At 50.4% G+C, this 72,089-nt stretch overlaps 1 protein-coding gene across 2 annotated transcripts; it reads left to right on the top strand.

The window, feature by feature from the left end:
• Positions 1-29,654: 29,654 nt before the first annotated feature.
• Positions 29,655-49,006, top strand: LOC134908813 (zinc finger protein 12-like). Of its 2 annotated transcripts, XM_063914941.1 has the most exons (7): positions 29,655-29,793; positions 33,318-33,444; positions 37,075-37,176; positions 37,254-37,421; positions 37,591-37,704; positions 42,402-43,213; positions 47,143-47,228. In XM_063914941.1, exons 1-6 carry the CDS (start codon positions 29,767-29,769, stop codon positions 42,953-42,955), a joined length of 1,092 nt encoding a protein of 363 aa, XP_063771011.1. In that variant the 5' UTR covers positions 29,655-29,766; the 3' UTR covers positions 42,956-43,213; positions 47,143-47,228. The 2 variants fall into 2 exon arrangements, with proteins under 2 accessions (XP_063771011.1, XP_063771010.1); XM_063914940.1 differs by lacking the exon at positions 42,402-43,213 and having other exon boundaries at positions 29,659-29,793; positions 47,143-49,006.
• The last annotated feature ends 23,083 nt before the right edge of the window (positions 49,007-72,089 follow it).

Consider the following 72,089-nt stretch of genomic DNA (forward strand, 5'->3'; position numbering starts at 1 on the left):
AGCGATTGCACACATGCACAGCAAATATGCACCCCCCAGTGGGCGGCGACTATGCGTCCGCACGGCTGCTAAAAAGAGCTAGCGAGCAATCAACTCGGAATGACCCCCTTAGTCCCTAATCTAGGTACTTAGTCTGCGACCCGGCTAAGCTTGGCATTAGCGATAAGGGCGCCGTGTGCTGGTTCCATACTCTCTCTCTGTGTCTCCGGGAAGGGCTCTTTATGGGTTAATTGTGCTTTTAACCTTTTTTCTGTGTGTGTGCTGTCACTACTGCAATATGTCAGGCAAAGAGTGTGTTTCATGTAAGGCACAGTGTTCCTCTTCTCCAGGGGGTTTACTAGTGTGTACTCAGTGTAGTGTCCCTTCCCAGGCTAGTGGGGTAGAACCAGTATGGCTGGACTCCATTAGGGGAATAATTCCACCATTTCTACAAAATTATCTCGTAATGAGAAAGAGATGCAATACTTAAGGAAGTCTATGGATGAGTTTATGAAAAAGGACTCAGTACCCAGACCAGCGTCTCAGTCCTCTACCATTTGTTCGCAGAAACATACCTTGGCCCATATACTGCATTCTGACTCTGATGATGAAGGATCAGAAAGGGAGGAAGGTGAGGTGGACACAGAGGTAGGGGAGGGTACTCTGTCGCAGGGTGTAGAAGCTCTCATAGATGCTATCAGAGAAATTCTAAATATCCCTGAGAAGGTGACCGAGGAGAGTGAGTACTCTTACTTTAATAGTAAGAAGAAATCCTAAGCCACTTTTATTGTGTCAAAGGAACTAAATATCCTGTTTGAAGAACCGTGGGTTAATCCAGATAAGTAATTTCAAATTCCCAGGCGGCTGTTCTCATCTTTTCCTTTTCCTCCTGAGTATAGGAAAAAATGGGAAAATCCACCGATAGTGGATGCGTTAGTCTCCAGGCTCTCACGTAAAATTGTACTACCTGTCCCTGGTGCAGCCTCCCTAAAAGATGCGGCTGATCACAAGATTGAGACTACACTCAAATCTTTGTATACTGCTGCCGGGGTGGCCCAGAGACCCACTATAGCATGTGGGTGGATTACAAGAGCCATTGCTAAATGGTCAGGTAATTTAATTGAGGGGTTAGACACCTTACCTCAAGAGGAAATTATTTTGCTCTTGCAATATATACAAGACTCTACAAACTTTATGGTGGAAGCCATAAAAGAAATAGGTTTGCTTAATGCACGCACTACAGCTATGGCAGTGTCAGTATGCAGAGGATTATGGCTATGTCAGTGGACTGCTGACGCGGACTCCAGGAAAGGAGTGGAAGGCCTACCTTACACAGGAGAAGCCTTATTTGGAGATGAACTCGACAAATGGCTCTCCCGAGCTACTGTGGGTAGGTCCACATACCTACCTTCTGCAGCTCTGCCAGCAATGACGGCCTACTCAGGACCTAAACTACAGTCCTTTTGGACTGCCAAGTTTAGGGGCAAGGCCAGATAAGGGGTGGATTCTGAACCAGCCAGAATCTCACCTAGAACCAACACAGAGGCTTCAGTTCCTGGGAATGATACTGGACACAGAGTCTCAGAAAGTATTCCTTCCCTTGGAAAAAGCAATAGAAATCCGGTCAATGATTCGGGCCGTCCTGAAGCCGACTCGAATCTCAGTGCATCTCTGTATACGCCTTCTGGGGAAAATGGTGGCTTCTTACGAAGATATTCAGTACGGAAGGTTTCATGCGAGGATCTTCCAGCTGGATCTGTTGGACAAGTGGTCTGGATCGCATCTTCACATGCACCAGAGGATTCGTCTGTCACCAAAAGCCAGGATCTCCCTCCTGTGGTGGCTACAGACTTCTCACCTGGTCAAGGGTCGAAGGTTCGGGATTCAGAATTGGATTCTGCTAACCACAGACGCAAGCCTCAGAGGTTGGGGAGCAGTTACCCAGGGGGTGCAGTTTCAGGGAAGATGGTCAAGTCAGGAAGTCGTCCTTCCAATAAACATCCTGGAACTCAGGGCTATCTACAATGCCCTTCTGCAGGCCTCATCTCTTCTTCAGAATCAGGCCATTCAGGTTCAGTTGGATCATGTGACGGCGGTAATGTACATAAACCGACAGGGCGAAACGAAAAGCAGAGCCGCAATGTCAAAGGTGTCAAGAATTCTCCTCTGGACGGAAAAACATGCCGTAGCGTTGTCAGCGATCTTCATTCCGGGAGTAGACAACTGGGAAGCAGACTTCCTCAGCAGCCATGATCTGCACCCGGGGAAATGCGGCATTCACCCGGAGGTGTTCCGGTGGTTGACACGTCGGTGGGGGTATCCACAAATAGACATGATGGCCTCTCAACTGAACAAGAAGCTCAGGCGGTATTGTTCCAGGTCGAGGGACCCACAGGCAGTGACGGTAGATGCCCTGACAACTCTGTAGGTCTACCAGCTGGTGTACTTGTTTCCTCCCATTCCTCTGATCCCAACAATTCTAAAAAGAATAAAAAGGGAAAAAGTTCAAGCAATTCTCATTGCTCCGGACTGGCCACGAAGGGCCTGGTGTGCGGATCTTCTCAAGATGCTGATCGAAGATCCGTGGCCTCTGCCTCTTTGAGAGGATCTTCTACAACAGGGTCCGTTTGTCTATCAAGACTTACTATGGCTATGTTTAACAGCATGGAAGTTGAACGGCTGATTCTAGCCAGGAAACGGATTCCTGACAGGGTCATCCCGACTGTGATCCAAGCCAGAAAGGGGGTAACGTCTAACCATTACCATCGTATCTGGAAGAAATATGTCTCTTGGTGTGAGAGCAGACAATATTCTACAGTGGAATTTCATCTGGGACGTTTCCTGCTTTTTCTGCAGTCGGGAGTGGATGTGGGCCTACGCCTAGGCTCCATAAAAGTTCAGATTTCGGCCTTGTCAACAATTTTCTTTCAGAAACAATTGGCTTCTCTCCTTAAGGTGCAGATGTTTTTGAAAGGTGTTCTCCACATCCAACCTCCCTTTGTACTTCCTACGGCACCTTGGGATCTGTTTGGTGCTGCAGTTCCTCCAATCGGACTGGTTTGAACCGTTACAGGAGGTAGACGTAAAGTATCTTATGTGGAAGACCGCCACACTGTTGGCCTTGGCTTCAGCAAGACGTGTGTGTCGGAGCTGGGGGAGTTGTCTCTCAAGAGCCCCTACTTAATTTTCCATGAGGACAGAGCTGAACTCAGGACTCGTCAGCAATTTCTTCCTAAGATGGTGTCTGCGTTTCACATCAACCAACCTATTGTGGTTCTGGACGCCTCTGCTACTTCAAAGTCTTTGGATGTCATAAGCGCTTTGAAGGTCTATGTGAAGAGAACAGCTCGTCACAGAAAATTGGACTCGCTGTTCGTTCTGCATGATCCCAATAAAATTGGGTGTCCTGCTTTGAAGCAGTCCATTGAGCGCTGGTTCAGGTTAACTATCCTGCATGCTTATTCCACGGCAGGTTTGCCGATTCCAAAATCTGTTCAAGCCCACTCTACTAGGTCGGTGGGTTCCTCTTGGGCGGCTGCCCGGGGTGTCTTGGCTTTACAGCTCTGCCGAGCAGCTACTTGGTCGGGTTCAAACATGTTTGCTAAGTTTTACAAGTTCGATACTTTGGCCTCTGAGGACCTTCAGTTTGGTCATTCAATTCTGCAGGAACCTCAGCACTCTCACACCCGTTTTGGGAGCTTTGGTACTTCCCCATGGTACTAAATGGATTCCCAATATCCCCTAGGAAGTAAGAGAAAATAGGAGTCCATAGGGGATACTGGGCGCCCGCCTGGTGCTTCATTCTTCCTGCGCTGTTACTTGATTAAGTAATGTTGTTTGTTTCAGTTGTTGCTGTCCCTGTTTGCAAGTTTGGTTAGCATGGCTTTCCTCTTGTTCTGGTTGTGCTGGTTCGAATTCTCACCTCTTTCCTTTTCTATATTCTTCTCTCGAAGATGTCCGTCTCCTCGGGCACAGTTTCCCAGACTGGTAGGAGGGGCATAGAGGGAGGAGCCAGCACACACAATCAATCTTCTATAGTGCCCATGGCCCCTAGTGGACCCATCTATACCCCATGGTACTAAATGGAGTCCCAGTATCACCTACGGACTACGAGAAAAGGATTTTCCGGTAGGTAATTAAAATCGTATTTAATTTTTTTTTTTTTTTACTTTTTCATACTTTACGATCCACATGCACTATGATTGGGAATAGTAACCTAGTATGCCCGAAGCATAGCGAGTAAAGCAAGCCATGCGAGGGGACGCGGTGCACTAGGTGGGGTTCCCCGTCACTTTGCGAAGAAAACGACAAAAAAAAAAGTAAAAAAAAACACACGTTGACCTTTTTCCACGTCGACCTTGCTCATGTCGACCTAATGACTGTGTTGACCTATTTCAGGTGTCGACCTAGTCACTGTCGACCAATGGTGGTCGACCTAATGATCCATACCCTTGTCAAACATTTTCCTGTAGGACTCTCGAGAGATAAAATATTGCTGTAGGAAGGCTACAGCTCCTGGTTGGTGTCACCATGGACCAGGCACAGTAGCTGGTAGATGGTGGAACTTGGAGACAAGAAGCTCACTCCAGGACAGCTGGAAAATGGAATACCGTTTTGTGCAATTCTGCTGGTCGCAGGATATGGATGCGCATGTTGTAAAGGCAAGATGTTTATTGCTCAAGCAGTCTTAAAAAAGACCCTTCACCTTAGCAGGTATTGCTTGGGGAGCGGTGCTTGGGGATGATCATCTCCAAGCGCCGCCTCCGGCAGCGTCAGTGGTGACTTCACCAAGCCGGCAATATGCCGGGTCAGGCCGCAAGTCTGAAAGGGGTTTCAAGCCGGGTCGCACCTGAGAAGCACCTGTGTACACTTTCCCGGGTGCGACCCGGCTATTGTCAGTCTGAAAGGGGTATAAGTCTCTCAATATGTAAATATAACTTGAATTTGAATTGCAGTCCTTTCACATATCTATGACTAAAACCAATTTGGCTTAATCACGTTCTTATCACCTTCTGAGGATCAACAGGAAATTCTAAAAACAAACAAACAAACTGCTTTTTCCCGTTAGTGTCTGTAAATTTTACACAGAGACATAAGAATACCCCCTGGGGGAGGGGGGCATTGACTGTAAAGAAGGCTCAGTCATATCACACAAAGTCATATTATTTACTATGTGAGAATGTTCCCTGAACTATCTGTTTCCAAATGTCAAAGCCTTTTAAAAAAAATTCTTTCTACATTCTCTCTAAGGGGGTCATTCCGAGTTGATCGCTCGCTAGCTGTTTTTAGCAGCCGTGTGAACGCATAGTCGCCGCCCACTGGGGAGTGTATTTTAGCTTTGCAAGTGTGCCGTTTCTGAGTTGCCCAGAACTTACTCAGCCGCTGCGATCACTTCAGCCTGTCTGGGGCCGGAATTGACGTCACACACCCGCCCTGCAAACGTCTGGACACGCCTGCGATTTTCCAACCACTCCCAGAAAACGGTTAGTTGCCACCCACAAACGCCTTCTTCCTGTCAATCTCCTTGTGATCGTCTGTGCGAATGGATTCTTTGCTAAATCCATCGCCCAGCAACGATCTGCTTTGTACCTGTGCGACTCGCCTGCGCATTGTGCATATGCATGTGCAATTCTGACATGATCGCAGTGCAGCAAAAAAAAAACTAGCATGCGATCAGGTCTAAATGCCCCCCTAAGTGCGTTGTTCATGCATTTTAAATGTGCAATTCTACAACTGTGCATAGAGCACTAAATAATATATGTTAAAACACATTATCACCCATACATTTACAGTACATGGCACCCAGCACTGATTTGTCCATTTTAAAAAATTGCGAATTCGCCACAAGTTTATCATGTGTGCCGGGTATCTGGCTATAGTCAATAACGGGGGATGGGTCCTGGGGTGCACACCGGTAATGAGAGGTGCGACCCTGCGGAGACCTTTCAGTAGAACTGCATACAAAGAAAAAGGTTGCAGGTGCACAATTCAAACATTACCAATTTATTAATAATAATAATTGCAATAAAAATTTTGCATTTTAAGCGAGGTTCTTCGCATAGTTATGGCCATAAGTAACGGCTTGCCCACCGCGTCCAGGTGACCTCATTAGTCGGGCAAGTCCCTAACATTTTAGGGGGTACAAATCTAGGGTGCGGGACCCCCCAAAATGAAGCAGCCGAGTGACCCCAGGGCAACACAAAAGTGAAAAAATATATAGTGAAAAAGTAAAAATAGGTTAGTGAGAGAGGCTGCTGAAAACAGCAGGGGTAAATTAGTGAGAGGTAATGAAGGGGGAGATAAAGTAGTGAGAGGTAAAGTAGTGAAAAGTGAAGGTAGGAAATGAATTACATTGAAACAAAACACACGATAGGGATGAAAGTAAATATGAAAACAAGTGTGTTGCTCCTGAGGCAAAACAGCCACAACAGTACAGGTGGGCGTGGGTGCTCCTGCAACCTTTTTCTTTGTATGCAGTTCTACTGAAAGGTCTCCGCAGGGTCGCACCTCTCATTACCGGTGTGCACCCCAGGACCCCTCCCCTGTATACCTAATGCTGTGTATTTACATACACAATAGAAGGCCAGAGACCCCTTCTGCCTGGTGGTAGCACCCACGCCCACCTGTCCTATATATTGGTTTTAATTAGGTTCCTGACATTTCTTAGACTGCATGCAGAGCAAGGTGAGTCCTGCACAAATGTGTATTGGATTATCAGATGGGGGTGCATTTCCGGGGTGTGGGTCTGAAAGGATTCGCCCCTCTATTCTTTAACCCTCGATGTGATGGCCTCTCAGACGTCTGGGAGTGTAAACCTTCATGCTATGAGTTACATGCACAACACAAGCAGTAAAAATTCACACTGTTTATTTAATAAATTACAGCGTACTATATAGAAAAGAAACATGGGTGTATACAATATGTGCAAGCATATGATTGGATAAATAGAAGTAGCATACAACATTACATGCAGGATATTTTAGTAACACACAGAAGTAACAGTTTTGATCTGGTATGTAATTGTCCTTGAAGATAAGACACACACAAGCCTTATATTATATGAACAGACAAAGGCATCTTGTAGAGAGTGCGTACGTGTCTATTCAAACACATAACAATTCATATAGCATGTTTAACCCTTCAATCCCCTCTTAGAATCATATATTATTATATAACATGATTCTTGAGTGAGGCTCCTTTCTTGTTCCTCCAGTTCTTGAGATATTGGACATAATCGTCGGGTCCCTTACTATCAGAGGAGGTGACAGGACTGGTGGTTATATCATAGTACATCAGGGCCTTATCAATGCCTTTGGAGGTAAGTTTCTTTCCACAGGGAATTACACAATAAACTATAATGCCTACAAGAATTAAAGTTACAAGTATGAATATGCTTATTTGCACAAGAGCCTGTTTCCAATTTTCAAACCACCCAAAATATTGGCTCCATGGGTTATCAATACCTGAATTTTTCTTAAGTTCTATGGATAAGGTTTCTAACTTGTTTATGGCTAAAGTAACCTTACCATTGGGACCAGTGTTGTCAGGAATATATGTACAACAGCCTTCCACCTTACTAATGTAAACACATGTACCGCCTTTTTCTGCTAGGATTATGTCAAGGGCCATTCTATTTTGGAATGTCATTTGGGAAGTGGCTTCTAGCTGTTCAGCTATACCTTTAAGAGCATCTTTGGTATCATTAACAAATCTTTGTTGATTATAATATATATAATTAATCCAGGCTACGTTTTTATTTACAGTTACTATAGGAAACAATGACTCAAAACCCGCAGCCACCTCATCTCTAGCTTTGAACTCATTTGGAACACCTCTTGGGACCCCTATAGCATCAATGTATACGTGGGGGTCAAAGCTACCTCCTGGGAGTGCTCTTTTCTTTCGATTAGCAGGAGTATTAGAGGGAGGAGTGGGGTCATCGGTGATCATTAGGAGTGGCATTATGACTTTGGCCAGGGCACACTCACCATACCATGGTGTGTCTAATTTAATTCTAAGCTTCATATCCCCACATATGTAATAAATGTCGCCTAATGATCTAGTTTGGTTGACTAAAACAGTTGTTCTTTTATTTGCACAATACCCTGGTGGGAAGGTTTTTAAATTTCTCCCTGTGGTGGTGTTAGATGTATAACAGGTATAGTTTCCAGGATATATGGTTATGGTGCTTCCTGGGTTGGGATTTTTTTGACAATATGGGATATTCCCTTTTCCACATTTCGCACTGACTGTCATTTGTTTTGGTGTCATTAAAAAGGCTGAAAAAACAATTTTCCTGTTCTAGGGGTATATTAAGGGGCACTGTACCTAGGTGGGGCCTAGATTTGCCACAGACATAACAGTTGCTTTTATTGTGTTTGTTGTCAGCAAGTTTAGGGAACATGAAATAATCAAGGATGTATGTGGCTACGTGTGTATTGGAGGAATTGTACCACAAGGTGGGGACCCCATCTGTTTGTGTGATGTCGACTTCACATATTGTGAGGTAAATGAGGGCCAGTAGGGCTATCGAGATAGTCCCCAGGATAGAGATAGGGGGCAGGTTCTTCATCGTTTTCTGTTCTTCTGTCTTCGCTAGGTGGGAGGTCAGGGCTGTCTGCCCCGGTTCGTACCTCACTGGAATCACTTGCTTCCCTCTCTAGGTCTGGTCTAGGAACCTTTTTTACTCGGGATGCATGGATCCAGGTAGGACTTTCCTCTGTCAGGACTGCTGTTCGGGTAACTGCTACGACCTCTGTCTCTGGACCATAGGTGAAGTCTCCTGGGCTCTTGTTCCTGGGGAGCACCTTCACCACGACTCTGTCTCTGACTTTAAAGGGGTGTGTAGGTTCCTGTGGATTCAAAGGGTTTTTACAAACAACCTCATGTTCAATTTCATTCAGTTTTGTTATCAGGGACCTGACATACTCTTCTCTGATGAGTTCTAGATCTCCTTCCTGTATTACTAGTGGTTTCTTAGCCCAGGGTGTAGGAAAAGGGTCTACCCATTAGTATTTCAAAGGGTGAGTATCCTAGAGTTTTCTGTGGGGTATTCAAGATGCTGGTGTTTAGCTTTATTAGGGTTGTTCCTGAGGCAAGTGATGCATCTGCTAACATACTGGTCCACAAGTGATTTGGCATTAGTAACATAAAAATCATTGGTTAGTAGGAGGAGTGTTGTGGCTTCACCACGGTGACCAACACCACGGCACTGGGCAACGAGCAAAGGGGCACTGGACTGGGGTATACAGGGTTTCCCCTCTTTGCAGATTAATCCTGATTTAGGATTTTTTCTGCAGAATTGGGTAAGTCCAGTCGGAGAGATCAGTATTAGTCGCAGCAGCTTGAAGTTGAGTGAGCAGATGGACGTTGTCAAGGGAGGGACATGCTCTAGTGAGTGCAATGAGTTCTGCAGCTTGCGCGGACTGATAAGGTATTGGCAGGGTTTCCAACACAGTGTCAGGGAGGGTGACAATAGCATAGCCAGCCTGGTATGTATTGTCATTGGGCCTACTACAGGAGCCGTCAACAAAAACTATGTCTGCGCCTGGTATGGGAACGGGAGACATGTCAAGTCTGGGAGAAGTTTCAGCTTCAATGGAAGCAGCACAGTCATGTAGGTCGGGTGGTTCATCCTCGGGACCTTTCAAGCCTAAAAGGGCATTGAGAATGGGTGCAGGGCCAGAAGAACTAGCAGTGTACTTAATGGTAAGGGTAGGGTTACTCAAAAGGAGTACTTCATATCCACTAAGGCGTTGTGCTGACATGTGCTGTGTGTGTAAGCCTTTAAGTATTGCCAGGACATCATGTGTGGTGTGGAGTACTGTGATGTGGCCTAAAGTGAGGGTAGTGGCCATTTCTGCAACCATTGCACAGGCTGCCAAAGCCCTGAGGCAGGCAGGCATACCTTGCACAGACACTGGCATGACTTTGGGAAAAAAAATGCCACGGGGCGCAACTTCCCTCCATGAAACTGTGTGAGCACCCCCGCCATGGTTTTACAATTGTCCCTTGCATATAGATGGAAAGGTAGTACATAATTGGGGAGGCCAAGTGCCGGACTTTTTATCAACATACATTTTAAACTTTCATATGCAGTTAACATTTCTTGTGACCATTGTACAGTTTTAGGTTTGTCCTTCAGTGTGGCTTGTCTCAAAATGTTATCATAATAAGAGCAATCAGATATCCACTGTCTGCAGTAATTTACCATACCCAGGAAGGACAGTAGTTCCTTCTGGGTAGTTGGGGTGACCAGGCCCAATACAGACTGTATGCGTTGTGGACTGATTTTCCTCTCTCCCTGAGTGAGCACAAAACCCAAGTAATCAACATGCTTTTTACACCATTGCATTTTTGTTTTGGACACCTTGTGTCCACATTCACAAAGCCAGTTTAGTAATGAAACACCATCCTCTCGGCAGGCCTCCTCAGTTTTACTACAGAGCAGCAGATCATCTGCATACTGTAGCAGGACTGAACCATGGTGAGGTTGCCAAGGCCCCAATGTGGCCTGGAGACAACAGGTGCGTCAATAATCTGCACCAGGTAAGTTGTTTACCCTCAAAAGAAAAGGCAAAAAGTAATTGTGTCTGTGAATCTACAGGTATGCTGAAAAAGGCATTCTTCAAATCAAATACAGAGAAGAACGCAGCATCTGCAGGGATTGCAGAAATGAGTGAGTTTACATCTGGAACAATTGGTGCAATTGGGACAATTAGCTGATTGATCGCTCTGAGATTCTGTACAAATCTTATACTGCCATCAGCTTTGGCAACAGGGTTCACAGGAGTACAGTATGGTGATACAATATGTCTGAGAATACCCTGTTGTAAGAATTGCTGTATCATGGGGCGGAGACCTTCTATCTTTTCTGGTGAGAGGGGATACTGCTGCCAAGAGATCTGTGTCCTCAAGCGCAGGATACATTGGAATGCAAGGGGGAGGGAGAGGGTTTTCAAAGATTTACAGTTTATCACTGCTTCGCTTCTGTGCTGTTGGGAACTGACATTTTTGTAATCCTCCATATAGAAAGGGTAATTACTGCCTTCCCGTAGGAATGGGTCCTGTCCTGCTTTCTCTGTCCATCCCGCTAAATTATCCACCCATGGGTTAACTAAGTAATACTCTGAGGTAGAGTTGCGGGCGACATACATCTTGCATGTCTCACCAGGGAGGGGCGGGGGATATGTAGTTTTTTTTACTCTGACTAGAGCCCATTGTCAGACAGTAATATAAATCAACAGTACAACTTTAAAAGAAAATATCTAAAATATACAACACTCTACTTACTATACATGCATCAGCTAACCAGTTAATTAGTCATTGACAATATCACAATATTATCTGTATAGTGAGAACATGAAATCTTTTGACGTGTACGATACTTACCATTCGTACAAGATGTCAGAAAAATACAGCGTTTTAAACAGGAAGCAGGAAAAGTGTTTGAGTAAAGATATCTGGCAGACGAAAACTTACCAGCCGTCTGGACCAAATATAAGAACTTATCTCACTACAAACATACAAGAATATATAGACGATCAAATCAAGGTATTCTCTACGTTACGTATAGACCCCAGGTCTATTTTTAAGTATCCCAGATACTAACGTCACGTTATGTATAGACTCCCAGGTCTATTTTAAGTATCCCAGATACTAACGTCTTTGGAGAGTTGCGCTTGGACCCCTGGTCCCTTCTCAGACGTATCTTTAAGTCCCAGACATTAAAGATGTTTGGTCACGTGTTCCCAGAACACTGACACGGATTCAGCTTCAGTGTATGACCGCAATCCCGTATGGCAAAGACAGACAATAAATTCTCTATCCTTACCATTCGGGGACGATCACTGAATCCCGGACGAGCCCCCACTTGAAAGGATTCGCCCCTCTATTCTTTAACCCTCGATGTGATGGCCTCTCAGACGTCTGGGAGTGTAAACCTTCATGCTATGAGTTACATGCACAACACAAGCAGTAAAAATTCACACTGTTTATTTAATAAATTACAGCGTACTATATAGAAAAGAAACATGGGTGTATACAATATGTGCAAGCATATGATTGGATAAATAGAAGTAGCATACAACATTACATGCAGGATATTTTAGTAACACACAGAAGTAACAGTTTTGATCTGGTATGTAATTGTCCTTGAAGATAAGACACACACAAGCCTTATATTATATGAACAGACAAAGGCATCTTGTAGAGAGTGCGTACGTGTCTATTCAAACACATAACAATTCATATAGCATGTTTAACCCTTCAGGGTCCCCCTGGACTGTTGTGGCTGTTTTGCCTCAGGAGCAACACATATTAACACTTATTTTCATATTTACTTTCATCCCTATCGTGTGTTTTGTTTCAATGTAATTCATTTCCTACCTTCACTTTTCACTACTTTACCTCTCACTACTTTATCTCCCCCTTCATTACCTCTCACTAATTTACCCCTGCTGTTTTCAGCAGCCTCTCTCACTAACCTATTTTCACTTTTTCACTATATATTTTTTCACTTTTGTGTTGCCCTGGGGTCACTCGGCTGCTTCATTTTGGGGGGTCCCGCACCCTAGATTTGTACCCCCCAAAATGTTAGGGACTTGCCCGACTAATGAGGTCACCTGGACGCGGTGGGCAAGCCGTTACTTATGGCCATAACTATGCGAAGAACCTCGCTCAAAATGCAAAATTTTATTGCAATTATTATTATTAATAAATTGGTAATGTTTGAATTGTGCACCTGCAACCTTTTTCTTTGTATGCAGTTATAGTCAATAACGGCCTGTTACTGACTCCACCCACTGCGCAGTGGGCTGATAACTTGCTACCATCACCACCAGGCTCCTTCAAACAGCTCCTGGAACCGCTCCTGCTTGGTATGTGTAAACACGCTGCCATGCCTGATGATTGTTGTCAGCTGCTTCACACCGGTCCCTCACCATGGACCAGGCCCTGGTCAGTAGCTAGGAAAGGGTGGAGCTTGGAGACCTGCGCTCAAACTAGAACAGCCGGAGAATGGAATTGTGGTTGCTGCAATTCTGCTGGTCGCAAGATTCATTTGCAGTCATCTTAAAGGCAAGATGTTTATTGCTCAAAAAGTCTAAAGGTGTGTACACACGGTGAGATCCTTGCTATACCCGATTGTGACTATGCGATTTCCCTGGAACTCCCCCAGAGCCTAGATAACACAGATTTTGACTACCTGTACTTTCGATTTTGTCTATGTACAATTTTGACTAAGTGCCAACTTTGACTATACTTTGTACTAGATAGTACACTAGATAGTTAAGATTGACTTGCCTGCACAGTCTATCTAGTCTTGCGATACCGACTCTGCGGGAGCGTGCATTGGGATCGAATCAGTATCGCAAGCTGCCCAACACCTTGAGATATGCACTAACTTTCCTTCAGATTTTGACTATAAAATCTTACAGATTTATCTCACCATGTGTACACACCTTTAGTCCGTCACTAAAGGTGCTAAGGGCCATTTACAGCATACAGATGTTCACAGCAGTATTCTCTCAGAGTCAGAGAAGGTCTACAAATGACAAGGCACACAGGCCTCTTATACTAATCCAACACACAATACCACAATGTAGTTTTGCCCTGTGGTCTTTAACCAACTTAAGTGCATGTGCCAAGGCATGATCAACTCTAACATTGTCCCCAATGGACAGTGGGGTGTGGTGATTGACCACACCCCACTGTCCATTGGGGACAATATCCCCTAGGGTGATAGTCACTGCCCTGGTGCCTGCTTGTACCAATGGGGGAAAAGTTCCCTCCAGATATGGCTTCCCATTTCGCAATACCTAGCCTGAATCTGAGCTCCAGAGATGGGCAACCAAGGTTTCTGGACAGAGTGGCCTGGCTGTGGGAGGTGGACAGGGGGACCCAGTAGCCCACAGAGAGCTCCGGATTCCCCCTAGACCTCCAGGGAGAAGGCCAGTGTATCTTATTTCATACACATTTAAAATACAACTATTTTGTGCCTGGTGCTTGCAGCTCTGGACCTGCTTTCCTCGTTTAGTACGGCACATGCCTTTTACCCCGCATTTCTATAGTTAATTTTACACCTTTGTGGCGGGGCGTACCTAGAGTTGTTTTTCCTGGTCCCCTAGCGCTACTGGCGCCCATTACACAGCCGGAGCTCCTGGGCTGGTGGCACAACTGACCCATGGTGTACCGCACCGGGAGTTAAACTGTTAACTGGCCCCAGTCACTGTAGGGTTCCAGGCTGCAGCTCACCCATACTGCTTGGCGGCTCCTCTTCTTGCAGCCCGTGTAGTGCTGGGGCATTGGGAGCGAAGCTGCCAGGCACCAGCTGTCAGCACAGACTTTGGTCCCGGCTGCAGCAGCTCATTGCACACATTGTTGCGCCCCTGAGAGCCGATCCCCCAGCCGGCGACTCTGCTCTCACTTCTAGCCCTGCAGCCTGGGACTAAGTCCCAGCAGCGGTGGCTCTGGCACACAGTCAGCTGGACTCCGTACGACTGTGGGTGTGCAGTGTCGTCTCCTCCATGCTGCGGTGTTGGGAGCTGGCAGCCGGGGACAACTGATGAGCGGGAGCACTGCCAGAGCGGGTCTGGGCCTGCGGCACATAACAAACATTACAATGCAATTTATTAAACAGCCGGCGCCTTGCGTAGATCCTGTATTTAAAATTTCTCTTACGTCCTAGAGGATGCTGGGTACTCCGTAAGGACCATGGGGTATAGACGGGCTCCGCATGAGACATGGGCACTCTAAAGACTTTAGATGGGTGTGCACTGGCTCTCCAAAGGGCCTTATTGGGGGACTGTCTCCATATAGATATATATCCCTGTGTGTGGGGGTGTCAGTACGTGTGTGTCGGCATGTCTGAAGTGGAAGGCTCATCTAAGGAGTAGGTAGAGCAGATGATTGTGGTGTCTCCGTCGGCGACGCCGACACCTGATTGGTTGGATATGTGGAATGTTTCAAATGTTTTTTATTACATAAAATAATGGACAAAGCAGAGTCCAGGGAAAAAGCAGGGAGTCAATCCATGAGCCCTTCAGGGTCTCAAAAAACGTCCTCTATCCCAAATAGTAGACACTGATACCGACACGGATTCTGACTCCAGTGTCGACTACGATAATGCGAGGTTACACCCAAGGGTGGCCAAAAGTATATGATTATTGCAATAAAAGATGTTTTGCATATCACAGATGACCCCTCTGTCCCTTACATGAGGGTGCGCATGTTTAAGGAAAAGAAACCTGAGGTAACCTTTCCCCCATCTCATGAGTTGAACGCTTTATTTGAAAAAGCTTGGGAAACTCCAGACAAGAAACTGCAGATTCCCAAGAGAATTCTTATGGCGTACCCTTTCCCCGCGTGGGACAGGTTATGGTGGGAATCCTCGCCCAGGGTGGACAAGGCTTTGACGCGCTTGTCCAAAAAGGTGGCGCTACCATCTCCAGACACGGCAGCCCTCAAGGATCCTGCTTATCGCAGACAGGAAACTACCTTAAAATCAATTTATACACATACGGGTGCCTTGCTCAGACCGGCAGTAGCGTCGGCATGGGTATGTAGCGCAGTAGCAGCATGGGCAGATAACTTGTCATCTGACATTGACACCCTAGATAGGGATAGCATTTTATTGACCTTGGGTCACATTAAAGACGCAGCCTTATATATGAGAAACGCTGCGAGAGACGTTTGGCTGTTAGGTTCAAGAGCCAACGCCATGGCAATTTCTGCTAGGCGAGCCCTGTGGACCCGCCAATGGACGGGTGATGCCGACTCAAAGAGACATATGGAAACTTTGCCTTACAAGGGTGAGGTTTTATTTGGGGAGGGTCTCGTGGACCTGGTTTCCACAGCTACCACGGGTAAATCTTCTTTTTTGCCTTATGTTCCCTCACAGCAAAAGAAAACACCACAATATCAGATGCAGTCCTTTCGGTCGCATAAGTACAGAAGAGGTTGGGGCTCTTCCTTCCTCGCCAGAGGTAAGGGTAGAGGGAAAAGAATGCCTGCTATGGCTAGTTCCCAGGAACAGAAGTCCTCCCCGGCTTCTACTAAATCCACCGCATGACGCTGGGGCTCCACTGAGGGAGTCCGTGCCGGTGGGGGCACGTCTTCGACTCTTCAGCCAGGTCTGGGTTCTGTCAGACGTGGATCCTTGGGCGATAGAAATTGTATCCCATGGCTACAAACTGGAGTTCGAAGAGGTGCCTCCTCGACGATTTTTCAAGTCGGCTTTGCCAACTTCTCCCCCAGAGAGGGAAATAGTTTTAGCTGCAATTCAAAAGCTGTGTCAACAGCAAGTGATTATCAAGGTTCCCCTAGTCCAACAGGGGAAAGGGTACTATTCAACCCTGTTTGTGGTGCCGAAACCGGATGGCTCGGTCAGACCCATTCTGAATCTAAAATCCCTAAACCTGCACTTGAAAAAGTTCAAATTCAAGATGGAATCGCTCCGGGCAGTTATCTCCAGCCTGGAAGGGGGGGATTTTATGGTATCACTAGACATAAAGGATGCATACCTTCATGTCCCCATTTATCCCCCTCATCAGGCCTACCTGAGATACGCTGTACAGGACTGTCATTACCAGTTTCAGACGTTGCCGTTTGGGCTTTCCACGGCCCCGAGGATTTTCACCAAGGTAATGGCGGAAATGATGGTGCTCCTGCGCAGGCAAGGAGTCACAATTATCCCATACTTGGACGATCTCCTGATAAAAGCGAAATCGAGAGATCAATTGCAGAAAAGCGTGTCGCTCTCCCTGAGAGTGCTGCAGCAACACGGCTGGATTCTAAATCTACCAAAGTCACAGTTGATTCCAACAACTCGGCTATCATTTTTAGGCATGATTCTGGACATGGAACAGAAGAGGGTTTTTCTCCCAATGGAAAAAGCCCAGGAACTCCAGAACATGGTCAGAGACCTGCTAAAACCAAACAAGAGTGTCAGTTCATCAATGCCCTCGAGTACTGGGAAAAATGGTGGCGGCCTACGAGGCCATCCCCTTCGGCAGGTTCCATGCGAGGACGTTTCAGTGGGACCTTCTGGACAAGTGGTCGGGGTCCCATCTACAAATACATCAGAAAATAAGCCTGTCCCCCAGGGCCAGGGTGTCTCTCCTGTGGTGGCTGCAGAGTGCTCACCTTCTCGAGGGTCGCAGGTTCGGCATTCAGGACTGGTTTCTGGTGACCACGGACGCGAGCCTCCAAGGAAGGAGAGCAGTCACACAAGGAAGAAATTTTCAGGGACTATGGTCAAGCAAGGAGACTTGTCTACACATCAACGTACTGGAATTGAGGGCCATATACAATGGCCTACGTCAAGCGGAGAATCTTCTTCGCGACCTACCGGTTCTGATCCAATCAGACAACGTCACAGCCGTGGCTCATGTAAACCGCCAAGGCAGGACAAGGAGCAGAGTGGCAATGGCGGAAGCCACCAGGATTCTTCGCTGGGCGGAAAATCACGTAAGCGCTCTGTCAGCAGTCTTCATTCCGGGAGTGGACAACTGGGAAGCAGACTTCCTCAGCAGACACGATCTGCATCCAGGAGAGTGGGGACTTCATCAAGAAGTTTTTGCAGAGATAACAAGTCATTGGGGACTTCCTCAAATAGACATGATGGCGTCTCGCCTCAACAAGAAGCTTCGGAGGTATTGTGCCAGGTCAAGGGACCCTCAGGCAGTAGCGGTGGACGCCCTGGTGACACCATGGGTGTTTCAGTCGGTCTATGTGTTCCCCCCTCTTCCTCTCATCTCAAAAATATTGAGAATCATAAGACAAAGAAAAGTGAAAACAATCCTCATTGTTCCAGATTGGCCTCGAAGGGCCTGGTATTCAGATCTTCAGGAAATGCTCACAGAAGATCCGTGGCCTCTTCCTCTCAGGGAGGACCTGTTGCAGCAAGGGCCCTGCGTGTTCCAAGACTTAACGCGGTTACGTTTGACGGCATGGCGGTTGAACACCGAATCCTAGCTGGGAAATAAATTCCGGAGGAAGTCATCCCTACTCTAATAAAGGCTAGGAAGGAGGTGACGGCGAAACATTATCACCGTATCTGGAGGAAGTATGTATCTTGGTGTGAAGCCAAGAATGCTCCTACGGAAGATTTCCATCTGGGCCGTTTTCTCCACTTTCTACAGACAGGAGTGGTTACGGGCCTAAAGTTAGGCTCCATTAAGGTACAGATTTCGTCCCTATCAATTTTTTTCCAGAAGGAATTGGCTTCTCTCCCAGAAGTCCAGACTTTTGTAAAGGGAGTGCTGCACATCCAGCCTCCTTTTGTGCCCCCAGTGGCACCATGGGACCTTAATGTGGTGTTACAGTTCCTAAAATCTCACTGGTTTGAACCTCTTCAAACGGTTGAATTAAAATTTCTCACTTGGAAGGTGGTCATGTTGCTGGCCTTGGTATCTGCAATGCGGGTGTCCGAATTGGCGGCTTTGTCTCACAAAAGCCCCTATCTGATTTTCCATGTGGATAGAGCAGAGTTGAGGACTCGTCCTCAATTTTTGCCTAAGGTGGTTTCATCGTTTCATATGAACCAACCTATTGTGGTGCCTGTGGGTACGGGTCACTTGGAGGATTCCAAGTCTCTTGATGTAGTCAGGGCCTTAAAAAATAAGATTTTACTTACCGGTAAATCTATTTCTCGTAGTCCGTAGAGGATGCTGGGGACTCCGTAAGGACCATGGGGAATAGACGGGCTCCGCAGGAGATAGGGCACTTTTAAAAAGCTTTGGATTCTGGGTGTGCACTGGCTCCTCCCTCTATGTCCCACCTACAGACCTCAGTTAGAGAAACTGTGCCCAGAGGAGAAGAACAGTACGAGGAAAGGATTTTTGTAAATCTAAGGGCAAGATTCATACCAGCCACACCAATCACACCGTATATCTTGTGATAAACTACCCAGTTAACAGTATGAACAATAACATAGCCTCGGTTCAAACCCAATCAACTATAACATAACCCTTATGTAAGCAATAACTATATACAAGTCTTGCAGAAGAAGTCCGCACTTGGGACGGGCGCCCAGCATCCTCTACGGACTACGAGAAATAGATTTACCGGTAAGTAAAATCTTATTTTCTCTAACGTCCTAGAGGATGCTGGGGACTCCGTAAGGACCATGGGGATTATACCAAAGCTCCCAAACGGGCGGGAGAATGCGGATGACTCTGCAGCACCGATTGAGCAAACATGAGGTCCTCCTCAGCCAGGGTATCAAACTTATAGAACTTTGCAAAGGTGTTTGACCCCGACCAAGTAGCAGCTCGGCACAGTTGTAGTGCCGAGACCCCTCGGGCAGTCGCCCAAGAAGAGCCCACCTTCCTAGTGGAATGGGCCTTAACCGATTTAGGCAATGGCAAACCTGCCGAAGAATGCGCCTGCTGAATCACGTTACAAATCCAGCGAGCAATAGTCTGCTTTGAAGCAGGAGCGCCAACCTTGTTGGCCGCATACAGAACAAACAGAGCTTCGGTCTTCCTGATCCTAGCCGTTCTGGTCACATAAATCTTAAAAGCCCTGACCACATCCAGGGACTCGGAATCCTCCAAGTCTCGTGTAGCCACAGGCACGACAATAGGTTGGTTCATATGAAAAGATGAGACCACCTTGGGCAGAAATTGAGGACGAGTCCTCAACTATGCCCTATCCACGCGAAAAATCAGGTATGGGCTTTTATATGATAAAGCCGCCAATTCCGAAACCCGCCTTGCAGAAGCTAAGGCCAACAACATGACCACTTTCCAAGTGAGGTATTTCAACTCTACTGTTTTGAGTGGTTCAAACCAAGGTGACTTGAGGAAACTTAATACCACGTTAAGGTCCCATGGCGCCACCGGAGGTACAAAGGGAGGCAGAATATGCAGCACGCCCTTCACAAAAGTCTGTACTTCAGGAAGAGAAGCCAATTCTCTTTGAAAGCAAATGGATAAGGCCGAAATTTGAACCTTTATGAACCCTAATTTTAGGCCCAAATTCACTCCCGTTTGTAGGAAGTGAAGCAGACGGCCCAAATGGAACTCCTCCGTAGGAGCAGTTCTGGCCTCACACCAAGATACATATTTTCGCCATATACGGTGATAATGTTTCGATGTCACGTCCTTCCTAGCCTTGATCGGGGTAGGAATGACCTCCTCCCGAATACCTTTTTCGGCTAGGATCCGGCGTTCAACCGCCATGCAGTCAAACGCAGCCGCAGTAAGGCTTGGAACAGACAGGGCCCCTGCTGCAGCAGATCCAGCCGTAGGGGAAGAGGCCACGGATCTTCTGTGAGCAACTCTTGTAGGTCCGGATACCAATTCCTTCTTGGCCAATCTGGAACAATGAGGATCGTTCTGACTCCTCTTAGCCTTATTATTCTCAACACCTTGGGTATGAGAGGTAGAGGCGGGAACACATAGACCGATCCGAACACCCAAGGTGTCACTAGAGCATCTACCGCTACCGCCTGAGGGTCCCTGGACCTGGCGCAATATCGCTTTAGCTTTTTGTTGAGACGGGACGCCATCATGTCTATCTGAGGCAGTCCCCACCGACCCACGATCTGTGCGAAGACTTCTGGATGAAGTACCCACTCCCGGATGCAGGTCGTGTCTGCTGAGGACGTCCGCTTCCCAGTTGTCCACTCCTGGGATGAACACTGCTGATAGGGCGCTTACATGGCTTTCCGCCCAGCGAAGAATCCTGGTCGCCTCTGCCATGGCTACCCTGCTCCTTGTGCCGCCTTGGCGGTTTACATGAGCCACTGCTGTGACATTGTCTGACTGAATCAGAACCGGTTTGTCCCGAAGCAAATTCTCCGCTTGGCGCAGGGCGTTGTATATGGCCCTCAACTCCAGGACGTTGATGTGGAGACCAGTCTCTAGATTTGACCCGAGACCTTGGAAATTTCTTCCCAGAGTGACTGCTCCCCACCCTCGGAGGCTTGCGTCCGTGGTCACCAGGATCCAGTCCTGAACTCCGAACCTGCGGCCTTCTAGGAGGTGAGCACTGTGCAGCCACCACAGAAGAGATACCCTGGCTCTGGGAGACAGGGTGATCCTCTGCTGCATTTGTAAATGGGACCCGGACCATTTGTCCAGTAGATCCCATTGAAAAGTCCTTGCATGGAACCTGCCGAAGGGGATGGCCTCGTACGATGCCACCATCTTCCCTAGGACACGTGTGCAAAGATGCACTGAAACCGTTTTTAACTTCAATAGGTTCCTAACCAGGGCTATGAGCTCCTGAGCCTTTTCCATCGGAAGAAAAACCTTTTTCTGGTCTGTGTCTAGAATCAGACCCAGAAAGGTCAGACGCGTTGTAGGGACTAGCTGGGACTTCGGTAAATTGAGAATCCAGCCGTGCCCCTGCAACATCCTCACCGACAGCGACACGCTGTCCAGCAACTTCTCCCGAGATCTCGCCTTTATGAGGAGATCGTCCAAGTATGGGATAATTGTGACCCCCTGCTTGCGCAGGCGCACCATCATTTCCGCCATTACCTTGGTGAAAATTCTCGGGGCTGTGGAAAGCCCAAACGGCAACGTCTGAAATTGGTAATGACAGTCCTGTATTGCAAATCTCAGGAACGCCTGATGAGGAGGGAAGATCGGAACATGAAGGTACGCATCCATTATGTCCAGGGACACCATCCAATCCCCCCCTCCAGGCTGGCGATGATAGCTCTAAACGATTCCATCTTGAACTTGAACTTCTTCAAGTACAAGTTCAGGGATTTTAGATTCAGAATGGGCCTGACCGAACCGTCCGGTTTCGGGACCACAAACAGGGTTGAGTAATACCCCTTTCCTTGCTGGAGAAGAGGAACTTTGACAATCACCTGTTGAAGATACAATTTTTGAATTGCATTCAACACTAACTCCCTTTCTGACGGGGAAGTTGTCAGAGCCGATTTGAAAAACCGGCGAGGAGGCACGTCTTCGAATTGCAGCCTGTGTCCCTGAGAAACAATCTCTATAGCCCAGGGATCTACCTGTGAGTGAACCCAGACCTGGCTGAAAAATCGAAGACGCGCCCCCACTTGAGCTGACTCCCCCCGGGAAGCCCTAGCGTCATGCGGTGGACTTTGCAGAAGTAGGGGAGGACTTCTGCTCCTGGGAACTAGCTATATGCAGCTTTTTTCTCCTGCCTCTTCCTCTGGCAACGAAGGACGATCCCCGTACCTTCTTGTTTTTATTGGAACGAAAGGACTGCATCTGATAATGATGTGCCTTTTTTGTATGCTGCGGGGGGACATAAGGTAAGAAATTCGACTTACCGGCCGTAGCAGTAGAGACAAGGTCCGAGAGGCCATCTCCAACAACTCCTCCCCCTTGTACGGCAACGACTCCATATGCCGCTTTGAGTCGGCATCCCCCGTCCACTGTCGGGTCCACAGGAGTCGCCTAGCAGAAATGGACATAGCATTTATTCTGGAGCTTAGTAAACAAATATCTCTTTGAGCATGCCTCATATATAAAGCAGCATCTTTGATATGCTCTAGGGTCATCTGAATGGAATCCTTTTCTAGGGTTTCAAGTTCCGTAGATAAGGAATCTGTCCATGCCGCGATAGCACTACACACCCAGGCCGATGCCAAAGCCGGCCTAACGATAGTACCGGAATGTGTGTAAATGTGCTTCATGGTAACCTCCTGCTTACGATCAGCAGGATCCTTGAGGGAAGCCGTATCCTGAGAAGGCAGTGCCACCTTCTTGGATAAGCGCGTGAGCGCCTTGTCTACCTTCGGCGATGATTCCCATCGTATCCTATCCTTTTGCGGAAAGGGATACGCCACAAAAATCCTTTTGGGAACTTGTAGCCTCCTATCTGGAGTTTCCCAAGCCTTCTCGCACAAGTCGCTTAGTTCAAATGAGGACGGAAAAGTGACCTCAGGCTTTTTCCCTTTATACATGTGAACCCTCGTGTCAGGGACAGGGGGTTCTTCAGTGATATGCAAAACCTCTTTTATGGCAATAATCATGTATCGAATACCCTTTGTCACCTTCGGCTGTAATTTTGCATCCTCATAGTCGACACTAGAGTCAGTGGGGTAAATTTACTAAGATTCGTATTTTCCCGTTTGAGGTCAAAGTTCAATCACGAATGACATCGAAAGTGTAAATATGCAACTTTTTGAATTGATTACGACTAATTTATTAAGCTGCCGTATTCTGCATTTTCGGGTTTTCCGATGTCGATGTCATTCGTTTTTTTTGGCAGTGTTTTACGTGAGTGACTTGTAAAACACTGCCGACTTTAATACAATGAATCTCGGCCGGATCTGAAAGATCCGTGCTGGGCTTCATTGTGCAGCTTGTAAAAAAAAAAAAAAATGTTTAAATGTAAAAAAAAAATTGCGTGGGGTCCCCCCTCCTAAGGCAAACCAGCCTCGGGCTCTTTGAGCCGATCCTGGTTGCAGAAATATGGGGAAAAAATGGACAGGGGTTCCCCCATATTTAAGCAACCAGCATCGGGCTCTGCGCCTGGTCCTGGTTCCAAAAATACGGGGAACAAAAAGTGTAGGGGTCCCCCGTATTTTTGAAACCAGCACCGGGCTCCACTAGCTGGACAAATAATGCCACAGCCGGGGGTCACTTTTATACAGTGCCTTGCGGCCGTGGCATCAAATATCCAACTAGTCACCCCTGGCCGGGGTACCCTGGGGGAGTGGGGACCCATTCAATCAAGGGGTCCCCCCCCCAGCCACCCAAGGGCCAGGGGTGAAGCCCGAGGCTGTCCCCCCCATCCAATGGGCTGCGGATGGGGGGCTGATAGCCTTTGTTCAAAGTGAATGATATTGTTTTTAGTAGCAGTACTACAAGGCCCAGCAAGCCTCCCCCGCAAGCTGGTACTTGGAGAACCACAAGTACCAGCCTGCGGCGGAAAAATGGGCCCGCTGGTACCTGTAGTACTACTACTAAAAAAATACCCTAATAAAGACATCACACACACACCTTGAAAGTATAACTTTAATACATCCATCCACACCTCCATATACACATACTTACCTTATGTTCCCACGCAGGTCGGTCCTCTTCTCCAGTAGAATCCATGGTGTACCTGTTGAAAAAATTATACTCACATAATCCAGTGTTGAAGGCTCCTCTGCTTGTAATCCTTTTGTAATCCACGTACTTGAAAAAATAAAAAAACGGACACCCGACCACGAACTGAAAGGGGACCCATGTTTTCACATGGGCCCCCTTTCCCCGAATGCCAGAAACCCACTCTGACTGATGTCTAAGTGGTTTTCTTCAGCCAATCAGGGAGCACCACGTTGTGGCACCCTCCTGATCGGCTGTGTGCTCCTGTACTGTATGACAGGCGGCACACGGCAGTGTTACAATGTAGCGCCTATGCGCTCCATTGTAACCAATGGTGGGAACTTTCAGGTCAGCGGTGAGGTCACTTTCGGTCAATTCATTGGAGACAGAGGGAGAGGGGGCATGCCAGCAGCTCACAGAGCTCTGGGCATGCCCCTTCAGTGACGAAAACGGAGGCGTGACTCGCGATCGCGGGTCCTCCCGCGAAGCCACGCCCTTTTCGTAGACCACCCCCCCTTTTCGTAGGCCACACCCCTTTCCGGGAGCGTGCGCGCGCGTGTGTCCCTCTTCAGGTAGGGTAAAGGTTGGGAGGTATGGCGTTCTGTGGAGAGAAAAATGGCGCTGGTGAGTGCTGAGGGAGAAGCCCCGCCCCCTCGGCGGCGGGCTTCGGTCCCGCTCAGATTTGTGTAAAAATGGCGGGGGCTCTTTTATATACATGTACAGTGCCCAGCTGTACATGTATATATCTTTTTGCCATGTCTTGAGGTGTTATTATTGCTGCCCAGGGAGCCCCCCCCTGCGCCTTGCACTTATACAGTGACCGAAGTGTGTGAGGTGTGTGGAGCAATGACGCACAGTTGCGGTGCTGTGCGTTACCTCAGTGAAGCCGCTGAAGGCTTCTGCCGCCTGAGACGTCTTCTTGCTTCTGTTCTTCTAGCTCTGGGAGGAGAACGGCGGCGTGGCTCCGGGGGTGGACGCCCAGGACGAACCTGTGTTCACCCCCTCTGGAGCTAATGGTGTCCAGTAGCCGAGGAAGCAGATCCTATCATTTAAGTAGGTCTGCCCCTCTCTCCCCAGTCCCTCGATGCAGGGAGCCTGTTGCCAGCAGTGCTCCCTGAAAAAATAGAAAAATCCAAACAAAAATGCTTTCTAATGCAAAGAACTCAGGAGAGCTCCCTGCAGTGCGCCCATCTTCCTCTGGGCACAGTGTAAAACTGAGGTCTGGAGGTGGGACATAGAGGGAGGAGCCAGTGCACACCCAGAATCCAAAGCTTTCTAAAAGTGCCCTATCTCCTGCGGAGCCCGTCTATTCCCCATGGTCCTTACGGAGTCCCCAGCATCCTCTAGGATGTTAGAGAAATTTATGTAGCCAGGACGGCTAGGGTTAGTAAAACAGAGGCTCTGTTTGTCCTGTATGCAGCCAACAAAGTTGGCGCTCCTGCTTCTAAGCAGACTATTGCTCGCTGGATCTGTAACACGATTCAGCAGGCTCATTCTACGGCTGGATTGCCGTTACCAAATTCGGTAAAGGCCCATTCCACTAGGAAGGTGGGCTCTTCTTGGGCGGCTGCCCGAGGCGTCTCGGCTTTACAGCTTTGCCGAGCGGCTACTTGGTCGGGTTCAAACACTTTTGCAAAATTCTACAAGTTTGATACCCTGGCTGATGAGGACCTTGGGGTAAATTTACTAAGCTCCCGATTTTGACCGAGATGCCGTTTTTTCATCAAAGTGTCATCTCGGTAATTTACTAAGCAATAATCACGGCAGTGATGAGGGCATTCGTAATATTTTGAAGTCCTAGGAAAAAAATCACGAATGAATACACCATCGGTCAAAACGCGGCTGTTTAAGTATGAATCTCGGTCATTTACTAAGAAGTGCAAAGCAAAAAAAAAACAAACACTGCCGTGAAAAATTACAACTCGTAAAAAAGTGCTAAAAAAAAACAGACCTTTTTTTTTTATTCGTGATTGGATAGGCATGCACGGATCCATGAGATCCGTGCATGTATATCAGTGGGAAGGGGTGGGAAAGTGCTTATTTTTTCAAAAAAAATTGCGTGGGGTCCCCCCTTTTAAGCATAACCAGCCTCGGGCTCTTTGAGCCGATCCTGGTTGCAGAAATATGGGGAAAAAATTGACAGGGGTTCCCCCATATTTAAGCAACCAGCATCGGGCTCTGCGCCTGGTCCTGGTTCCAAAAATACGGGGGACAAAAAGAGTAGGGGTCCCCCGTATTTTTAAAACCAGCACCGGGCTCCACTAGCTGGACAGATAATGCCACAGCCGGGGGTCACTTTTATGTAGTGCCCTGCGGCCGTGGCATCAACAATCCAACTAGTCACCCCTGGCCGGGGTACCCTGGGGGAGTGGGGACCCCTTCAATCAAGGGGTCCCCCCCCCAGCCACCCAAGGGCCAGGGGTGAAGCCCGAGGCTGTCCCCCCCCATCCAATGGGCTGCGGATGGGGGGGCTGATAGCCTTTGTTGTAAAAGAAAAGATATTGTTTTTAGTAGCAGTACTACAAGTCCCAGCAAGCCTCCCCCGCATGCTGGTACTTGGAGAACCACAAGTACCAGCATGCGGCGGAAAAACGGGCCCGCTGGTACCTGTAGTACTACTACTAAAAAAATACCCAAATAAACACAAGACACACACACCGTGAAAGTATAATTTTATTACATACATACACACATACATACATACATACTTACCTTATGTTCCCACGCAGGTCGGTCCTCTTCTCCAGTAGAATCCAAGGGGTACCTGTTGAAGAAATTATACTCACGAGATCCAGGGGTCCAGGGTCCTCGGGGAATCCAGGTGTAATCCACGTACCTGAAAAAAATAACAAAACGGACACCCGAGCCACGCACTAAAAGGGGACCCATGTTTGCACATGGATCCCCTTTTCCCGACTGCCAGAAACCCACTCTGACTGATGTCTAAGTGGGTTTCTTCAGCCAATCAGGGAGTGCCACGTTGTAGCACTCTCCTGATCGGCTGTGTGCTCCTGTCCTAACTGACAGGCAGCACACGGCAGTGTTACAATGTAGCGCCTATGCGCTACATTGTAACCAATGCTGGGAACTTTCTGCTCAGCGGTGACGTCACTTTAGGTCAACCGCAGGGCAGAAAGTTCCCAGCATTGGTTACAATGTAGCGCATAGGCGCTACATTGTAACACTGCCGTGTGCTGCCTGTCAGTTAGGACAGGAGCACACAGCCGATCAGGAGAGTGCTACAACGTGGCACTCCCTGATTGGCTGAAGAAACCCACTTAGACATCAGTCAGAGTGGGTTTCTGGCAGTCGGGAAAAGGGGATCCATGTGCAAACATGGGTCCCCTTTTAGTGCGTGGCTCGGGTGTCCGTTTTGTTATTTTTTTCAAGTACGTGGATTACACCTGGATTCCCCGAGGACCCTGGACCCCTGGATCTCGTGAGTATAATTTCTTAAACAGGTACCCCTTGGATTCTACTGGAGAAGAGGACCGACCTGCGTGGGAACATAAGGTAAGTATGTATGTATGTGTGTATGTATGTAATAAAATTATACTTTCACGGTGTGTGTGTCTTGTGTTTATTTGGGTATTTTTTTAGTAGTAGTACTACAGGTACCAGCGGGCCCGTTTTTCCGCCGCATGCTGGTACTTGTGGTTCTCCAAGTACCAGCATGCGGGGGAGGCTTGCTGGGACTTGTAGTACTGCTACTAAAAACAATATCTTTTCTTTTACAACAAAGGCTATCAGCCCCCCCATCCGCAGCCCATTGGATGGGGGGGGACAGCCTCGGGCTTCACCCCTGGCCCTTGGGTGGCTGGGGGGGGGGGGACCCCTTGATTGAAGGGGTCCCCACTCCCCCAGGGTACCCCGGCCAGGGGTGACTAGTTGGATTGTTGATGCCACGGCCACAGGGCACTATATAAAAGTGACCCCCGGCTGTGGCATTATCTGTCCAGCTAGTGGAGCCCGGTGCTGGTTTTAAAAATACGGGGGACCCCTACTCTTTTTGTCCCCCGTATTTTTGGAACCAGGACCAGGCGCAGAGCCCGATGCTGGTTGCTTAAATATGGGGGAACCCCTGTCATTTTTTCCCCCATATTTCTGCAACCAGGATCGGCTCAAAGAGCCCGAGGCTGGTTATGCATAGGAGGGGGGACCCCACGCATTTTTTTTTAATGATTTTACATTGTTTAATTTTTTTACAAAAAAAAATGAACCCCAGCACGGATCACACAGATCCGGCCGAGATTCATTGTAAAAAAAAACGGCAGTGTTTTGCTAATCACTGCCGTAAAAATAAAAAAAAAAAACACGAATGACATCGACATCGGAAGAAAAGAAAAACCCGAATACGACAGCTTAGTAAATTAGTCGTAATAAATTCAAAAAGTTGCAGTTTTACACTTTCGATGTCATTCGTGATTGAACTTTGACCTTTTTCCGAAAATTACGAATGTTAGTAAATTTACCCCCTTGTGTTTGCTCAATCGGTGCTGCAGAGTCATCCGCACTCTCCCGCCCGTTTGGGAGCTTTGGTATAATCCCCATGGTCCTTACGGAGTCCCCAGCATCCTCTAGGACGTAAGAGAAAATAAGATTTTAAACCTACCGGTAAATCTTTTTCTCCTAGTCCGTAGTGGATGCTGGGCGCCTGTCCCAGTGCGGACTACTTCTGCAAGGCTTGTATATAGTTATTGCTTACATAAGGGTTATGTTACAGTTTTCATCAGTCTCAAACTGATGCTGTTTTGTTTCATACTGTTAACTGGTTAGTATATTCCATGTTATACGGTGTGGATGGTGTGGGCTGGTATGTATCTCGCCCTTAGATTAACAAAAATCCTTTCCTCGTACCGTCCGTCTCCTCTGGGCACAGTTCTCTGAGGTCTGGAGGAGGGGCATAGAGGGAGGAGCCAGTGCACACCCATCTAAAGTCTTTAGAGTGCCCATGTCTCCTGCGGAGCCGTATATACCCCATGGTCCTTACGGAGTCCCCAGCATCCTCTACGTACTAGGAGAAAAAGATTTACCGGTAGGTTTAAAATCTTATTTTCCGCCTAGCGACAATAGGTCTATTTAAAAAAAACATCATGGCATGGGGGAGGGGCTGTTAACCGCTTCAGTGCTGCCGCGGCCGTTGTATTCATGCGGGTCGGGAATATCGAATAATGTAACCACCTTTATGTGATAACAGGGCTCTTGCGGGAATACAGTCTGTTTCGTTCAGGCGAGGCGGCGCAGTAGACCGGAGGCGCCTCTCCTCACTGCAAGGAGCGCAGTGACCGCGGCAGCCGCCACTTATATACACGACGCGTGGCTGCACGCACGGCAGGCCTAGCAGCACACACATTCCCCATTCTATTTACACTTTTATTATTAATAACATTTATTATTATTATTATTAATAACAGAGTCACTGGGCCCCAGCAGCGCAGAATAGGGAACTGGAGCGCCCCCTGTACACACATGTGCCCTGTGTCAGTGCCCTGCTCAGGGGAGAGCCACAGTAAATACATCCAGATCTACTCCGGGCACGCATGCGCAGAGGCAATCACAAGGTCGTTGGAAACGCATGCGTGCAGAGAATTGGCCGCCGCGCTCCGGGCACGCATGCGCAGTGAAACCCTCCCGCCCTACTTCGGGCACGCATGCGCGGTGAGTGGGAGCCGGGCTGTGGGGAGCGGAAGTGGCCACCTCCAGTGGGACCGGAAGAAGCCACCGGGAGCCGCTGTGTGTGAGCCGCTGCTGTGAGATGGCCGAGGAGGAGATCAGAGACCCGGTAACGGCGGCATGCTGCTGCTGCTGCGGGGACTGCAGGGCTCAGCATGCCCCTGTGGCTGGCAGATGGGGCCTGCTGGGAGTTGTAGTGCTGCCCCATGCACGCAGACACACATCTCTCTATCTGTCTATGGAGCACAGAGCTGTGTATGTGTCCTGCACCCTGATACACACAGGGGGGTCAGCAGTCTGATCCCCGCTGTGCCCAGTGCTGGTGCCGGAGAGCGGGCAGCCTGGCGACACTTCATCACATACCGGGTAACCTGGGTCAGCAGCCCACTATGGATAAGGCGCATGCTGGGGGTACGGCGGTTCCTGGGGTGAGATGCGGGTGGCAGGGATATGGTGGGTCCTGGGGTGTGAAGCAGGTGCTGGGGGTACGGCGGTTCCTGGGGTTTGATGCGGGTGGCAGGGATATTGTGGGTCCTGGGGTGTGAAGCAGGTGCTGGGGGTACGGCGGTTCCTGGGGTGTGATGCGGGTGGCGGGAATATGGCGGTTCCTGGGGTGTGATGCAGGTGCTGGGGATACAGCGGGTCCTGGGGTGTGATGCGGGTGGCAGGGATATGGCGGTTCCTGGGGTGGGATGTGGGTGGCAGGGATATGGTGGTTACTGGGGTGTGATGCGGGTGGCAGGGATATGGCGGTTCCTGGGGTGGGATGTGGGTGGCAGGAATATGGTGGTTACTGGGGTGTGACGTGGGTGGTGGGGATATGGGGGTTCCTGGGGTGTGTCGCAGATGGTGGAGATACGGCGGGTCCTGGGGTGTGATGCAGGTGCTGGGGTTACGGCGGGTCCTGGGGTGTGATGCGGGTGGCGGGAATATGGCGGTTCCTGGGGTGGGATGTGGGTGGCAGGGATATGGCGGGTCCTGGTGTGTGATGCAGATGATGGAGATATGGCGGTTCCTGGGGTGTGACGCGGGTGACGGGAATATGGCGGTTCCTGGGGTGTGAAGCAGGTGCTGGGGATACGGCGGGTCCCGGGGTGTGATGCAGATGATGGAGATATGGCGGGTCCTGGGGTGTGACGCGGGTGGCGGGAATATGGCGGTTCCTGGGGTGTGAAGCAGGTGCTGGGGGTACGGCGGTTCCTGGGGTGTGATGTGGGTGGCAGGGATATTGTGGGTCCTGGGGTGTGAAGCAGGTGCTGGGGATACGGCGGTTCCTGGGGTGTGATGCGGGTGGCGGGAATATGGCGGTTCCTGGGGTGTGATGCAGGTGCTGGGGATACAGCGGGTCCTGGGGTGTGATGCGGGTGGCAGGGATATGGCGGTTCCTGGGGTGGAATGTGGGTGGCAGGGATATGGTGGTTACTGGGGTGTGATGCGGGTGGCAGGGATATGGCGGTTCCTGGGGTGGGATGTGGGTGGTAGGAATATGGTGGTTACTGGGGTGTGACGTGGGTGGCGGGGATATGGGGGTCGCAGATGGTGGACGCAGATGGTGGAGATACGGCGGGTCCTGGGGTGTGATGCAGGTGCTGGGGTTACGGCGGGTCCTGGGGTGTGATGCGGGTGGCGGGAATATGGCGGTTCCTGGGGTGGGATGTGGGTGGCAGGGATACGGCGGGTCCTGGGGTGTGATGCAGATGATGGAGATATGGCGGTTCCTGGGGTGTGACGCGGGTGATGGGAATATGGCGGTTCCTGGGGTGTGAAGCAGGTGCTGGGGATACGGCGGGTCCCGGGGTGTGATGCAGATGATGGAGATATGGCGGGTCATGGGGTGTGACGCGGGTGGCGGGAATATGGCGGTTCCTGGGGTGTGATGCAGGTGCTGGGGATACGGCGGTTCCTGGGGTGTGATGTGGGTGGCAGGGATATGGCGGTTCCTGGGGTGGGATGTGGGTGCTGGGGATACAGCGGGTCCTGGGGTGTGATGCGGGTAGCGGGAATATGGCGGTTCCTGGGGTGTGATGCAGGTGCTGGGGATATGGCGGGTTCAGGGGTGTGATGCGGGTGCTAGGATACGGCGGGTCCTGGGGTGTGATGCAGATGATGGAGATATGGCGGTTCCTGGGGTGTGACGCGGGTGACGGGAATATAACGGTTCCTGGGGTATGAAGCAGGTGCTGGGGATACGGCGGGTCCCGGGGTGTGATGCAGATGATGGAGATATGGCGGGTCCTGGGGTGTGATGCGGGTGGCGGGGATATGGCGGTTCCTGGGGTGTGATGCAGGTGCTGGGGATATGGCGGGTCCAGGGGTGTGATGCGGGTGCTGGGGATACGGCGGGTCCTGGGGTGTGATGCAGATGATGGAGATATGGCGGTTCCTGGGGTGTGACGCGGGTGACGGGAATATAACGGTTCCTGGGGTATGAAGCAGGTGCTGGGGATACGGCGGGTCCCGGGGTGTGATGCAGATGATGGAGATATGGCGGGTCCTGGGGTGTGACGCGGGTGGCGGGAATATGGCGGTTCCTGGGGTGTGAAGCAGGTGCTGGGGATACGGCGGGTCCCGGGGTGTGATGCAGATTATGGAGATATGGCGGGTCCTGGGGTGTGACGCGGGTGGCGGGAATATGGCGGTTCCTGGGGTGTGAAGCAGGTGCTGGGGATACGGCGGGTCCCGGGGTGTGATGCAGATTATTGAGATACTGCGGGTCCCGGCGTGTGATGGAGATATGGCGGGTCCTGGGGTGTGATGCGGGTGGCGGGGATATGGCGGTTCCTGGGGTGTGATGCAGGTGCTGGGGATACGGCGGGTCCTGGGGTGTGATGCAGATGATGGAGATACGGCGGGTCCTGGGGTGTGATGCGGGTGGCGGGGATATGGCGGGTCCTGGGGTGTGATGCGGGTGGCGGGGATATGGCGGTTCCTGAGGTGTGATGCGGGTGGCGGGGATATGGCGGTTCCTGGGGTGTTATGCCGGTGGCGGGGATATAGCGGTTCCTGGGGTGTGATGCAGATGATGGAGATACGGCGGGTCCTGGGGTGTAACGCAGGTAGTGGGGACATGCTGCTGTCTCCATGTCCTCACCCCACCATCTGCATAGTGTAACTGATCATGTGATCTGTGTCCAATCATTTACTTGTCCCGTCCTGTGCACACTTGGCGTCTCACCCAGCAGATAGCAGTGGGGTACGGACAGGCCATATGTATAATGACACCATACCAGCTGCTCCCTGACTCAGATTACCTGTAATGTGATGCAGCGATGTCTCCTGCTCTCCTTCCATCATCCAGTACCCGCCTACACCCACAGTGATGTGCCTGCTGCCCCCACCTGCCTGTGCCACTCTCTAACAATTCCCCTGTGCAGCCGTCTCGCCAAACGTCATTTCCGTCATACCACGCCATGTACCCATCGTGTCATTAGACCTGTCCCTCCTTATACCGAGCCAGGCAGCCCACATCTGCTGCAGAACATCTCCTGGTGGGCGTAACAGTGAGGCCACTCAGTGTGTATATAAGTAGCAGATACCCCATCACAGCTGTATATATGCCCGTATCATCTACCCCCCCCCCCACCTCCGCCATTCCTTTCCTCTCATCCTGATTGGCGTTCTCTGTATTTTCAGGGCACGGTGACCTTTAACGATGTGGCCGTCTGCTTCTCCATGCGTGAGTGGGAGCTGCTGGCGGACTGGCAGAGGAAGCTGTACCGTAACGTCATGAAAGAGATCCACGGGGCGCTCAAAGCCCTCGGTGAGTCTCCATGTGCTGAGGAGGTCCATTATCTGTGCCACACCCAGGAACCAACCATCCCCCGACCTATGTTACCTCTCTGCCCGCTGCCACCCTCTGTTCCCCCACACCCAGGAACCAACCATCCCCCGACCAATTTACCTCTCTACCTGCTGCCATCCTCTGTTCCCCCACACCCAGGAACCAACCATCCCCCGACCTATGTTACCTCTCTGCCCGCTGCCACCCTCTGTTCCCCCACACCCAGGAACCAACCATCCCCCGACCTATGTTACCTCTCTGCCCGCTGCCACCCTCTGTTCCCCCACACCCAGGAACCAACCATCCCCCGACCTATGTTACCTCTCTGCCCGCTGCCACCCTCTGTTCCCCCACACCCAGGAACCAACCATACCCCGACCTATGTTACCTCTCTGCCCGCTGCCACCCTCTGTTCTCCCACACCCAGGAACCAACCATACCCCGACCTATGTTACCTCTCTGCCCGCTGCCACCCTCTGTTCTCCCACACCCAGGAACCAACCATCCCCCGACCTATGTTACCTCTCTGCCCGCTGCCACCCTCTGTTCCCCCACACCCAGGAACCAACCATCCCCCAACCTATGTTACCTCTCTGCCCGCTGCCACCCTCTGTTCCCCCACACCCAGGAACCAACCATCCCCCGACCTATGTTACCTCTCTGCCCGCTGCCACCCTCTGTTCCCCCACACCCAGGAACCAACCATACCCTGACCTATGTTACCTCTCTGCCCGCTGCCACCCTCTGTTCCCCCACACCCAGGAACCAACCATCCCCCGACCTATGTTACCTCTCTGCCCGCTGCCACCCTCTGTTCCCCCACACCCAGGAACCAACCATACCCTGACCTATGTTACCTCTCTGCCCGCTGCCACCCTCTGTTCCCCCACACCCAGGAACCAACCATACCCTGACCTATGTTACCTCTCTGCCCGCTGCCACCCTCTGTTCCCCCACACCCAGGAACCAACCATCCCCCGACCTATGTTACCTCTCTGCCCGCTGCCACCCTCTGTTCCCCCACACCCAGGAACCAACCATCCCCCGACCTATGTTACCTCTCTGCCCGCTGCCACCCTCTGTTCCCCCACACCCAGGAACCAACCATACCCCGACCTATGTTACCTCTCTGCCTGCTGCCACCCTCTGTTCCCCCACACCCAGGAACCAACCATCCCCCGACCTATGTTACCTCTCTGCCCGCTGCCACCCTCTGTTCCCCCACACCCAGGAACCAACCATCCCCCGACCTATGTTACCTCTCTGCCCGCTGCCACCCTCTGTTCCCCCACACCCAGGAACCAACCATCCCCCGACCTATGTTACCTCTCTGCCCGCTGCCACCCTCTGTTCCCCCACACCCAGGAACCAACCATACCCTGACCTATGTTACCTCTCTGCCCGCTGCCACCCTCTGTTCCCCCACACCCAGGAACCAACCATCCCCCGACCTATGTTACCTCTCTGCCCGCTGCCACCCTCTGTTCTCCCACACCCAGGAACCAACCATCCCCCGACCTATGTTACCTCTCTGCCCGCTGCCACCCTCTGTTCTCCCACACCCAGGAACCAACCATCCCCCGACCTATGTTACCTCTCTGCCCGCTGCCACCCTCTGTTCTCCCACACCCAGGAACCAACCATCCCCCGACCTATGTTACCTCTCTGCCCGCTGCCACCCTCTGTTCCCCCACACCCAGGAACCAACCATACCCCGACCTATGTTACCTCTCTGCCCGCTGCCACCCTCTGTTCTCCCACACCCAGGAACCAACCATACCCCGACCTATGTTACCTCTCTGCCCGCTGCCACCCTCTGTTCCCCCACACCCAGGAACCAACCATCCCCCGACCTATGTTACCTCTCTGCCCGCTGCCACCCTCTGTTCCCCCACACCCAGGAACCAACCATAACCCGACCTATGTTACCTCTCTGCCCGCTGCCACCCTCTGTTCCGCCACACCCAGGAACCAACCATAACCCGACCTATGTTACCTCTCTGCCCGCTGCCACCCTCTGTTCCCCCACACCCAGGAACCAACCATACCCCGACCTAATGTTACCTCTCTGCCCGCTGCCACCCTCTGTTCCCCCACACCCAGGAACCAACCATACCCCGACCTAATGTTACCTCTCTGCCCGCTGCCACCCTCTGTTCCCCCACACCCAGGAACCAACCATACCCCGACCTATGTTACCTCTCTGCCCGCTGCCACCCTCTGTTCCCCCACACCCAGGAACCAACCATACCCCGACCTATGTTACCTCTCTGCCCGCTGCCACCCTCTGTTCCCCCACACCCAGGAACCAACCATCCCCCGACCTATGTTACCTCTCTGCCCGCTGCCAACCTCTGTTCCCCCACACCCAGGAACCAACCATACCCCGACCTATGTTACCTCTCTGCCCGCTGCCACCCTCTGTTCCCCCACACCCAGGAACCAACCATACCCTGACCTATGTTACCTCTCTGCCCGCTGCCACCCTCTGTTCCCCCACACCCAGGAACCAACCATCCCCCGACCTATGTTACCTCTCTGCCCGCTGCCACCCTCTGTTCTCCCACACCCAGGAACCAACCATACCCCGACCTATGTTACCTCTCTGCCCGCTGCCACCCTCTGTTCCCCCACACCCAGGAACCAACCATACCCCGACCTATGTTACCTTGCTCCCCGCTGCCACCCTCTGTTCCCCCACACCCAGGAACCAACCATCCCCCGACCTATGTTACCTCTCTGCCCGCTGCCACCCTCTGTTCCCCCACACCCAGGAACCAACCATACCCCGACCTATGTTACCTCTCTGCCCGCTGCACCCTCTGTTCCCCCACACCCAGGAAACAACCATCCCCCGACCTATGTTACCTCTCTGCCCGCTGCCACCCTCTGTTCCTCCACACCCAGGAACCAACCATACCCCGACCTATGTTACCTCTCTGCCCGCTGCCACCCTCTGTTCCTCCACACCCAGGAACCAACCATCCCCCGACCTATGTTACCTCTCTGCCCGCTGCCACCCTCTGTTCCTCCACACCCAGGAACCAACCATACCCCGACCTATGTTACCTCTCTGCCCGCTGCACCCTCTGTTCCCCCACACCCAGGAACCAACCATCCCCCGACCTATGTTACCTCTCTGCCCGCTGCCACCCTCTGTTCCCCCACACCCAGGAACCAACCATACCCCGACCTATGTTACCTCTCTGCCCGCTGCCACCCTCTGTTCCCCCACACCCAGGAACCAACCATACCCCGACCTATGTTACCTCTCTGCCCGCTGCCACCCTCTGTTCTCCCACACCCAGGAACCAACCATACCCTGACCTATGTTACCTCTCTGCCCGCTGCCACCCTCTGTTCCCCCACACCCAGGAACCAACCATCCTCCGACCTATGTTACCTCTCTGCCCGCTGCCACCCTCTGTTCCCAGTCACTGCTGGTTCTGGTTTCCAGCAGGATGTCCGGTGTGCGTTGTGGAATCCTCTCCCCTCTGATGTATAAGGGAGCGTTGCTAGTGGCGCTCTCATTTACAGCAGTTAGATCTCATCTTGCGTTCTCCAGTGGTTGATATCTAATTTCCGTCATGTGTTTCCTCTCTGCGGCAGGGTACGAGATTGCAAACCCCGGGATCCTGGTGCGCATCCAGCAGACGGAGGAGCCTTGTTACAGCCCGGGCAACGCGTGTAAGGAGGAGCTATCCACGGATGGTACGGGAGGGCGGGCGGTGCGTTCCCCGTCTCTCTGACCCTCTATCGCCCTACTTACAGGAGTCTGGTTATTGCAGGTTGGAGGGTGCGTATGGACGATCCAGGAGAGAACGCGGACCACCCCGTGACCCGGCTTCCACCTATCAAGCCCGACATCTTACTGCGGGTGAAAACGGAGTCTGTGACCAACGAGCGGAGCTGCCAGACGTCTGCGCCGAAGGTGGATGTGGAGCGCGCAGATTCCAGTGCGTAATCGCGTTCCCGCTGTCTGTTATCAATGTGATGTCTGTCCCCCCCCCCCCCCCCCCCCCCGCATAGAGGGGTCCGGCATCATACTGCGATATGTAATATGGGGAATGCGCTTCTATTGGATAACTGTGAATATAATATCTCTTCTTGTCTCTGCTCGTCCAGGCAGCGCAGTGTTTAATCCGGAGCTGGCCCTGTGGATAAAGCAGGAAGATGGCGTGGTCGCCGCGGACCCCAGCTCCCTGCTGAGAGAGGAGCCTCCACTGCCGCCCGTGGAAGGTGTGTGAGTTGTATTGTAGGAGCTGTTGTGTTACCTGTCCTGTGTTGTTACATGCAGCCGCAATGATATGGAGTGTCACTAAGCAGACCTGGAGACAAAAGAGAAGGAGCACAGGGGACATGTATAGTGACAAGGGAGGAACAGAAGGGCGGAGGGTCCTGCCCCTGAGAGCTTACCTACTGGGGGGTTATCAGGTGAAGGATAAAGTGGTTAGAATAGCAAGTCAAGAATGGAGAGGTGAGTGGGGGGCTCTGATGGTATGTTATCATGCACCAGGGAGACTGATAGTCTGCAGGGATTTCAGGATGGAGAGGTGAGTGAGGGGCTCTGATGGTGGATTATCTTGCACCAGGGAGACTGATAGAGAGTCTGCAGGGAGATCAGGATGGAGAGGTGAGTGGTGGGCTCTGATGGTATGTTATCATACACCAGGTAGACTGGTAGAGAGTCTGCAAGGAGTTCAGGATGGAGAGGTGAGTGGGGGGCTCTGATGGTATGTTATCATACACCAGGGAGACTGATAGAGAGTCTGCAGGGATTTCAGGATGGAGAGGTGAGTGGGGGGCTCTGATGGTATGTTAGTGCACCAGGGAGACTGATAGAGAGTCTGCAAGGAGTTCAGGATGGAGAGGTGAGTGGGGGGCTCTGATGGTGGGTTATCATACACCAGGGAGACTGATAGAGAGTCTGCAAGGAGTTCAGGATGGAGAGGTGAGTGGGGGCTCTGATGGTATGTTATCATACACCAGGGAGACTGATAGAGAGTCTGCAGGGAGATCAGTATGGAGAGGTGAGTGGGGGGCTCTGATGGTATGTTATCATACACCAGGGAGACTGATAGAAAGTCTGCAGGGAGATCAGGATGGAGAGGTGAGTGGGGGGCTCTGATGGTGTGTTATACACCAGGAGACTGATAGAAAGTCTGCAGGGAGATCAGGATGGAGAGGTGAGTGGGGGGCTCTGATGGTATGTTATCATACACCAGGGAGACTGATAGAAAGTCTGCAGGGAGATCAGGATGGAGAGGTGAGTGGGGGGCTCTGATGGTGTGTTATACACCAGGAGACTGATAGAAAGTCTGCAGGGAGATCAGGATGGAGAGGTGAGTGGGGGGCTCTGATGGTATGTTATCATACACCAGGGAGACTGATAGAAAGTCTGCAGGGAGATCAGGATGGAGAGGTGAGTGGGGGGCTCTGATGGTGTGTTATACACCAGGAGACTGATAGAAAGTCTGCAGGGAGATCAGGATGGAGAGGTGAGTGGGGGGCTCTGGTGGTATGTTATCATACACCAGGGAGACTGATAGTCTGCAGGGATTTCAGGATGGAGATGTGAGTGGGGGGCTCTGATGGTATGTTATCATACACAAGGGAGACTGATAGAGAGTCTGCAGGGAGATCAGGATGGAGAGGTGAGTGGGGGCTCTGATGGTATGTTATCATACACCAGGGAGACTGATAGAGAGTCTGCAGGGAGATCAGGATGGAGAGGTGAGTGAGGGGCTCTGATGGTGTGTTATACACCAGGGAGACTGATAGAGAGTCTGCAGGGAGATCAGGATGGAGAGGTGAGTGGGGGGCTCTGATGGTATGTTATCATACACCAGGGAGACTGATAGAGAGTCTGCAAGGAGTTCAGGATGGTGAGGTGAGTGGGGGGTTCTGATGGTGGGTTATCATACACCAGGGAGACTGATAGTCTGCAGGGATTTCAGGATGGAGAGATGAGTGGGGGGCTCTGATGGTGGGTTATCATGCACCAGGGAGGCTGATAGAGAGTCTGCAGGGAGATCAGGATGGAGAGGTGAGTGGGGGGCTCTGATGGTATGTTATCATACACCAGGGAGACTGATAGAGAGTCTGCAGGGAGATCAGGATGGAGAGGTGAGTGAGGGGCTCTGATGGTATGTTATCATACACCAGGGAGACTGATAGAGAGTCTGCAGGGAGATCAGGATGGAGAGGTGAGTGAGGGGCTCTGATGGTATGTTAGTGCACCAGGGAGACTGATAGAGAGTCTGCAAGGAGTTCAGGATGGTGAGGTGAGTGGTGGGCTCTGATGGTATGTTATCATACACCAGGGAGACTGATAGAGAGTCTGCAGGGAGATCAGGATGGAGAGGTGAGTGGTGGGCTCTGATGGTGTGTTATCATACACCAGGGAGACTGATAGAGAGTCTGCAGGGAGATCAGGATGGAGAGGTGAGTAGGGGGCTCTGATGGTGTGTTATCATGCACCAGGGAGACTGATAGAGAGTCTGCAGGGATTTCAGGATGGAGAGGTGAGTGGGGGCTCTGATGGTATGTTAGTGCACCAGGGAGATTGATAGAGAGTCTGCAGGGAGATCAGGATGGAGAGGTGAGTGGGGGGCTCTGATGGTGGGTTATCATACACCAGGGAGACTGATAGTCTGCAGGGAGTTCAGGATGGAGAGGTGAGTGGGGGCTCTGATGGTATGTTAGTGCACCAGAGAGTCTGATAGAGAGTCTGCAGGGAGTTCAGGATGGAGAGGTGAGTGGGGGACTCTGATGGTATGTTATCATGCACCAGGGAGACTGATAGAGAGTCTGCAGGGAGATCAGGATGGAGAGGTGCGTGGGGGGCTCTGATGGTATGTTATCATACACCAGGGAGACTGATAGAGAGTCTGCAGGGAGATCAGGATGGAGAGGTGCGTGGGGGGCTCTGATGGTGTGTTATACACTATGGAGACTGATAGAGAGTCTGCAGGGAGATCAGGATGGAGAGGTGAGTGGGGGGCTCTGATGGTGTGTTAGTGCACTAGAGAGTCTGCAGGGAGTTCAGGATGGAGATGTGAGTGGGGGGCTCTGATGGTATGTTAGTGCACCAGGGAGACTGATAGAGAGTCTGCAGGGAGATCAAGATGGAGAGGTGAGTGGGGGGCTCTGATGGTATGTTATCATGCACCAGGGAGACTGATAGAGAGTCTGCAGGGAGATCAGGATGGAGAGGTGAGTGGGGGGCTCTGATGGTATGTTAGTGCACCAGAGAGTCTGATAGAGAGTCTGCAAGGAGTTCAGGATGGAGAGGTGAGTGGGGGGCTCTGATGGTGGGTTATCATACACCAGGGAGACTGATAGTCTGCAGGGAGATCAGGATGGAGAGGTGAGTGGGGGGCTCTGATGGTATGTTATCATACACCAGGGAGACTGATAGAGAGTCTGCAGGAAGATCAGGATGGACTGAAGAGAGGAAAGGTGAGTGTGGGTGAGAGGAGGAGGAGGTTACAGTATTGGAGGCAGGGAATGGTGAGTGCGTGGGGGAGCATCTCAGTGTCATCGGGGTGTGAAAGGACCTGATGCTGGGGGATGTGGAAATGGCAGGAGTGGGAGATACTGTGAATGTGAAGGATGCAGGGTGGCACCCAGCTAGCGGACCTTGTCCCACGGTATGGCTATTGGGAGTAGGAGGAGAGGAATGTGGGGTCAGAGCTGGACCATCCTCTGCTTGGTGGCACATGGGATACGAAATATAACGCAGCAATTAAAGAGTCAAATGCGGGTTTCTTAAGGATGTGTGGGAGGAGGACAATTGGAAGAGAGGGACAGGTAGAAGCAAAGAAGATGGGAGAAAATAGGATTGGGTTGACCATCGATGGTGGTATCTGTGATTAACCCTTGGTGGCCAGCAATTGTTGGGAGCACGATGGGAGCCTGCCTGATCCAGGGTTGGGGCTTAGAGATACGGAGCAATGCTAAGCTCCGTGCTACCGTGCGTGTGTGACGGGGTATCCCTGACGGGAAGCCATCCATAGGATCTTCACCATCTATGGCAAGACCTTCCGTTACGAACCATGGATGGTTGTTAAGCATCAATGGTCAATGGCCATCCCTAGAATGTAGTGGAGATGGCAAGCAGATGGTGAGATGAAGACAGGAGGAAGAGAAGGAGAGGAGGGAGGGAGAAAATGTCCTTGCAGATGGTGACCTCCTATACAGTACAGTATGGAGAGCCAGTAGCGTCGTGGAGGCGGAGCCACCTGGAGTATCCTCTATCCTCGCCGCGTGTCCGCCCCCCAACCGGATCACGTGGCACGTTGCACTATGGTGAATGAATCACACCATACATTGGAATAATATATTATTCTAGTATTACTGAGAGTAGCTTGGAACACTTCTATTAGTATATAACAGACCAGTCACAGCACATAGTAATAGTGACATTGCACAGCAGGGGGCGCACTGCTCTTCACATCTCTCTCTGTGTTTCTGTAGTCTGCCAGCATGCCAAGGTTAATGTGTGTGTGCCAGCTGTACCCAGTGAGCGTGTATGGTGGGTGTGAGCGGGTCACATTGTGTACGGAGGGTGTGAACGGGTCACATTGTATATGGGGGGTGAATGGGTTACTCTGTGGTGGTTACTCCGTGGCCGGTGGCGTGGGGGGTGTCAGACACTCTCCGGGGATTGGTGGGATTCCTGTGTTATTATATGAGTGGTATAGCCAGGCTCGGCGGCTGTAGACGGACGGCGGCCAGGTCTGTGATGATAGTGCGGCTGCGTTTGTGGGGCGGGGCCGCTGAGGGTCATTGGGTCATATTTGACACTGGGAAGAACTGGTTTCCTGTCACTGCCGGTGCTGGGTTCTAGCTTGTCCTCAGCTTTTGGATGGGATGGATCCAGATTCTCCTCCGGCTCACAGACCTGTAACCTGGTTCATTCCTGTCCCTTCCAGCACCGAGCCAGCCCGCCTGCACTGGAGGGACCCAGCCGCCAGAGACCGAGACACCGCCCAAGACCTCCCGCGAGAAGCTGACCGTCCACAAGCGCAACGGGCTGAAGCTGAGAGACAAGATCATGGTCCTCTGTGCCTACGAGAATAACGAGTCGGTGGGGTCCCTGGCCACGCAGTTCGGCGTCAGCCGCGCCCAGATCGTGCAGATCATCAAGCGCAGGGAAGAGCTGCTGAGCGCCCTGCAGAACAACGTCAGCGGAGACCGCATCAGGCGGCGGCGGCGGACTACCAACGACCGGCTGAACTCTGCCGTGTGGGAGTGGCTGCTCTCCGTCCGCGACACCGACGTCACCTTGTCCGGCCGCATCGTCCGGGAGAAGGCCCTGCAGATCGCCCAAGACCTGGGCATCCGAGACTTTAAAGCCTCCAACGGCTGGCTGGACAGCTTCAAGAAAGCCCACAACATCCACCGCAGCTTCTTCCCCGCAGCCGGATTAGGAGAGGACCGCTCTGATGACTGGCTGTCCGGCGTCGGTGCTGTGGATGACCGATAACGAGCGCACGAGACCTGCTCTCAGTAGCTGGACTGGACTGAGGGTGGCAGGAGACCACCATATTTATTATAGATAGGTTCATTTTTATTATTTCTAGTTTAGTCCATTACGGGTCCTGTGCCGGCCACAACTGCAGTACAGGTATACAGTGTTACACACGAGCCGCAGGGAAAGGGCAGGGCCCTCCGCATCCAGTCTGTGGCTGCATGGTATCCCCTGTATGTGCTGAAAGCAGAGTGGGCGGCCTGGCTGTATGAGGTGAGCATTGCATGGGGATGAGGATGGCGTGACGCTGCTCTGTGAGCTGTGTAATACCTGGTTTCATTGTGTGTGTGTATGAAATAACATTAGTAGAAGCAATTGTTTCTGTATGTTGTCCACGTATGTCCCGCAGCCACGTTTCAGTATGTTGTCCCACAGCCATGTTTCAGTATGTTGTCCCACAGCCACGTTTCAGTATGTTGTCCCACAGCCACGTTTCAGTATGTTGTCCCACAGCCACGTTTCAGTATGTTGTCCCACAGCCACGTTTCAGTATGTTGTCCCACAGCCATGTTTCAGTATGTTGTCCCACAGCCACGTTTCAGTATGTTGTCCCACAGCCACGTTTCAGTATGTTGTCCCACAGCCACGTTTCAGTATGTTGTCCCACGTATATCCCGCAGCCACGTTACAGTGTGTTGTCCCGCAGCCACGTTTCAGTATATTGTCCCACGTATGTCCTGCAGCCTGTTTCAGTATGTTCCATGTATGTCCTGTAGCCACGTTTCAGTATGTTCCATGCATGACCCGCAGCCACGTTTGGGCATGTTGTCCCACGTATGACCCGCAGCCACGTTTAAGTATGTTCCACGTATGTTCAACAGCCACGTTTCAGTATGTTCCATGTATGTCCTGCAGCCACGTTTTAGTACGTTCCATGTATGTCCTGCAGCCACGTTTACTACAGATGGGTCCACGGTTAACTTGACTAGTTTTCTGCGCCTAGGCACAACATGATTTATTAGCATAAACCCTTCATCTATTGTTCTCAGCTGCAATACAATACAGAGAACAATACAGCAGGGGATTAAGTCCGACTGGCTAGTCTCAGTTTATCCTATTAAAGGTCAAGATAAATGTGGACCCATCTGTACGTTCCATGTATGTCCTGCAGCCACGTTTTAGTACATTCCATGTATGTCCTGCAGCCACGTTTATCTGTCCCTAGTTGTTTTCTTAATTTGATTTTGTTAAATGTGCAAAATAAACCTGAAAGTGGCTGTTGTATAAATGTGACATGACCTTCAGCACTTCATGGGCTTCCATCCACATGTGCCTCCGAACATAAAGGCTCAGCAGACGTAGAGGTTAGCCGCTGACAAGCCACTGAGTCTGTTTTGCATATTTAAGAAAAGCAATATACCACAAGTTACACAGGTAGGAATGGGGCCCAGCGGGCTGCAGGCTTCCCGGTATCCATCCGGCGTTCCGTGCGCTGTACATGTGTGCCGTCTGACTGCTGACAGATCTGCGTGTCGCCCGGGGCAGGAGGTGTAGTTATTTAGGTATACATGTGTATAGAAGTGACTTAGTAGCATTATTACTCTGCTGTATACAGTACACTACAGAACGGAGAATATCCGCTCCTGTCTGCTGTGAGCTTACACTCTAATTTCCCTGTAGCCCCAGGGGACACAGCGTCACCTCAGTAACTATTCCTTCTGTGTGACAATGACACACACGTCACTACTAGTCCTTCGGTGTGGCCCCCTTCCCCCCAGGCATAGCTCTGTGCTGTCCCAGTTATATCTTCTGTCCTTTATAAACTGGGCTTTTCCCCCAGTCATGTCCAGTTGCCCCCTGTCGGGCTTCATTCCCACTGGAAGCTCTACGAGGAGATGCAGGGATTCTGGGGAAGAGAGAGCAAACAATGGAACTGAATGAACTGGTGAGCTCTGCCTCATTACATAAGCCAGTTAAAGTCCCGGGACAGTATTCCGAGTATTCCCTTTAGTGTTCCCACCCCTTACACCGCACACAGGAGCGTGACGTAGCGGCTCGGTTTCATCCACTGCAAGGCTATAGGTGCATGACCCTTTTACATAATAATAATAATTGTATGGAGATGTGTCCTCGTACACCGACCATCAGCGCGAGACGCCCGCCGCAGCTGAGCTGCTCCGAGAGGAAATTGTGCAGACACCGTGAAACCCCCCTCACAGTGCCCTAGGGGCGAGAGGAAAATCTGCAGCGCTTCCTATGCAGACTCAGTCGCACACCGATGTATAAATGTCACACATCCAATGAATCGTTGTGTAACAAAGTAGTTTTGTCGCTCCCAGTTATATTTATGTGAATGAGGCGCACCTTTCCGGTGAGAAAGGCGCTTTACAGAGAGAGCTTGCAATCTATTAGCCCTATGCACTAAGCCTCGGAGAGAGATGAAGCACCAACCAACCAGCTTCTGTCATTTTTCAAAGTCTGTGACATGACAGCAAAGATCTGATTGGCTGGTGTTTTATTCCCGCCCACTTGATCTTTCTCGCGCAGGCTTAGTACATAGGGGTCTATTCCTTATCACATTTTCAAAAACATATACACTAAGCTTTGTTTCATAGTTCTTTTGGGAAGGAGACAATTAACCCTTTAACCGAGAATGTTTCCCCACAAAAAAATCTGTCAAATTGTTTTTTTTTTTCTAAATAAAGTGAATAATGTATTTTTGAAAATATATTTAAATAGTTTATTTTGAAAATAATATAATACTACATAGGCTCAGGGTGACCCTGCTATGTCCCTCAGTGTAGCAGTAATATAGAACAGAAGGGTGACCCGGGTTCCAGCAGATATGAATGAGGGGCCATGATGTGCGCTGGCTCAGGGTGACCCCTCTTTCACCCTTAGTGTAGCAGTAATATAGAACAGAAGGGTGACCCGGGATCCAGCAGATATGAATGAGGGGCCATGATGTGCGCTGGCTCAGGGTGACCCCTCTTTCACCCTCAGTGTAGCAGTAATATAGAACAGAAGGGTGACCCGGGTTCCAGCAGATATGAATGAGGGGCCATGATGTGCGCTGGCTCAGGGTGACCCCTCTTTCGCCCTTAGTGTAGCAGTAATATAGAACAGAAGGGTGACCCGGGATCCAGCAGATATGAATGAGGGGCCATGATGTGCGCTGGCTCAGGGTGACCCCTCTTTCACCCTCAGTGTAGCAGTAATATAGAACAGAAGGGTGACCCGGGTTCCAGCAGATATGAATGAGGGGCCATGATTTGCACTGGCTCAGGCTGACCCCTCTTTCACCCTCAGTGTAGCAGTAATATAGAACAGAAGGGTGACCCGGGTTCCAGCAGATATGAATGAGGGGCCATGATGTGCGCTGGCTCGGGGTGACCCCTCTTTCACCCTCAGTGTAGCAGTAATATAGAACAGAAGGGTGACCCGGGTTCCAGCAGATATGAATGAGGGGCCATGATGTGCGCTGGCTCAGGGTGACCCCTCTTTCACCCTCAGTGTAGCAGTAATATAGAACATAATGGTGACCGGGTTCCAGCAGATATGAATGAGGGGCCCAATGGGTGCTGGCTCAGGGTGATCCTGCTATGATCCTCCATGTAGCAGTGATGTAGAAGATAAGATGACCCAGGACCTGGCAGATATGAGGGGGGCCATGATGGGCACTGGCTCAGGGTGACCCCGCTCCGTGTAGCAGTGATGTAGATCATAAGATGACACGGCCCCCGGTAGATGTGAGTGATGGGCTCTGCCTCAGGGTGACCCAGCTACAATCCTCTGTGTAGCAGTGATGTAGAACACAAGGGTGACCCGGGCCCAGGCAGATATTGGTGAGGGGCCCTGATGGGCACTGGCTCAGGTTGACCCTGTTATGACCCTCTGACCTGGCAGATATTAGTGAGGGGCCCTGGTAGGAGCTGGCTCAGGGTGACCCTACTATGATACTCCATGTAGCAGTGGTATAGAACATTAGGGTGACCTGGGCCCCGGCAGATATGTGTGCGGGGCCCTGGTAGGAGCTGGCTCAGGGTGACCCTATTAGGATCCTCCGTGTAGCTGTAATGTAGGACATAAGGGTGATTCCGCTCCGTGTAGCAATAATGTAGATTTGCCACACAATCCTGGTTCTGCTCTTGTCTCTGTATCTTTCTCAGCCATACTAAATCTCCCGCTTTCCCCCCACACAGATGTCCTCCCACACGGCCAGCCCATAGAAGCCAGTCAGCCGCTACCGGAGGTGGTGGTGGGGAACCTGTTGCGGTACTTTGATGAGGAGAAAGAGAAGCATGCTCGGCTGGGGGGAACATTGCCGTGTCTCCATGTTCAGCAGCCGCCATTGGTCACCACGGAAGAGGGCGCCCATCTCTTCGCTATAGACTGGGGGCTCCCCGTTGTTGCCGGCAGTTTCCAGGAAGGTCTGGCCACCGCCATGGATGGGGTCAAACAGTATAAATGTCCATATTGCGAGAAGAGTTTCTTGCGCAGCACACAGCTGAGGGAGCACCAGAGGACGCACACCGGGGAGCGACCCTACCAGTGCCTGAGGTGTCCCAAGAGCTTCAGTCGCAGCACCCAGCTGAAGGACCACCAGCGCACCCACACCGGGGAGAGGCCCTTCCAGTGCACAGAGTGTGGCAAGACCTTCACACACAGCTCCAACCTCATCCACCACCGCCGGACCCACACCGGGGAGAAACCCCACAAGTGCAACATGTGCCCCAAGAGCTTCAGCCAAAATTCCGACCTCAACAGGCACCAGCGCACCCACATGGCCGGGGACCGGCCCCACCAGTGCACGCGCTGTGACCGGACGTTCATATATAAGTCCCAGCTACGCATGCACAGCCGAGTACACGTGGTAGAGGACATCCTGCAGGGTGTGGAGAGAGGAGGCGGGGCGGCGGATGGAGCCTGGAGCGGCCAGCCTCTGTGACCTTCCCTCCACTCCTGAGCGGGCAGCTACCCCTCTGGCTGCTACTTGTCATGTGCACCTTTCACCTCCTCCCGGTACAGCCGGCTGTTTTGCATTCATGAGAACGCAACCTTTCAGGTCACGGAGCGACTCCTGCCACAGTGATGTCTCTAGGATCCAGCGACTCATTAGGATAAACATTGTCTAAGGTTACAAAATGGCTGCCTCCATTGTCTAGGAGTCTGGAACTCCGAGTAGAACACTACAGTGCTGGTCCCAGAGGGAACCGACGAACAGACTCAATGCAACAAGCCCACTGCTCTCTGTTCCCGGGGACCGGGCCACATTGTAACGACAGCCGAGCGTTGGATCTGTACCTGTACGTTGTCCTGTAACTGGGACCATATTTCGGAGCTCCACTCCTGGAGCTGGGTTCCTGTCACTCTGTATTTCCTACCCAGCCCCAGGAGGGGCAGTCCACATCTACAGGAGGGGGTAAATAGACTGAACCAAGCTCCACAGGAGCTGCTGGCGGAATGCCTTGGAGATTATGTATGAAATCCTTCCCCCAGATTCTCTGCCGTGGTGCACGGCGTTCTCGGAGCACCCGGGAGTCTCAGCGGGAGGGTTCCCTTCCCTTTCATTAGGGAGTATGGGCAGTGCGACTGTGGCCCTCTGTTATACGCTGTAAAGGAGTAATGTGTATTGTCATCATGTGACCGGTGCAGTGTACACACCTGCTGTCTGATAATGCCCCCTTGCTCTCGTGTACATCAGTGCAGGGTCCCAGGTCACTGCCAGACTCTACCAAGAGGCCGGCTGGCTGCGCTGGGACTTACAGTTCCACAGCTGGGCGTCACTGGCTGAGTGAGCAGTGTAAATGAGTAGCGCTGTATTTGTCCGTTACACGGCTAATACCTCCGCACCGGCCGCCACAGATACAGGTAGAATTACACCCGCCGGGAGTGAATTCATGTAGCTTTGCACTTTGTGACACAACTATGTAAAGGCACATTACTAATGTGGTGATAAACCCTCCTCGCGACAGGTGACGCATCAGGACCGTTGCCGTGTAATGACGTGACAGTGACGTGTTCAGTGTGTAATAACACTATAAGATATTAAAGTATTAAACCATGGCTGATGTGCTGCCCTTGTGTGCGTACTATTGTATAACCTGCGCTACAGACTTTGCTGTGTTACCATGCTACGCAGCTTGCTGTAGAACTACAAGTTCCATCGTGCCCTGCCAGAGTCAGAGGTTGGCTGAGTATATAGTATGAGTTTGCACATATCTAGTATTGTATAGGAATAATGCACCACCGTAAGTTACCTATAGGGTGAAAGGGCGCCGTCATCGGACAGGTGAGCCTGGAAACTGGAGAAAGAGGATACACCGGGAGACGGCTGGTCGTCAGGTGAGATGTCTGACCGTGTACAGACAACTAGACGCCGACCAAGCGTTTTACATTCTCTGATTGTTCTTACATACGTGTCAGTGGACCCATGTCTCCGTTCCGGCACACAGATGCTACCAGGAGCAGTGTGGTGTACGGTCATGGAGCTGTACACATGTATCCTCGCACAGCGAGCGTCTGCATCCACATACGGAGGGGAGGACACAAGACGTATCTGAGATACTCCGGATGGTGGTTGTGCGTCGTCTTTTTCTTTTTCATCCACTAGGGGTCACTGGAGTACTCTTGGGATATGGACGGCTTCCGCAGGAACAGGGCACTGAATATTTAAATTTAGAACACTCCACCCCTCCATATCCCAGAGTACCTCAGTGTTTTTTCTGTGCTCATCGTAGCAACAGTCTTGTGTGGCTCGTCCACACTTCTTTTGAATATATTTTTATTTTTATTATATTTTTGATTTTTGAATTTTTTCCGCATCCCTTCCCCCCTTCCAAAAGGCGAGGGTACGGGATAGTGGAAACTGCTACAAGCAGCTGTGGCGTGTCGGTCCTCTCTAAAAGAGCACCCTCACAGCCAGAGCAGACATCCTGCAGAAAAGGCTGGACGGTGCTTACAGAGAAGCCCCGTCATAGCCTCACCACAGGCGTCCAGGTATGTTGGGGGACGGGGCGGTCAGCTCACGCTGCCGCCCCGCTGTGTGGGGACACTTTCTGAGAGTGGCAATATAAGCCGCCCGCCGCAATGTAAGCCGCCCGCCGCCGCTGCTCAGAGCCACGCCGCCCGCAGGTCTTTTATTCATAGAGCCGCTTCAACGGCTCTATGGAGCGCGCTCCCCCGGCTCCCGCTGTCCGTTCCCCGGCGCCCGCTGGCCGTCCTCCGGCTCCCGCTATCCGGCTCCCGCTGGCCGTTCCCCGGCTCCCGCTCCCCGGCCCTTTTACATGCTCCTGGTGTTCCAGTACACATAGGGGGGGGGGGGGAAGCTCACAGCACACGCAGCTGCACGGGGGGGGGGGGGGGGGAGCAGCCCCAGTATGCTAGGCTGCATAGATAATATAGGAAAGCATAGGCTATTAGGCTTTTGTTACCACTATCCCAGGTTCTTTATCTGTTTCAAAAGATTATAACCTGTACTGTGATTATACTGTAAGCATGGCATGGGGGCAATTTTAACCATTCTTCCTGTTCTTCCTGTTGTGATTCCAGAACGTTCCTGTCCTAAATCTCTACTCCACCGGAGGCGCAGGGGTGTTAGTGGGAATTTGGGATCACATTTCATAGTACTGGCCACGTGTACTGCACTTGGCCAGATATATATATATATATATATATATATATATATATATATATATATATCACACACACCTTAGTACTATTTGACTGAGTCGTGCAAGTTGTCTGTTTTTGTGTATTGTATTGTCTGTCTGCATAATGAGTAAGGCACCAGCAAAAACTAAAAAGCAGTTTCACTGCAATGTCTGTAAGAGTGTGTTACCGGATGGATCTACCACATGTACAGTATGTTTTGTGAATTCAGCTACGAATACAATTTCTGCTCCGGTTTTAAAGCCAGTTTCCTCCCCAGACCCTCCATGGGAAATGCTAGCCAATGTACTGGCTGGGTTGCAATCAGAATTGACCGCCGCTCGAAAAGAGCGGGAAGCGGCAAGATCTGAGTCTAGGGTGAGACCGGCAGAACTACCGGAGGCGTCTCAGCCTTGCCAAAAGTCCAAATCCATTTTGGGTAGACGGGATAAATATCATTTTTTCGTATGATTTACCAGTTTCTGCTATGCTGCATTCTGATGATTCCATGCCAGACCTCACTGTGCAAGATGAGGGTGAGGAGGGCGAAGTGGACCAGCAGTCAGATAGTGATGATTTTAACAGCCCAGGCATTGATAATCTCATCAGAGCGGTGCGTCAGTCTCTGAAGTTTACGACAGAGATCTCCAATGTGTTTTCCTGTTTCGGAGTCTCTTAATAAGATGTTAGTAGAAACACGAAAGAATCCAGATAAACTGTTTTCTATACCTCGCAGATTTAAGTCTAGTTACCCGTTTCCAGACTCTGTGACATGTACCTGGGAGAATCCACCTATGGTTAATTCGTCTGTGTCTAAACTTACAAAAAAATTAACCATACCAGTGCCAACTGCCACTATGCTTAAAGACCCTTCAGACCGCAAAATAGAAACTAAGCTCAAGTCCATGTATATAGCAGCAGGAGTGCTGCTGAGACCTGGGTTGGTTGGCATTTGGGTCACTAAGGCGCTCATAGTATGGATAACAGAACTCAAGTCTGCCCTACATATGACGATCACCTTATACTTCTTGCTGATCAAATCTGTGAGGCTGCGGAGTATCTATGTACAGCTTCTACTGACGTCTGTCAGCTCACTTCTCGCATTTTATCGTCACTGGTTACAGTACGACGAGCACTCTGGCTGCGGTCTTGGCAAGTGGAGGTCAAAAGAGGTATAGAGGCGTTACCTTACGGTGGCGAGAAGTTGTTTGGTCCTGAATTGGACAAATGGATTTCTGAGGCCACGAGAGGAAAGTCTGTTTTCTTACCATTGGCCTCCCAACAGTACCAAGACGGAGATACTCTGGACCTGCGTTCAAATCCTTTAGACCTCAGCCCTTTCGCGGGTGTGGCAGAGGAACAGCCACGCCTGGTAGACGAGGTCGAGGACGTGGTTTCCAACAAACCAACACCAGTCATCAGGACGCTACGGTCACCGACAACCCAGTGGCATGACGGGCTCCCAGCCCATCTCGGATCTCCAATTGTGGGAGCACGCCTTCAGACGTTCCATTTGGCGTGGTTCCAGACATCCACAGATGGGTGGATCCGCAATTTAGTGTTAAAAGGTTACAAAATAGAGTTCGACTGTCTTCCGCCACTGCGGTTTTTCAAGACAGGACTACCTCTCTCGGACGACAAGAGGGCGGTTCTGCTAATTGGCATTCAGTCCCTACTGGATTCAGCAGTTTTGATTCAGGTCCCGGTACAACAACAGGGTCAGGGGTATTATTCCAGTCTGTTTGTGGTACCGAAGCCGGATGGCTCCATCAGTCCAATATTGAACTTAAAGGGTCTCAATCAGTACGTCACTTACTACAGATTCAAGATGGAATCTCTGCGGTCAGTAATTGCAGGTTTAGAGCCACAGGAATCCATGATTGCGCTAGATCTCAAGGATGCGTACTTACACATTCCGATTTGGCCACCTCATAAGAGGTTCTTGCGTTTTGCAATACGCCAGAACCATTACCAGTTTCAGGCTCTACCGTTTGGCCTCTCGTCAGCGCCTTGGGTATTCACCAAAGTGATATCTGTGATAATAGCTCATCTCAGATCCCTGGGAGTGACAATAGTTCCATACTTAGACGATCTGCTCATCAAAGCTCCGTCTCAACAGATGCTCCTCCAACATGCGTTGCTAACGTACAATGTACTGGTTCACCACGGGTGGATTGTCAACTTCAAGAAATCACATCTAATTCCGTCTCAACGACTTAAATTCCTAGGTATGATTCTCGATACGGTAAATCAAAGAATTTACCTACCAGAACAGAAAGTACAGATTATTCGTCATCTGGTACAATTAGTGCTCAAGCCACGCACAGTCTCGGTACATTTGTGCATTCGCCTCTTAGGCACAATGGTGGCGGCTTTCGAAGCGCTTCAGTTCGGAAGATTTCACTCACGTCCATTTCAACTGGATGTGCTCGCACAGTGGTCGGGCTCGCATCTGCAGATTCACCACAGGGTGAGATTGTCGCCACGGGCGTATCTCTACTCTGGTGGCTCAAAGTACACAATCTAACCGCAGGGAAACGGTTCGGCGCCAGGAATTGGATAATTCGAACGACGGATGCGAGTCTCAGAGGTTGGGGAGCTGTAGTTCAAAATTGTCAGCTCCAGGGTCTCTGGGCGGATCATGAAAGATTGCTGTCTATAAATGTCCTGGAACTTCGGGCAATTTACAATGCGCTACGACAAGCAGTACACATGCTTTGGTCTCAGACTGTCCAGGTGCAGTCAGACAACGCGACTGCAGTCGCGTACATCAACAAACAAGGAGGAACGAGAAGCCGCATGGCAATGCGGGAAGTAGCTCGAATCCTCAATTGGGCCGAACATCACCAAATGATATTGTCGGCAGTGTTCATTCCGGGAGTGGACAACTGGGAGGCGGATTATCTCAGCCGTCGGGATTTTCATCCAGGAGATTGGGCGTTAAATCCAGAAGTGTTTCACATGTTGGTCCAGAGGTGGGGTTACCCTCAAGTGGACCTGATGGCATCTCGCCACAATCACCAAACGCCACAGTATGTGTCCAGAACGAGAGATCCAAAGGCAGTGGCGGTGGATGCTCTCACAATTGTGTGGCCGTACAGCCTCGTGTATCTGTTTCCACCGTTTCCGCTGCTCCCTCTGTTGCTAAAACAGATCAAAAGAGAGGCCGTCACAGTCATACTAGTGACGCCTCATTGGCCTCGGAGAGCTTGGCTCTCTGATCTCCGCGGACTACTCGCAGACGATCCTTGGCCGCTCCCACTACGTCCGGACCTGTTACAGCAGGGTCCGTTCCTTTACCCCGATTTAGCGCGGCTGCGTTTGACAGGGTGGCTGTTGAGACCGCCCTCTTAAGAAGAGAGGGCATTCCAGAATCGGTTATACCAACCATGTTACGAGCTAGGAAGCCGGTTACGGCAGCTCATTATTACAGAATTTGGCGTGCCTATATAGGTTGGTGTGAAACTCGGAAGTTTCCGACATCATCTTTCAAGTTATCCCATCTTTTGTTATTTCTGCAGACGGGGTTAGATGGAGGACTGCGTTTATCTACACTAAAGGTGCAGGTATCTGCGTTGTCCATTTACTTTCAAAGACGATTGGCTCTATTGCCGTCTGTACACACTTTTCTGCAAGGTGTCCTCCGAGTACAGCCTCCATTCATTCCACCTACAGCGCCATGGGACTTGAATCTGGTTTTAGATTTCTTACAGTCTTCTTATTTTGAACCCTTACAACAAGTGGATATTAAGTTTCTCACTTGGAAAACAATTTTTCTCCTAGCCTTGGCTTCGGCAAGGCGTGTTTCAGATTTGGGTGCCTTGTCATGCAAGCCACCGTATTTGGTGTTTCATGATGACAGAGCGGAACTTCGGACGAATCCCTCTTTCTTACCAAAGGTAGTGTCATCTTTTCACATCAATCAACCATTAGTAGTTCCTGTGTTAACAGGACATTCTGGAACTCTGGATGTGGTACGCGCATTACGCGTTTTTGTATCCCGAACGTCTACAGTTCGTAAGACGGATACGTTTGTTCTCTATGATGCTACCAAGATGGGTTGGCCAGCTTCTAAGCAGACCTTATCCAGATGGATAAAACTGACCATACGTCGGGCTTCCTTCATGCTAGGTTACAGCCGCCTACATCAGTAGCAGCTCATTCCACACGTTCTGTGGGAACTGCATGGGCAGCTGGTCGTGGAGCTTCTACGACGCAGCTTTGCCGTGCGGCTACATGGTCATCAGTGCACACGTTTGGGCGCTTTTATAAGTTTGATACGTTTGCGGCATCAGCATCTAGCTTTGGCCGCCTAGTGTTACAGGTGCCAAACAGCTCTCCCGCCCACGGGGGAAGCTTTGGTACGTCCCAAGAGTACTCCAGTGATCCCTAGTGGATGAAAAAGAAAATAGGATTTTGGTACTCACCAGGTAAATCCTTTTCTTTGAATCCATAGGGGGCACTGGACGCCCACCCAGAGCATTTTTACCTGGTTTGTGGTAAGTTCAGGGGATCTTATGGTAACACACTCTCACCGACTGGTTCAAATTATCAAGTTCTATCGGTTATGGTGCCAACTGTTTAGTTGTCAGTAACGTTATGTGTCAACTTTATTGTTGTCCGTTATGTTATATGTAATTCTCCATTGTCAACCTCTCTATAGCTCCTGTTCGGCTCAGTAAAAAACACTGAGGTACTCTGGGATTTGGAGGGGTGGAGTGTTCTAAATTTAAATATTCAGTGCCCTGTTCCTGCGGAAGCCGTCCATATCCCAAGAGTACTCCAGTGCCCCCTATGGATTCAAAGAAAAGGATTTACCTGGAAAGTACCAAAATCCTATTTTCTGTAAATTTTGCATCTCAATTACGATACAGGCGCAGCGGAAAGTCGCTCGCGGTGTACCGGAGGCGCAGGACTGCGGCTGTAACTGCGCAGGAATTGGCGTTACATAAAAATCACCGCGGAACTTGGCGTGAGAGAAAGCCGCGGCCGCTGCAGTGCGGCACTTTGTACACAGCCTCCGTCGCACGCAGGTACACAAATGTCGCACAGCTCATCACTGATCAGTGTCGTCCAGCAGTGTAGTCTTGTCATGGTGCAGACTGGATGCATTAGCTGAACCCTCCCCTTCCCCCCCTCACACAATTACATATATTACTGGTTGTTCCTTGCAGTGGTTTTATGTGCATACAATTCTACTTTGTTTTCTGCAGCGGGGTACACTGGGTTCCACAGGGATAACATCGAGGTGTAGAGTAGGTTCTTGATCCGAGGCACCAACAGGCTAAAAGCATTGACTATTCCCAAGATGCACTGCACCGCCTCCTCTATAACCCCGCCAACGTGCACAGGAGCTCAGTTTGTAAGTTGGTGCTTTCAGCAGCCCTGAGAAGAACTTTTTTAAGTGAAGATAGAAGACTTCAAGGGCTGCAGCAGAGGCACTGTTAGTGCTAGATGTCAGTCTGACATCTCATGCTGCAGATCTATCACCTCCCCCGGCGGCGCTGTATACTCCCATGTCCCTGGTTGCCGGGTACTTACAGCGGAGGGCTCCGGTTCTTCTGGTCAGCACACACACTCACCGCAGCTTTCCGAGATCCGAGGAGGTAAGTGTAAATTGCGGTCCGGCGCAGCCATTAGGAGGTGGGCCACGCGCGCTGGCGTGGACACTGTTGGTACAGAGACCCCACTAGACCACCAAGGCAGGAGCACAAGTCGGTTTTCTGTATAAACCGTTTTATTATGGCCCACAGTGTTACGTGCTCAGACTGTAAGCTAGTGAGTGGGTAAGTCCCGGGCACAGGAACGTGACGCTGCAATAAGGACAAAGTATAGCAGTAACCCCTAGGAACCTACCTCCGTTGTTCCACCCACGTGGTCAGTCTACGCCTGCGAGACTATGTGTTCTTGGTACCATGGCAGCCGCGTTTGAAGGGCGGATTAAGTCTGCCCAACTCCGATGCCTCCCGGTCTTAATATGAGACAAGGCGTAAACTGAGACGGGATGATAACAAGGGGACCTCTAACTAAACAAAACTCGGAGCTAGGGGCTACCACAGAACTAAAAACTAAACGCATGTGCGGCACGCCGCCAAAGGAAAAGGACAACAAAGGTGATACTGTCCACACCCTACTTGGCACCGTCGTGTACCGGGGAGGACAGCTAGGGCGGAAACCTCCGCAAAAACACCAGCAACAAGTAAAGCAAAAGAATACTGCGGCCTAGGCCGCAAGACGCGGCAGAAGCCGCTACTCAAAACACCGGGAGAGTAACCACAAGTGAACGAGAACCCTGAGATGACAGGCACAGGTTTCAATCGACCGGAGGGTTGGAATGACTCCCACGACCGGCTTCCGAACACCAGGACTCAGGACCACTTGGAACAGGGTATACCAGATAACAGCACACTGAACAAGGAATTCTCCAGAGCAGGAACAGCTAACAGGAAGCTGTCACTGGCGTCTGTGTAAGGCACTGAGGGAGAATATTAGAGGTGTCTGCACCAATAGCTAAAGAGCACCTAAATTTGATGATGTCGTGCAGCTGCCCTGCTGCACGACCACATGCTGACAGGTGATTGATTAATTAGATAGCAATGGGGAACACGGTCCGCCTGTGGCGTCCCCGTTGCTATGGACCCGGCGGCTCAGCACGCACGTCGTTGCCAGGCGCCGTGCAGGGAACAGGAGGCGGCGCGGCCACCGTGACGCATCGGGACTGTTGCTTAGCAACGGTCGGTCGCTGGCGAGAGCCGCCACGCCTAACACACAGTACCCGGTGGTGAAGTCCAGCAAGGGGATAAGGCTCTGACCTGTAGCCCCAGGGCGCCATTTAGAGTAAATGTTCCCGCCCTGGAGCTACAGCTCTCTGTCTCCCTCACTCCCTGTCAGCGTTTGGCGCCATCACTACATTCTGAGCTGATTCTGGGACTGCATGGGCAAAGTCTCCTCTGTTTCCCCTTAGAATGTAAGCTCTCACGAGTAGGGCCCTCTTCCCTCATGTGCTTATCCTTTTCTTACTTTAATAATCCGCAACTGCTCAAATCACGCAGTTTTTTGGCCACCTGGAACTTATCTCTGTCATTTACTGGTGTAGTTATGCTTAGTTACCCTGTACTTGTCCTAAATTGTCTTCAACTGTAAGTCACTGTTTTCCTGTTTTGATCCTTTATTTATATGGCGCTGCGGAACCCTTGTGGCGCCATATAAATAAAGGATAATAATAACAATAAAGCTGCCTGCATGTCAGTGCTGTGCATTTTACAGGACACTTAAGTATTCTACATGTCTGCTGACAGTGTTAGTTAAGAAACTGCATTACTTTAGGGTTATGTAGTACAAGTACCCTGTGATATACATCCAGTCTTTACTCTGCATTGATATATCTATTGATCTATATAGCTTTACTTAGTATTGCTAGTCCAGTGCAGTTTTATTGTTTGTCATAATTTCTGCATTGTACATGTGACTGTGTGTGCATATAGCTGCTGTGTGATTTCTGCTTCGTGTATCTCACTCAGACTGCTATCCCTATATTCTGTACCCTGAGGGGGGCTAAGTGCATCAGAGTTATTGTTTGATATAGGTATTTCACAGTATATACTTATTGTGTATTTTTCTCTGTGATTTTCAGTCACTGTATACCTCCTGAATCCTCTGTGCTATCACACTGCACAGGGGGTTCCTGGTCAGGTATTCTACTGCTGATATTGTACTGTGTTGCCCGTGGTTCACACTTTCATATTATGTCAGCTACAGGGGGCGATGGTTCTGTGGCTGATCCCTCAATACGCGGTGGTGATGCCGCAGATGCATTAGAGGAAAACATAGCAGCGGAGGGTTCAGGTTCTGGGGGTTCCCTACCCCCCAGTCAGTTTGTAGCAACGGGGGCACATCATGACCCGCCTTGGGCTACTTTCTCTAATTTACTGACTACGCTGGTAACTAGACTTACGCCCCCTATGGGACCTCACGTGCCTGTACAGCTACATATTGTCCCTGCGGTTAACCCGCCATGGGCAGATCTCCTGTCCACTCAGTTATAGCAATTGAATCACTCATTGTACAAACAGAAACCTAACCCTCGCCCGCCTAAGACCAAGGGGTCCTCAAAGCTGGCCATTACTTCCTCACAATCCACCCATGTTTCAGACACTTCGTCTGATGAGGATGGCGTGTATACTGACCCCACAGACACTGATCCAGATACTTCTGATGGGAAGTCTGTTTCACAGGTGGATGTTCCTGACCTATTGGAGGCTATCAGGCTGATTCTTCAAATTGATGATGACCCAGAACCTGTTGTTACCTCTAAGAAACTTGATAGATTCAAATGGCAGAAGGTTACTAAATTAGTTTTACCTCATTCTGACCACTTAGTTGACATACGTTAGGAATCCTGGGAAAATCCAGGAAAGAAATTCACACCTCACAAGAAAATGCTGGCTCGCTATCCTCTCGCTGCGGAGTTAAGTAAAAATTGGGAAACACCACCGCCGGTGGATTCGCAAGTAGCTCGGCTGGTGGAGTCCTCTGCTCTGCCTGTAACTACCGTCACCTCTCTGAAGGAACCGACGGATAAGCGCGTGGAGGGTTGCTTAAAGGCTATTTATACCCTTGCGGGAGCTTTGCATCGGCCCACTATTGCGGCTACTTGGGCTGCAGAAGCTATTGAAGCGTGGGCCCATCAGGTGGAAGAAGAGCTGCCGTCTAATTTTTCTAATAATGCTATACAATGTCTTTCGTATATTGTCACAGCTTCTCATTACATTCAGGAGGCGGCCTCTGATGCTGGTATTCTGGCGGCCAAGGTCTCTACTATGTCCATTCTGGCTCGCTGGATTCTCTGGTTACGGTCCTGGTCTGTGGATCTGGACTCTAAGAAAACCCTGGAGGTGCTCCCTTTTAAGGGAAACATCCTTTTTGGTGAGGCTCTCAACAAGATTGTTGCTGACTTAGCTTCAGCTAAGACGGCATGTCTACCTAGTACTGCTCCTTCGGCCCCGAAGGTTAAGAGTACTTCCTTTCATTCCTTTCGACCTCCAGGTAAAGCAAAAGGTTAGGCGTAACCAAAACAGGCTCGCACTTCCGAAACCGTTAAGCCCAAACCTAAACGTGCCTGGGCTGCCCGTCAGTCTGCTTCCAAATCAGACAAGCCCACTGCATGATGGGGCGGGCCTCCCCCTGGAGGATCCCAGGGTGGGAGGCCGACTTCTAAGGTTTACCCAGGTATGGTTGAAAACCACTTCCGATGCCTGGGTAAGGGAAGTCGTCACTCACGGATACGCCATATCCTTCAGGAATCGTCCCCCTCATCAATTTTGCCTGACAAATATCCCTTCAGATCAGGTGAAGGCAAAAACTCTTCATTTGGTGGTACAGTCCCTCCTGGACACAGGAGTGGTAGTGCCGGTGCCTCTGGATCAGAGAGTACTATTCACCGCTGTTCCTAGTTCCGAAACCGAATGGTTCCTGTCGGCCCATTCTCAACCTCAAGTCTTTGAACAAATTTGTGAGGGTCTCCAGCTTTCGTAAGGAAACTCTTCGCTCTATTGTTCTGGCTTTGGAGCCCGGACACTATATGGTATCCCTGGACATACAGGATGCTTACCTCCATATTCCTATTGCCATGTCGCATCAGCAATACCTGCGGTTTGCTATTGGCAACCTCCATTATCAATTCCGGGCCCTACCTTTTGGATTGACCACGGCTCCGCGAGTCTTCATCAAGGTGATGGCGGTGATGACGACCCTGCTCCGCCGTCAGGTTGTCAGGATCCTACCGTATCTGGACAACTTGTTGATCCTGGCAAATTCCCCAGAAGTTCTCCGTCATCTGGATCTGACGGTCCAGTTTCTGCAAGCCCACGGGTGGCACATCAACTGGAAGAAATCTTCCCTGGTCCCTGCTCAGAGCATGGTGCACCTGGGGGCATTGTTGGACACTCACCAGCGGTTGTTCTTGTCACAAGAGAAGGTCCTGAACCTTCAGGACAGGATTCGATGCTTCCTCTCTCGCCCGAGAGTGTCAATACACTCGGCGATGCAATTACTAGGCCTCATGGTGTCGGCTTTCGACATGGTAGAGTACGCTCAATTTCATTCCCGCCCTCTGCAGAAGATGATTCTTGCCAAGTGGGACGGCATGCCTCACCGGATCAGGTCTCAAATGATCTCCTTGTCTCCGGAGGTTCGTCTGTCACTGAGCTGGTGGCTACAGGACCAACGATGGAGATCCAGAAGGGACGACCTCTGCTCAAACTGAGTCCTCCTGACTACGGATGCCAGTCTGAGGGGTTGGGACATGGTGTTGGCGCAACACTCTCTTCAGGGTCGGTAGACCAGGGAGGAGTCTCTCCTCCCGATAAACATTCTGGAATTGCGGGCGTTGTTCAATGCTCTGAACCTGGCCCAGCATATGATACAGAACAGGCCTGTTCAGCTACAGTCGGACAACACCACCACGGTGGCATACATAAATCATCAAGGCGGCACTCGAAGCTGCATGGCAATGATGGAAGTATCCATGGTTCTTCAGTGGGCGGAACCCCATCTGCCAGCCATATCGACAGTGTTCATTCCGGGGGTCCTCAACTGGGAAGTGAACTTCCTCAGTTGTCAGGACGTTCACGCCGGAGAGTGGAGCCTCCATCCAGAAGTATTTCAACTCCTAGTGGACAAGTGGGGCCTACCAGACGTAGACCTGATGGCGTCTCGACACAATCACAAGGTTCGGTCTTCGGAGCAAGGACAAGGGATCCTCAAGCAGCATTCATGGACGCACTGGTAATTCCATGGAACTTTCGGCTGCCGTACGTGTTCCCTCCGGTGTCACTCCTGCCCAGAGTAATAAGGAAGTTCAAGCAAGAAGGAGGAATCCTACTTCTGATCGCTCCAGCGTGGCCCAGACGGCATTGGTTCTTAGACCTACAGGGTCTCTCGTTAGAGCGTCCTCTTCTACTTCCGCAACGTCCCAACCTCCTCGTTCAGGGCCCTTGTGTATACCAGGATTTGGCACGGCTGGCTTTGACGGCGTGGCTCTTGAAGCTTCAGTTCTGAGGGCCAAAGGATTTTCTGACGTGGTCATTCAAACTATGTTGAAGGCCCGTAAACTGGCTTCTGCTCGGATTTATCATAGGGTCTGGAATTCTTACTTTGCTTGGTGCGCATCTAACAATCATGACGCTTACAAGTTTAGTACGGCCAAGCTGTTGGCTTTCCTGCAGCAGGGCCTGGACTTAGGCCGTCGTCTGGCCTCCCTCAAGGTTCATATTTCGGCCTTGTCGGTATGGTTTCAGAGAAATATTGCGACTCTGCCTGATGTTCATACATTCACTTAGGGTGTTTTACGGATTCAACCTCCCTGTGTCCCACCTGTGGCTCCTTGGGATTTGTCGGTGGTTCTGGAGGCCTTGCAAGAGTCTCCGTTTGAACCTCTTGAATCTGTGGACCTTAAGTGGCTTACTCTTAATGTCTTGTTTCTGCTGGCTATTGCCTCTGCTAGACGGGTTTCAGACTTGGGTGCCTTATCCTGTCGGTCACCTTTTCTGATTTTTCACCGTGACCGGTCGGTTCTTAGGATGCGCCCTGGCTATCTACCTAAGGTGGTGTCTTTCCACCTTAACCAAGAGATTGTGGTTCCAGCCTTTATCTCTACTGACTTATCCTCCAAAGAGCGGTCTTTGGATGTGGTACGGGCTCTCCATATCTGTGAAGAGGACAGCCTCCGTTAGGAAGTCTGATTCTCTCTTTGTACTTTTTGGTTTTCACAAACGTGGCTTGCCTGCGAATAAGCAGACCCTGGCCAGATGGATTAGAATGGTGATTGCACATGCTTATGTACAGGCTGGCCTTCCAGCTCCTGCGACCATCAAAGCCCATTCTACTCGGTTGGTTGGACCTTCTTGGGCAGCCCGCCGTGGTGCGACCCTTGAACACTTGTGCAAGGCGGCTACGTGGTCCTCAGTGAACACGTTCATAAGGTTCTATGCCTTCGATACTTCCGCCTCCCAGGATGCTTCCTTTGGATGCCGCTACAGTGCCTCCCCTCCCATGAGGAACTGCTTTAGGACATCCCCGAAGTTATCCCTGTGGAACCCAGTGTACCCTGCTGCAGAAAAGGAGATTTATGGTAAGAACTTACCATTGTTAAATCTCTTTCTGCGAGGTACACTGGGTTCCACAGGGTGCCCAACCCTGACGCACTTAGCTTCTTTGGGTTTGTATGGCATTAGCCGCTGATACCTTCTCCTGTTGTGAGAATGTGGTGTATGTGGCTACTAACGGTTATCGTTACCTGCTACTGCATTGGACTTGTTAACAAAACGTAGCTCCTGTGCACAGATGTGGGGTTATAAAGGAGGCGGTGCTGAGCATCTTGGGAACAGTCAAAGCTTTTAGCCTGTTGGTGCGTCGGATCAAGATCCTACTCTACACCCCAATGTTATCCCTGTGGAACCCAGTGTACCTCGCAGAAAGAGATTTAACAACGGTAAGTTCTTACCATAAATCTCCTTTTTTTATTATTTTTCCAATACAGCAAAAATATCCAACTACGGGGTAAATTTACTAAGGTGGGAGTTCTTTTTTTTTTTTTAGAACTGGTGATGTTGCCCATAGCAAACCAATCAGATTCTATTTATTATCCTCTAGAAGCAGCTGGATAAATGTTAAGTAGAACCTTACTCCTCACAGCCCCTTCAGCTAAAACGAATGACTGAAAAAGCAAATATAAATCTGGTGTTGAAGTTTCCAAAGCGCTGCATTTATTATCACTGTCTCCCTGTACCACTGTGCTAAGAGCCTAACGTCACTACTGTATATTCTACAGAAAATTCCGTATTCAAATGATTAATTATTTATTGATGCATTTAAAAACCTGTGTGAGTTCCATATAGGGCCACATAAAGAATACACACAGATTACATTATCACTATGTCACTTATAAATGGAGGTCAATGGGGCACCGGAATGATATATGATCTGCAGAGCTGATTGCTGTTACCAGGTCTGATGGAAGGGAAGTTCCTTCCTCGATAGTATGACCTGGACCGGTGGAGGTATCTGGGGTAGTAGTGGCTCTGCATACCCCTCCGGGAGTGGGCGTCACAGCTCCGTAGATGTCCAACGTGCACCCCAACATGTAATACAGCCATATTCCATGAGAAAATCAGCTTGTATTCAGTTGAAGCGTTATGAACAGAGTACTCCCCTTTGCTGGCCCTTCCACCTTCTAAATATACAACTGCTGGAGTTAGTTGTGATGTACTATCTGTATAATACTTTCTCTAACATCCATAAGGGATACTGGGGTTCACTTAATACGATGGGGGATAGATGGGGTCCAAAGGAGCCGGTGCACTTTAAATTTCTTCACTGGGTGTGCTGGCTCCTCCCCTCTATGCCCCCTCCCACAGCTCAGTTTAGAAAAAAGTGCCCTCAGGAGAGGATGCACACTTTGCAGCTCCAGAGGAATTTTCTTCAGTTTATTTTAAACTTTGTTATTTTCGGTATGCTCTTTGGGCAACAGCATACCTGCACCGTGGGAGTTAGGGGGGACATGGTTACCAGTCTCTTCAGGCATCAGAGCTGCTTCCCCGCTGCATGACCACCATCCTGAGAGAATGTTGGTACTGCAGGGAAATCGCAGCACGCCGCACACCCCTAAAAAAAAGCCTGAAGGTGAGAAGAGTGGTGAGTACAAACCGGGGGTCCCGCTAAGGGGGTCCCCTGGCTCTTGGTGCGGCGCTATTGCAGGGGCGGCATACGGAACGCCCCCTGAAAAGGACAATAACTCCGGTGTTACACTGTGATATAAACAGGCTTGGGTGTGCTGTTCCTCTCTGTCTCCTTCTCACATACAGTAAGGCCGGCTTGCTATTGTAATACTTGTCTGTCTATGTGTGTGAGGTCTACTGTAAACATGGTAAAACACCAATTATGCATTGTATGTCACACCAGATTCTCTCCCTCTACGACTGGTTATCTCTCATGTGAACAATGCAGTCAGTCCTCCCAAGTTAGTGAGGAGACTGGGGGGGAGGGTCAGGAGCCATCCTGGCACGGTGCCATAAAATCCATGATGGCAGACATGTCATCCAAGCTCACTGCTAATAATCAGAAGACACAACAACTTCAGCAGGCTGTCACAGACCTAGCTGCAAAGGCCGATGAAAAACAGCCCCCCCTCTCCAGTTCAGGACCACATAACAGTAGGCTGCCTGATTTACTCTCAGAATCTGAGGAAGAGGTACAGGAGGAGGGGGAGGAATTGGATCCTATTACAGAGGATTCACCTTCTGCACAGGGTATTGAGCCCCTCATACTTGCTATCAGGGATGTATTAAAAATCCCCTTGGAAGATTGCGGTACAGCAGTCGTTTTTCTTAGCACAGAAAAAATCAGCGTCACTTTCCCTGATTCTTAGGAACTAGATGACATGTTTAAGCTAACCTGGAAAAACGATTTTTGCACACTTTCCCACTTGCCCCTGAAGGTAGGAAAAATTGGGAAGAACCCCCAGCCGTAGATGCTTCAGTTTCCCGCCTCTCAAAAAAGTTGGTACTGTCGGCTCTGGGCTCCTTTACACTAAAGGACCCTGGGGATAGGAAGATAGAGACTACACTAAAGTCTATTTACACAGCGGCTGGCGTATCGCAAAGACCTGTGCTTGCGGGTTGCTGGATGTCTCATGCCATTCATACATGGGCGAATCAAATTCAAGAGGACCTTGCGGGGGATATGACCCTGGTCACTATGGTGACTCTCCTAAAACACATTAAAGATACAGCATGCGTCCTCTGACTCTCAAGCACTATTAATGCAAGGACTACTGCCATGGCAGTGTCGGCGCGCAGAGCTTTGTGGCTGTGTTAGTGAATAGCGGACGCAGATTCCAAACGCAGTCTCTTCCCTCCTTCGCGGAGTGGCTATTCAGGGTTGAGTTTGTTACGTGGATTTCTAAGGTTACTGCGGGGAAATCCACGTTTCTCCCCTCTGGGGCCCCACCGGTTAGGCGTCCCTACACGGGGCCATTTACCCAGTCCTTTCGTACTGCCAGGTTTAGATCCATATCTCCAATGCGGTTAGAGACACCAGAGGTAAGACAAGAAAGCTAGCCGCAGCAGGTTCTCGGGAACAAAGCACCTGTTCAGCTTCCACTAAGGCCTCAGCGTGACGATGCCCCCCCACCCCGGGGGCTCTCGAGGTGGGAGCTCAACTGCGTCACTTCAGCCGCATCTGGGAAAGCTCCTGCCAGGATGCCTGGGTAAAGGACCACATTTTTCAGGGCTACAAGCTGGAGTTCGACAGCGCTCCTCCCCAACGATTTTTCAAATCAAGCTTACCAGTTTTGGAGGATACACAGGTTACGCTGTAACAGGCCATCCTAAAGTTGGTCCAGTCCCAAGTCATTGTTCCAGTGCCACTACAACAACAGGGAAAGGGTTACTACTCCGGACGGTTCGGTAAGGCCCATTCTGAATCTGAAATCCTTGAACCCTTACCTAAAGGTTTTCAAGTTCAAGATGGAATCCTTGCGAGCAGTGATTGCGGGTCTGGAAGAACGAGAGTTCATGGTCTCGGTGGATATAAAGGACGCATATCTCCATATCCCGATTTGACCGCCTCGCCAGACTTACCTGCGGTTTGCCCTGCTGAATGATCACTACCAGTTCCAGGCGCTACCCTTCGGCCTGTCCACAGCTCCGAGGGTTTTCACAAAGGTGATGGCGGAGATGATGTTCCAGCTCCGAGTCCAGGCGGTCAATATTGTCCTTTACCTGGATGATCTCTTGATAAAAGCGATATCCAGGGAGCTTCTGTTGCTCAATATGGACCGCACTATTCAGCTTCTGTCACAACATGGGTAGATCCTCAATTTACAGAAGTCCCACCTGGAGCCTACTCAGCAGCTCCTGTTCCTAGGAATGTTTCTGGATACTGTGGCTCAGAAAGTATTCCTCCCAGAGGACAAAGCAAGGACGCTCCGGAAGATAGTCCGAATGGTTCTACGGCCTACCCGGATATCCATCCATATTTGTATAAGATTTTTGGGAAAAATGGTAGCCTCATACGAGGCGATCCAGTACGGAAAGGTTCCATGCCAGAACATTTCAATTGGATTTCCTGAGCAAGTGGTCCGGCTCACATCTTCAGATGCACTGGATAATATGTCTGTCACCTCAGGCCAGGATTTCCCTCCTGCGGTGGCTACAGTCCTCAAACCTGCTGGAAGTTTCGTGATTCAGGATTGGATCCTCCTCACGACAGATGCGAGTCTGAGAGGATGGAGTGCTGTCACCCAGGGGGCTCAGTTCCAGGGCAGATGGTCAGCCCATGAAGCTCTACTTCCGATCAACATTCTGGAACTTCAGGCGATCTACAATGCGCTGCTTCAGGCCTCTCCTCAGGGATCGAGCGATCCAAGTTCAGTCGGACAACGCCACGGCGGTGGCTTACATAAATCGACAGGGAGGGACAAAAAACAGTGCCTGCATGCGAGAAGTGTCAAAGATACTCCTCTAGGCAGAAAGAAGTGCAAGAGCCATGTCCGCCATCTTCATTCCGGGAGTGGGCAACTGGGAAGTGGACTTTCTGAAACATCACGATCTCCACCCGGGAGAGTGGGTCTCCACCAACAGGTGTTTCAGCAGATCATCGACATGTGGGGCTGCCCACAGATAGACATGATGGCTTCTCGACTCAACAAGAAGCTTATGCTCAAGAACCAGGGACCCTCAGATGAGAGCAATAGATGCACTAACGTCGCCTTGGCCTTACGGGCTGGTCTACCTGTTTCCTCTGATTCCATTGCTCCCGATGGTGCTAAAGCGAATCAGGAATCAGAAAGTCCAGGCAATTCTGATTGCCCCGTATTGGCCTCTCAGGGCGTGGTACGCGGATCTTCTGGACATGTCCGTCACAGACCCTTGGCCAATGAGAAGAGATCTTCTTCAAGGACCGTACGTCTACCCGGACTTACGGTGACTTCGTTTGATGGCATAGAGGTTGAGCAGAGCATCCTAGCTCACAAGGGTCTTCCCAAAAAGGTTATTGCTACCATGGTTCAGGACAGGAAGCCTGTGACGTCAAAACACTATCATCATATCTGGAGAAGATAAGTCTCTTGGTGCGAAGAAAGCACGTAACCACCTGCAGAGTTTCTCTTGGGACGTTTCTTACGTTTCCTGCAGTCTGGTGTGGATAAGGGCTTACGTCTGGGTTCCATTAAGGTCAAGATTTCAGCCCTCTCAATTTTCTTTCAGAAGAAGTTGACAGTGTTGCCAGAGGTTCAGACCTTCTTGCAAGGGGTACTTCACATACAACCTCCGTGGGATTTGAATGTGGTATTGGAATTTCTACAGTCCTCCTGGTTTGAACCTCTTACGATGGTAGAAGACAAGTACCTCACGTGGAAGACGGTGATGTTACTGGCCCTGGCTTCTGCTAGGCGTGTTTCAGAGTTGGGGGCCCTATGGTGTTAAAAGTCCCTATTTGCTCTTTTACGAGGACAGAGCGAAGCTTGGGGCTAGACATCAGTTCCTGCCGACGGTTGTCTCTGCATTCCACCTGAATCAACCAATTGTGTTACCATCTAGTGCTGGCACTGCTTCTCCAGAGTCGTTGGATGCTGTGCGAGTCTTGAAGATTTATATCAAAAGGACGGCTCGGTTAAGGAAGACGGATTCCTTGTTCGTGCTCTGATGCGCAGATAAAGGGTTGCGCTTCTTCTAAGCAGTCCATTACTCGTTGGCTTAAGTTGACTATACAACAGGCCTACGTGTCGGCAGCCTTAGCTGTTCCATGGTCTCTGAAGGCCACTGTACAAGATCAGTGGAGTGTCGGCCTTGCAACTATGTCGAGCTGCTACCTGGTCGGGGAAGAACATTCTTGTGAAGTTCTACAGGTTTGATACCTTGGCCAAAGAAGATACCCAGTTTGGGCAGGCGGTGCTGCAGACGTCTCCGCACTTTCCCGTCCCGTTCTGGAAGCTTTGGGATGTCCCCATCGTGTTAAGTGAACCCCAGTATCCCTTATGGATGTTAGTAAAAATAGGATTTTAATTACCTACCGGTAAATCCTTTTCTCGTAGTCCATAAGGGATACTGGGCGCCTGACTTGTTGCAGAGAGAGTTAGATTTGGGTGGGTTACATTGTTTCTGTGCAGGGTAAATACTGGCTGCTTTATTTTTACACTGCAAATTAGATTTCAGTTTGTAGACACCCCACCCAAATCTAACTCTCTCTGCACATGTTACATCTGTCCCCCCTGCAGTGCACATGGTTTTGCCCATCTGCTAACGAAGTTGCTGCTACGATCAGGTTTGTTGTTATGTCCCTTCTCTCAAGTATGTCCTTTCGTATTCGCGCACAGTTTTACCTATACTGGCTGTGGGTGGGGGCATAGAGAGGAGGAGCCAGCACACCCAGTTGAAAAAATTTAAAGTGAACCCCAGTATCCTTTATGGACTACGAGAAAAGTATTTACCGGTAGATCATGGCAGCAGAGAGGCCCTTTCGTGCCCCCAATCTAGCACTGCAGGCAATCCAGGCCCACACAAGTGGGTGGAGCTCTTAGGCAGTGAGGCCCACCGGGAAATCCTGGGGGGGGGCAGTCTGAGTCTGCCCATGGCTGGTGCACTGTTTCTCGCCATCCTAGGCCAACATTTTGATCTATCATTCCCTGCCCATGACACAGTTGATTATTTGTAAAATAAAAAAATATAAATCTTTAAATGATAATCTTTTCCTGACCATCTGGCAGCAGAACTGATGCACTGATATCTCATTGACGATGCTGGCCAGAGACATTTCTGCAGGGAGGTCTCCAAGTGTTTGATGGTGGTAAAAAGGCAAAATATAAATACAAACTGTCCCCATACGCTGGCAAAATACAGTGTTTGGTATGACTTGATCTTTGTCCCATGTAACTCCCACACCTCTCCCTAAATGTTACATGACCTCCCCGTCCACCACATCTACTTCCAGATGCCCCTCTGCCCACCACCATTTCCCCCACATGCCCCTCTGCCCACAAGTTTTTCTCACTTGCCTTTCTGACCTTTGTCATGGGTGTAGTAGGGTATGCCGGCGGCCGGGCTCCCGGCAAGCAGCATACCGGTGCCGGAATCCTGACCGCCGGCATACCGACAGCTGGGCGAGCGCAAATGAGCCCCTTGCGCTATCGCTATCCTCCCTCCAGGGGGGTCGTGGACCCCCAAGAGGGAGAAAAGGTGTCGGTATGCCAGGTGTTGGGATTCCGGCACTGGTATTCTGTGCGCCAGGAACCCGACAGCCGGCAAACTGAAGACCATCCATTTGTCACATGTCCCTTTTCCCACCACAAGTGCCCCCACATGCCCCTCTGGCCTTTCTCACATGCCCCTCTGACCTCTGCCCTTTCTCACATGCCCCACTGCCCACTAGCTGTTACATCACTGTGTGCTGCAGTTTTACTGTAAAAGATGTGTTACTGGCATACATCACAGTGAGGACGAAGCCCCCCTATTGTATGCTATTCCCTCGCCCTCCCGGGTGTCCTACAGTCACCCTCCAAATGCCTGATTCTTCTCCATTGTGTTCAGCAGCTACAGACTCAGTGGAGCATGTGATGAGCTCCTCAGTACACTACCCACTGGCTCCTAGAACTCAGCCTCAGTCTAGCACTTGGCCTCCCCCTCGCACGCAGCCTCCCCCCGCCTCCCATTAGCTCTTGGCTAATCCCTAGCACCCTACCGCCCCTAGCATTCCCCCTAGTACTCAGCCTCCCCCAGCACTCAGCCTCCCCCTAACACTCAGCCTCCCCCTAGTACTCAGCCTTCCCCTAACACTCAGCCTCTCCCTGGTACTCAGCCTCCCCCTAACATTCAGCCTCCCCAGCACTCAGCCTCGCCCTAGTACTTAGCCTCCCCCTCCCCCTAGTACTCAGCCTCTCCCTAGTATTCAGCCTCTCCCTAGCACTCAGCCTCCCCCTATCACTCAGCCTCCCCCTAGTTCTCAGCCTCCCCAGCACTCAGCCTCCCCCCAGCACTCAGCCTCCCCCTAACACTCAGCCTCCCCTAACATTCTAAAGCAAAGGATAATGATCACATACAGTGCGCCAAACAAGAGCAGCCTGAAAAGATAGGTGGTTTTGAAGTGTCACCAGCACTTCCAATATACATACAAATTCCAATGGTTACCACCCTTTATTCCAAGCGCTTTTTAGAACACCTCAAGCAGAAATTCAGTCTCTTAGGCAGATGGAATAAATGTCCTTTAAGACAAAACATATAACACAAACATAGTGTGATACTGTATGAAATTTCTATATAAAAGTGAGTATAAAGGTCCAGACTCGTACCCTAAGTTGTGGTCTACAATAGTAGACAATATCGCCTTATTGGGAGCGGATCACCAACTCGCAAGTGTCCTGGCGCCTCTATAGTCCTTAGGAAAGGTTCCCCTTCTCACTCCACCAGAGGTACATGTAAATCAAATGATTTCCAAATAGTGTATTACCGTAAAATTTATTGACATATACAACATTAAAAAATGGGCTACAAGATGGGTTCTCACCAGATGGAATGGTCTACACAAAATTGCAGACAACAGCGTTTGTTACTGATAAAACCAGGCGTCCCCAGAGTCAATCCAGTACAACAGGCGAGAACTCCACGTGTATTCCGCTACCTTCACCGACGTGTTTCGATAGCTATGGGCTATCTTTTTCAAGGTGTACATGGTAGCAAACAGTCAGAGGTATTTATACCTCCCATGATTCAATTGACCTAAAACCTAATACCAGACATGGATCTACTACTTTCTAATGGCCTATATTACAAACATCGGATAGTGTATAATTAAAATCCATTCCACATGTTAATGTTAGCTCTAAACCTTCCGTTTCCCGCCTAAAATGATTGTCCAATAATGTCCTGCTCCACAACGGTGACTTCCGCCGGAAGTCGTCATGCCCACAGTTCACTCTCATCCTGTTAAGGGCAAAGATCCTATATGCGGAAATCCGTCACCGGAAGTGACGCGATCCCCCATATCCACGTGCACGTCTGGAAATGTCCCCTCCGTCCCGATCTCTCTAACCGGAAGTGACGTCTTCCCCGGCATCTACAAGTGCGTCCGAAGATGTTCTGCCTACTACAGGAAGTGACGCAGGCGGAGGTGATCTCATAGTCGACAAGTCTCGCGATGCTGGAGATGTGTTTTGTCTCCATAACAACGTTTCCAATGTTCATGAGTGTACCTCCTGTTAGCGTCTTATATCCCTGGAGTCGACACCATTTTGTTGTGGTCCATTACATATATTCAAATAAAAAGGAAACAAATTTAGTCTAATGTACTATAATATAAATACATTATACAGTGAAATGAAATATACTAAAATTTTAATAAAAGACATACTATAAAAACCATTTTGTTTCGAAGTCTTTATTCAGACCTCTTGGCTCCAAAGTTTTAAATTTAAAAATTGTTTGCATCTCGGCCTTTGCTAATTGTTTTT

Source organism: Pseudophryne corroboree, chromosome 4, assembly GCF_028390025.1.
Source record: "Pseudophryne corroboree isolate aPseCor3 chromosome 4, aPseCor3.hap2, whole genome shotgun sequence".
NCBI classification, from domain to species: Eukaryota; Metazoa; Chordata; class Amphibia; order Anura; family Myobatrachidae; genus Pseudophryne; species Pseudophryne corroboree.

Excerpts from the sequence above, each read along its gene's own strand:
- LOC134908813 (XM_063914940.1), top strand. The coding sequence starts at position 29,767 with ATGGCCGAGGAGGAGATCAGAGACCCG. Across the intron at positions 33,445-37,074 it reads CGGGGCGCTCAAAGCCCTCG|GGTACGAGATTGCAAACCCC; the intron begins GTGAGTCTCCAT and ends TCTCTGCGGCAG. Across the intron at positions 37,177-37,253 it reads GGAGGAGCTATCCACGGATG|GTTGGAGGGTGCGTATGGAC; the intron begins GTACGGGAGGGC and ends TGGTTATTGCAG.